This window comes from Lactuca sativa, chromosome 2 (genome assembly GCF_002870075.4).
Source record: "Lactuca sativa cultivar Salinas chromosome 2, Lsat_Salinas_v11, whole genome shotgun sequence".
In the NCBI taxonomy this organism is placed as follows: Eukaryota; Viridiplantae; Streptophyta; class Magnoliopsida; order Asterales; family Asteraceae; genus Lactuca; species Lactuca sativa.
This window is the reverse complement of record NC_056624.2, coordinates 214371276-214443364: the sequence shown is the minus strand read 5'-3', so window position 1 is coordinate 214443364 and position 72089 is coordinate 214371276. Positions and strand designations below refer to the sequence as shown.

General features: G+C 36.9%; 3 protein-coding genes and 1 long non-coding RNA gene across 5 annotated transcripts; 3 read left to right on the top strand and 1 right to left on the bottom strand.

Annotated features, from left to right (window-relative positions):
* The first annotated feature begins 32354 nt into the window (after window positions 1–32354).
* On the top strand, window positions 32355–51293 carry LOC122196793 (uncharacterized). Its single transcript, XR_006188860.2, has 6 exons — window positions 32355–32635; window positions 32778–32958; window positions 33067–33122; window positions 34232–34622; window positions 44078–45285; window positions 45355–51293. It is a non-coding gene; the product is annotated as an uncharacterized LOC122196793 (long non-coding RNA).
* Window positions 51294–55340: 4047 nt separating this feature from the next.
* On the bottom strand, window positions 55341–59944 carry LOC111912229 (uncharacterized). Its single transcript, XM_052769062.1, has 2 exons — window positions 59921–59944; window positions 55341–56256 (listed from the first exon to the last, which is right to left on the bottom strand). The coding sequence occupies exons 1-2, from the start codon at window positions 59942–59944 to the stop codon at window positions 55495–55497; spliced, it is 786 nt and encodes a 261-aa protein (XP_052625022.1). The 3' UTR covers window positions 55341–55494.
* Window positions 59945–62919: 2975 nt separating this feature from the next.
* On the top strand, window positions 62920–66250 carry LOC111912291 (ultraviolet-B receptor UVR8). 2 transcript variants are annotated; one of them, XM_023908022.3, is made up of 8 exons: window positions 62920–63388; window positions 63696–63769; window positions 63864–64311; window positions 64422–64637; window positions 64729–64772; window positions 65289–65471; window positions 65562–65652; window positions 65764–66250. In XM_023908022.3, the coding sequence occupies exons 1-8, from the start codon at window positions 63181–63183 to the stop codon at window positions 65928–65930; spliced, it is 1431 nt and encodes a 476-aa protein (XP_023763790.1). In that variant the 5' UTR covers window positions 62920–63180; the 3' UTR covers window positions 65931–66250. The 2 variants fall into 2 exon arrangements, with proteins under 2 accessions (XP_023763790.1, XP_023763791.1); XM_023908023.3 differs by having other exon boundaries at window positions 62921–63388; window positions 64428–64637.
* Window positions 66251–69142: 2892 nt separating this feature from the next.
* LOC111912227 (wall-associated receptor kinase-like 20) lies at window positions 69143–71188 on the top strand. The gene is made up of 2 exons (XM_042899786.2): window positions 69143–69923; window positions 69999–71188. Exons 1-2 carry the CDS (start codon window positions 69143–69145, stop codon window positions 71084–71086), a joined length of 1869 nt encoding a protein of 622 aa, XP_042755720.1. The 3' UTR covers window positions 71087–71188.
* The last annotated feature ends 901 nt before the right edge of the window (window positions 71189–72089 follow it).

Sequence of the window (72089 nt, the reverse complement as noted above, 5' to 3'; positions counted from 1 at the left end):
TAACTCCTGCATCTATGGCGGCGCAAGGCGATAAGGCGCCTTGGCGATAGGCGATGCCCCCGGAACCAAATCGATGCGGAACTCCACCTACCTCTCGGGAGGCACACCCAACAACTCCTCAGGAAGAATATTTGGGAGCTCATGCACTATCGGAACATCATCAACCGAACTCGGTCTCTCTGTGGCCACTCGTGTATCCTTCACATAAGCTACAAACCCGTTGCAGCCCTACTGTAAACTCTGTCTCGCTCTGGCAGCCAAACAAAATGCTGACCCACATCAGGTACCCTTGCCATATACAGTCAACACTCCCCCACTCGGGTCTCATATCGTCACCATCTGCCGCTCGTAGTCTATAATCACCCCAAATCGGCTCAACCAATCCATACCCACTATAACGCAAATGTACCCCATCGCAATCGGGACCAGATCTATCAGGAACTCAACACCGAAGATCTAGAGTACACATCCTCGAATCACGTCAGTAGCATACATCACTCGCTCGTTAGCTATGGAAACTCGTAGAGGTCGACTCAATGCCTCTCGTCGAATACAGATGTGCTGACTAAACGCTAACGACACAAAAGATCGACTCACACCCGAGTCAAATAACACCAAAGCAAGTACAAAACTCACAAGAAAAGTACCTACACATATCATAATATAAGTACAATATCTCAACTCAGCATAAATAAATGAAAGAATACATACCAGCTATGAAATCGGGCGCTGCGCGGACCTCCTCCGCTGTCAACTGGAAGGCTCTCCCGCGAGCCTTCGGTGCCTCGACCTTCACTGGTCGACCCTCAGTAGCTCGTGCAGTAGCAGGGGAAGATCCCTGTGCTGATCCCTGTAACAGTTGTGGGCACTCAGCCCTCCGGTGACCCATCTGGTTGCAATGAAAGCAAACCATAAATCCCTTGGCGTAGTCCTTGCCTATATGCCCCTCCTTGCCACATTTGTAGCAAGCACCCGCTCGACACACTCCATCATGTCCCTTGCCGCACTTCCCACAAGTGTGGCCCTTCTGGCCTCTAGATATCGTATCAGCGGGCTTAGCCCGCTTGGCTGTCGGCTGTACCTGTATCGGTCGCCTGTCCCTCCTCTGAGACTTGGCCTCCTCCCTGGCCTGAGTCTCTAGCTCAATCCCCCTCTTCCGGGCATTTGCCTGGAGCTCTGCAAATGTTCGGTAAGTTGAGTTTGCCACGAACTCCCGAATGTCCCTTCTCAGAATGCTCAAATATTGGCTCATGCGTGCTTGCTCAGACGAAACATGCTCAGGGAAAAACAACGCCCTCTCGTGGAACATCTGTGTAATCACAGTCACGGACTCCGTCCCCTGCTTGAGGGACAAGAACTCCAGTGCCAACCGTTCCCTCTCCACTGGGGGAACATACTTGTCTCTGAACATGGTGGTGAACCTCTCCCAGGTTACCTCTAAGATCTCTGCAAGAGTGAAGTTTTTCGTCACAAACTTCCACCAATCCTTCGCTCCCAAGCGGAGCTGGTTCAGCACGAACTGTACCCTCAAATGATCCAGACACGAACAGGTGTAGAAACATCCCTCAATATCAGAAATCCATCTCATCGCAGCAATTGGGTCCTGCGTCCCATCAAACTCTGGTGGCTTCGTGTTGCTGAACTCCCGGAACAGCAACGAGTCACCCCCCTGAGGTCTAGCAGCAGCAACAGTTGTCGTAGCTGCAGCAGCTGCAGCCTCAGTAACCGCGGCGTACCACTCATCGAATGTCTCAATAAACGTGGTCTTAATAGACCCAAACATCTCCGGTATCTCTGCTCGGATAGACGCAACTACCTCATCGTGGATCATCTGACGAAGCTCCTCGTCACTCACACTGCTGGTCTCTGGTTTATGGCATGTCCCAACCATGATGTCTCTGAAATATGACATAAAAAATATCAAAAACTCGCTCGAGTATACTCGCACTCAATAACTCGACCCTACTTGTTCCCTAGTACCCTAAGGATTCTTACTTGGACTGCACACTGATCCGGTGTTTTCAGTAGTACGGGGCCTATACTACCTTCCACACCGCATCAACATTCATTCCAAGACCTCCTCCTAGGATCCTAGATCACAAGTACTCTACATCTCGCTAAGCATAGGCTACCCTTCGGAAGACTTCTCATAAGCTCCTCATTGCTACTTACTCACTCTCGAAGCATCTCACAGCAGCAGTAATCTCCTAGGCTAAGGCATCACAAATCAGGCCACTCTAGTCCTAATAGGAATACCTAGCCTACTCTAGCATGCATAATGATGGAATATAGAACTCCGGCGGCTCCTCTGGTCTTTTGCTGCGGTGGAGATCTGCTAGTCACAATCAGAGAGACGCGTTAGAGCCGCCCACGGACTGTGCCCCGGGAGCAGGATCCGACGGTCAAGTAAGATCAGCTAGAAGATCTAAGATGGTCCTCCATAGCTGGAGAGAACCATCTTGGTGCTGGTGGCTGACGGCGGCCGGTGGCGGCTGAGCCACCCGGCCGGAGTCTAGGGTGGCGGCTGAGCCATGGGGGAAGAGTCTAGGAAAAGGTCCCTCTCCATGGAGGAGGTATTGTTCATTATATAGGGGACAATTAGGTCAGGCCTTAGGCCAGCCCAATTCAGACCCAACTAGCAAGGAGTTAGTGTTGGATTAGTGTCTAAGTCCATAACTATTTTGGTATGTACTTGACCCGATGGTGCATGGTCCTTTTGGGTTGCCTTCACCAAAGCAACTTGATAGGATGAATTATGGAGAGAAAGGATTAAATATGATTTATTAATATATTATGAGAATAATATATTAAAGGAGAAATCATATTGTTTAATTAATATTAGTCAATAATTAATTGGTAATTAATTTTGTGACTAAAAGAGATTAATTAAACTTAAGGGACTGGAATTGTAATTATAAGATAATTGCAATTAGGGCCATGGATTGCCTTTTATTATAAGCTGGACGAATTCTATGGGGGAAGCCCATATGAAATCGTCCAAGGCTTTAAGAAAAGGGCTCCATGGGTTGCTTAGGGCTTAAGCAACCAAATTAGGGTTTCCTTGTTAGATAACCCTAATAGCCTTACTATATAAAGACCCCTTATGCCTCAAAAACGTGTACTAGCAACCTTCTAGGGTTTCACACGTTTTGGGCAGCCTCCATCCTCTCTCCTCTTCATCCTCTTGCTTATGGTGTTTGTGAACCATTAAAGGAGTGACACTTGTGACTCTAAGCCTTCCAAAGTCAATTCAAGGAGGAATTGGGATTGTTATTGCTACATAACAATCAAGGTAACATTATAAACTTATTCTAATATCTAATATGATTACTTGTATGCTAGAATTAGGGTTTATAGTCTTGGATTCAAATCATGTACAATAGAGAAACCTAAATCCAAGCATTAGGGTTTGTATGAGCACATAGGATGTCTTATGACCAAAACCCATCAGTGGTATCAGAGCCTTGATTGGTTTCTATTGTATTGATGCTTGATATGTTTGAAAATTCGATTTTTTGGTTTCTGGAGGTTGGACTCGCCGAGTCCATAGCTGAACTCGCCGAGTCCATGCTGACTCGACAAGTCCATGCTTGACTCGACGAGTCAACTCGTCAGACAGGCGGATTTTCGGGATTTTTACCTATTATGACTTAGGATAATTGCCATAATTGTTTAAACTTAATAAAATTCGAATTTTGTTAATCCCTTATGATTATCCTTGTTAAAATAAAAGATTTTGGTCATCTAATTAGATAATTGTTACCTTATTTGATATATGTTAAGTTATGGAAATTATTTGATCATTATCTTGCAAGAATTTGAACTAGATCTAATTAGATAACCACCAATTATAGTTAATTGCCTTATTTGAATTATGTGATCTAGAATATTCTTGACAAAGTTTGGAATAGTTTCAAATTAATCCCTTTAGGTTTTATATTTTAAATTTGAACCCAAAAGTTTTGTTGTTTTGAAATTTAAATAGTTAAAACCCTAATGTTTTGAAAAAGGTTTCAAAACTTGCCCTCAAGTTTTGGAATTTAAATTTTGATTAAATAGTTTAATTTTGATGTATATTTAAATTCTAAACCCTAATGTGTTGAAATGTTTCAAAACTTGCCCTCAAGTTTTGGAATTTAAAAGTTGATTAAAAGTTTAATTAGGAATGTTAAATTCTAAAACTCTAGTATAGTTTTGAAAAAGTTCAAATCACACCCTTATGGTTTTATTAATCAATTATTGTGTATAATTAAAAGAAGTTTAATAAATCCATAAATGTTTAGGTTTACAATTTAATTGAATTAAAGGTATAATTGTTAAAATTAGACCACCTAGTATTTTAAAAGTGTAAAATACACCCTATACTATATATAATATTAAAAGTCTAACATTATATATATGCATGAGTAAAAGTCAGTCTTACCGTTAGTAGGCCTCATTCACGAAGCTAGTCTATAAGGGGTGTTTAAGGAAATTGCCTATAAAATGGCGATTGAATGGGTATCCACTCTTACCCACCGCACTCTTGACTAGTGGAGGGTCGTTAGCCGAACGGGTAGGATGGGACAAAACCTTCCATTATAAGTATAATGAAGTATAAAAGTAACTAAATGTTTTCATAAAGTTCCCAATCTTAGTTACTTAGGCAAAAGTGAATTGATGCAATTCCATGAAATTACACTTTGCGCCCTTGTGAAGACGTTAGTGGAGCGTGTGTGGTTAACCGGCACACTAAATGGGTCTAAGCAAAGGTAGCAAAGGGTGACTCAATGTTTGTCATAGTTCGGTGGAGCGTGTGTGGTTTACCGGCACATCGAATAGGTGACTGTAACATGTGAGGGCACCATGTAAGTTTGCATGGTTATTCACACCCGCTTTGTGATCCTCGGCATCCCAGTCACAAACAAGAGGGGCATATCGAGATTAAAACATGCCATTGAAAGTTCAATGAATCTCAAAGGATCTAGGAGTTTTCATAGATTTAAAACTTAAATTTCTTTTTCGTTTTTCATGGTGGAAATTAGTGAATCGTCATTCACTTACCTTCAAATATTCTGCAATTAGGGTTACGACATCCCTCTCCCGAGTTGTAGAATATTGTGTTGGGTCCTAGCCTTAGTATCTCATTTGGGTGATTTACTAAGGACTCAATCAATCAACTAACTTGAATTCGTTTTCTCCCGTATTGTAGATGTCAAAGTTCGACAACTATGGTCTTCTCAAATCCCGTGGAACAAGCATTCCACATGAAGATGATATTCCACGATTCGATCGAGGAACAAGAAATCATGCTTCACTTCCTCTACCTCCTCCAATTATTCTCCCTAACCCACAAGTTCAAAGGCTTGAAAAGTTCAAGATCACTTAAGCCCTTTTGGCAAGTAAACATAAAGAAGGAAAGTCCGTGTGTGCACACGTCCTAAGGATGAAGTCACACATTGATAGGTTAAGAATGTTGGGATCCGTTGTCTGTGAGGAAATGGCTGTTGATTGGGTTCTTCAGTCACTTCCCAACTCATATAGTGAGTTCGTAAGAGAGTACTATATGATGAACTACGACGTGACCCTTATAGATCTCACCTATATGCTTATTGCTGCTGAATCAACAATGATTTGGCGCAATAGGAAAGCAAAGTTGATTGGTGAATCTGCCTTCGAGACCTCTATGGATATAGACAATGGCAACGAAAGACATGCTATGATCGAAAAGTTTGATCATAAGAGAAAGGCGATGTCTGAAGTAGTTCCATGTGTTGTTCCAAAAGAGTCAATTTGCTTTTATTGCCAAGAGAAGGGGCATTGGAGACGAAGTTGCCCCATTTACCTAAGAGATCTAAGAGATGGGAGAGTCGAAACGTATGGCTCTAATTTAGGTAAAATCCATTGACTAACTCTTTTAAGCTTCATTCTAGATTCTGAATACATAATGTGATAAAATTACAATTGATGTTTTGTAGGATCGAAGAAAAGAAAGGAAGCTTAAGGGAAGAAGTGAGCAGAATCTAACCGTGAAGGAATGGATTTCGATCGCATTTCTCGAAGATTAGATTCTTGAGCTACTACTTAGAGTTAGAATTAGATTGCTAAGAAAGATGAATTAGCATAAGTTTTTCAATGAGTTGCATTGTAAGGACAAATTTTTCCGCAATAAAATATATTTTGATTTTAAATTTTATTTATTTTTCCTTACAATGGCGTGTATGAAAAAAATTGATGTTAAAATGTTTCTATTATTAGCAATAATGGATTTGGTTCTTATTATGTTATGTGAAAGTCGAGAACTTACCAAATAGGGAGAGTTTCTCATCGCCCAAGTTTCAATTGGACAGAAACTTGGAATCATGCAACGTGGATGCACGATGAATGAGAAATTTTGTATTTGGAAATTAGACTAATTCATTGACAAAGTGTCAAGTGAAGGACTTGGAGATCGAATACACAAAGTTTCGTGTTGATCAAGTCCACCATAAGAGTAACAAAGATATTCGTCATGATTTACTAAAGGTTTAGTAAATATGATTATACTTATAAGATTAAGTGTAATTCTAAATTGATTAAAAAAGTTTAAATCAATAGTAGAACGAATAACAAGAATCAAGTAGGCAGAAAGATAAAAGTTTCTCCATTGTAAGAAGAAGGGAGAGTATCTTTTATGCTTTATGATAGGTCTTAATGATTAAGAACCATATCTCAATTGATCCTCTAAGTGAGTCTTGGTACAATTGTATGTCCAAGAAGAGGAATCAAAGATTGAAGAAATGGTCAAATCAAGAAGTCAATCATACTTCGTTCCAAAACAAGTTTTAGAGTTAAGATTGTGGCAATGAGTGAAACGTATTAAGAAGGTTTATAACATTCATCAATTGTGGAAAGTTGTGATGTCTTGGATAAGACAAAGACCAACTAAGACCAAAATTATGAAGTGTTTTGTTTTGATAAAAGCTACACTAACTCTTGAATATTTGTTTGTTAAGAAATGTTTTGACAAGAGAATCGTATATGTCAAGGAGTCAGTGGGAGTCTTAATAGTCTTGAAAAGTTTCAAGAACAAATCAAATAAACCTTATTGATCATCACTAGCACACGAGTTGAGGTTTACAACCTATCGTGAAGACATTATTTTGTTTCTGTGCCAATCCAATCAAGTTAATTATGCATGTGAATCCAATGAGTTCTCATTTGAATGCATAAAAGGCAAGGACCTTGATCAATGGAAAGTACATTGATAAGAAAAGGTGAGCTACTTAACTACTTGGAAGACATGGTGGGCAGCTGTGCTACCATAAAGGCAAGAAATCAAGATTAAGAAAGTTCGGTCCATATGAGTTTGAATTTGTCGTAAACTTTGGTTTTGACAAATTCACATGGATAGGAACAAATACACCATTTAAATCTAAGTGTCATAAGATTTCCTCCTTCATGAAAATGATTGTGAGAAAATGCTATCACTAAGAAAGATTTTAAGAAGATAGTGATTGTAAAATTGCATTCTCGAATTCAATTATGGTTACGGTATCCCTTTCCATAATTTGAATTGTGAGGTTTGGCAATTAGTCTTAAGTGTTTAGACTCACATATGAACTATCGAAGGCAAAGGTGTATAAGTTCAAAAAGCCTTGATAAAAGATTATCAAAGCACTAAGTATTAGAAACATGAACTTAAGAAATTCCAAAAGTATTGTTTTCTGAAAGTTAAGATGTTCATGAATACATGTCCAAGCTAGTGGGAGCATAAGTGTTATGTTTTATAATAATCATCATGATAGTGGGAGCATAAATGTTATGATTGTAGGATTATTAAGGAAAGTATTGCAAGGTTAGCAATATTAATTATAGAAAACAAGAGTCATCTTTGCAAAGTTGTAAGAGTTGAAAGGTTGTTTTGCTATAATTAAGGGAGAGAATATTATGCTTCATTTCAAATCTAAAGGATTAGGTTGAGAAATGTTAATAAATTTAGTCAAAGGTACATAGTGTGTTCTTAAAATTTCGATTATGATTACGGCATTCCTCTTCACAATTCGAATTTTGAGAGCATAGCAAATAAAACATTATGCGTCGTGTCCCATACGCTTCGGGTATAGGATTGATTGCAAATGCTTTAATGTTTGACCATTCTTAAATTTCCAAATGTTTAGCGCATTTAGAGGGAAAAAGGACTAGAATCGGTTTTGACTAAAATGATTAAACAACTATCAAAGGACAATCCAAAGTTCGACGAGGATTGGTCACTTGTGAGTAGTTGGAAGTATAGTATTGGAAAATATGGAAATGTTTCCATATTGGATGGAACATATCGACATCATTACGAATAGATAAGATTCTATTAAGAATAAGTTGTCATATGGAAAATATGGAAGCGTGTCCATATTGGGAATTGAATATTGAAAAATCTATGACTAGATTAGAAACCTTTATGCAAAAGGATGTTCGAAGGAATGTACTTTGAGTGAGAAACATCATATCTAAGGAATTGTCTTGCAACAATCTCCGATAGAAGACTTTGTAATATCATTGGCAATAGTCTTTGTGACTTTGGTGCAGTGACATTACGAAAGAATCGTTGCATAGAATATTAGAATCTAACATATTCTATAAGTAGCAAGAATTTGATATTCTTTAACTTATGAAAAAGGATTTGGAGTTGTGAAATGAGAATGATTGGAAATGTGTTCAATTTGATCTATTTCACAAAGTGAGAACCATAGGTAAACATTCTGTGCATGCTAGGAGCATGGGACAAGTGTAATAATTCAAGTAAGAAGTTGATTACCCGAAACGACAAATAATGAGTAATCGATATGGTGATAAATAAAAAGGGTTTTATTTATACTCAAAGGTTGAGGCCATATGGGATTAGTATTATTCTTGTGTTTCACATTTGCATGTTTTGACTTCCAGAATAATTGAGTTTATTGAGAATAATCGAATTATTCGAACGGGCCACAGTCGTTCATATGTTGGAAGTAGATATGAAAGAAGACTGTCATGAATTGGTGTGTGGATTGTCTATAAAGTATTAGACATAAGCAAAGTTTGCTGCAACGTTCATGAGTGCTTATGAATATGATTTGAGCATTGGATTAAACCCACGCTCACTTGGATCACTCCATGAATTGTATCACGAGTGATTGGTGAGACGATAACATCTTATATTCTTGAAACCGACATGTGTAAGTTGTATCTTGCGAATCGGTTGCACATTGATAATATGTAAGCGCACTAGTAACATGGTGTTATAAAACATATTGTTGTGTGTGATTCGGTGAGTAAGTGCAAGCAAGCATTGAATCAAAGTTTATCCGTTCCTTTTATTCAAAGTAGGATAAAAGCAATATCTTTGGGCCCCTCGATGGTTTAGTGATGACAAACGTAAATGCTCGGCCGGGCTAGGGCTAATTTGATTTGTTCAATTAGTCTGTCGTCATAAATCAGAAATCGAGAAGTAGTACAAAGAGAATGATTTGAAATCATATCTCATATGATATCTAGAATGGAGGAATATATGATCCCTTATCTAAGGACACGCGTATTTGATATGATCAGAGTTGACAGCGGCTTTGGAAAGCTACGATTGCAGATCAGGATCTGAAGTCATACGCAGAATAGTTATTAGACTAATCCAAGTGGGAGACTGTTGGATTAGTGTCTAAGTCCATAACTATTTTGGTATGTACTTGACCCGATGGTGCATGGTCCTTTTGGGTTGCCTTCACCAAAGCAAATTGATAGGATGAATTATGGAGAGAAAGGATTAAATATGATTTATTAATATATTATGAGAATAATATATTAAAGGAGAAATCATATTGTTTAATTAATATTAGTCAATAATTAATTGGTAATTAATTTTGTGACTAAAAGAGATTAATTAAACTTAAGGGACTGGAATTGTAATTGTAAGATAATTGCAATTAGGGCCATGGATTGCCTTTTTATTATAAGGTGGACGAATTCTATAGGGGAAGCCCATATGAAATCGTCCAAGGCTTTAGAAAAGGGCTCCATGGGTTGCTTAGGGCTTAAGCAACCAAATTAGGGTTTCCTTGTTAGATAACCCTAATAGCCTTACTATATAAAGACCCCTTATGCCTAAAAAACGTGGACAAGCAACCTTATAGGGTTTCACATGTTTTGGGCAGCCTCCATCCTCTCTCCTCTTCATCCTTTTGCTTATGGTGTTTGTGAACCATTAGAGGAGTGACACTTGTGACTCTAAGCCTTCCAAAGTCAATTCAAGGAGGAATTGGGATTGTTATTGCTACATAACAATTAAGGTAACATTATAAACTTATTCTAATATCTAATATGATTACTTGTATGCTAGAATTAGGGTTTATAGTCTTGGATTCAAAGCATGTACAATAGAGAAACCTAGATCCAAGCATTAGGGTTTGTATGAGCACATAGGATGTCTTATGACCAAAACCCATCAGTTAGGCAAGGCCGCCCGGAGGCGCCGGCGGGGCTGGCGGGCGCGCCCCAGGCAGTGATGGCGAGCGCGCACCAGGAGAGGATGGCATGGGAGTGCCAGGAGAGGGAGCGCCTGGCCGAGCCGGCAGGAGAGTCCCCAGTAGGGCTGGCAAGGGAGTCACCAACAAGGCTGGCAAGGGAGCGCCAGACAAGGCTGGTAGGAGCGCTCCAGGCCACGCTGGCACGCTAGAGCAGTTTAGGCCACGCCAGTGGACCATATCTCATCAAGTCCCCCCAGTCTGGTGTTATTGGTACGCGACCAATGATATCGGACTGGACTTAGTCGGATAAACCAACAGGGGAGTCCCCAGCGGGGCTGGAAAGGGAGTCCCCGACAAGGTTAGCAGGAGCACGCCAAGCCAGGCTGGCACACTAGAGCAGTCTGGGCCATGCTAATGGACCATATATCATCAAGTCCCCCCCCCAGTCTGGTGTTATTGGTATGCGACCATTGACATCGGACTGGACTGAGTCATATAAACTGTGCGTCGTCAAGTTCCCCTGGTCTGATGCGATTTGGTTGCTGACAATCGGATCGGACTAGATAAAGCACCAAAGCATTTAAATAACAAAGAGAAATGACCGAACCTCACCCACGAGAGCCGTGGGGTTGTGCAACGAGCCAAACACTACTTGAGCTGACTTGATACTCCTTCATTGAGAGGAGTGCGAGCCGGTTGGTGAGATGCAACGTAACTGTTGCTGCAATCATGCAGACCGAGGCTGCTAAAGAGTCTTACGCGACACTGATGTCGGTGGAATGTCGGACCGGGGTAGCTAAGAAGCGTAAGCTTGCCTTTCAGTCCCTGAGACTGTTATCCGACGTGATTGTTGTGGTAGCCATGTGAGATGGGATGTCACTAGTAACCATCTACATAGTCTACATTAATAACCATCTTGAGGATCTTTCTTGCTCAGGCTACACCTAGCTGGATTGTGGCGTGCCAACCCTATTACCCCCCCTTTCTTAGAGGAGGCGAGGAATAGATTCTGAGAGCTGGGCGACTAGATTGCTATCGAGGGTTACGTAGTAAGACTATTGTCGATAGCCAGACAACAGAATTCTTGAGGAACATGTAGTGAGGCTATAGGTAGGAAACATGCAGTGAGACCATTTCTAAGAGCCAGGAAATAGAGGTGTCATGGGGTACACGGCGAGGCTACAGGTAGGGTTATGCAGCAGGACTGTTTCCGAGAGCCAGGAGACAGAGGTGTTGTGGGATCGTAGGTAGCAGGGCCGCTGTCGGGGTGACCTTCTTGTTGGAGAGTATCCTCACTACAGCAGGTTGTAATGTGGGTAACACTTCATCGATCGTCCGAGCCCAAGAGAACCGCGATGATTGTGAGAGGGGAAGCACCAAGATCATGGTGTGGAAGAAGCTTGTGATGCGCGACTTATGAGAATAGCTTGGGCTTAGCAGCCAATGATCATGGAGGTGTCGTGCGGGAAACCCTCGCGTGGAATGGATTGGGCTTGGCTGCTGACGATTGTAGATAAATCACACGGAAGAGCATCGTGTGGAATGGTCGGGGCGAGTTGCTATACTGGAATCAGGCAGAGAAGCCAGGCGACTCGAGGCAAGGGTACTGAACCTCGCATGCGGAGCTTGCCACTATAATGGAGTCGGGCTGGGAAGCCAGACGACTCGAGGCGAGGGTACTGAACCTCGCATGCGGAGCTTGCCGCTATAATGGATTCGGGCTGAGAAGCCAGGTGACTCGAGTCGAGGGTACTGAACCTCGCATGCGGAGCTTGCCGCTATAATAGAGTCGGGCTGGGAAGCCAAACGACTCGAGGCGAGGGTACTAAACCTCGCATGCGGAGCTTGCCGCTATAATGGAGTCGGGCTGAGAAGCCAAGCGACTCGAGTCGAGGGTATTAAACCTCGCATGCGGAGCTTGCCGCTATAATGGAGTCGAGCTGAGAAGCCAGGCGACTCGAGTCGAGGGTACTGAACCTCGCATGCGGATCTTGCCGCTATAATGGAGTCGGGCTGAGAAGCTAGGCGACTCGAGGCGGGGGTACGGAACCTCGCATGTGGAACGTGCCGCTATAATGGGGTCGGGCTGAGAAGCCAAGCGACTCGAGGCGAGGGTACTGATCCTCGCATGCGGAGCGTGCCGCTATAATGGAGTCGGGCTGAGAAGCTAAGCGACTCGAGGCGAGGGTACTAATCCTCGCACGCGGAGCTTGCCGCTATAATGGAGTCGGGCCAAGAAGCCAAGCAACTCGAGGCGAGGGTACTGAACCTTGCACGCGGAGCATGGCGCTATAATGGAGTCGGGCTGAGAAGCCAAGCGACTCGAGGCGAGGGTACTGAACCTCGCATGCGGAGCATGCTGCTATAGTGGAGTCGGGCTGAGAAGCCAAGCGATTCGAGGCGAGGGTACTGAACCTCGCACGTGGAGCGTGCCGCTATAATGGAGTCAGGCTGAGAAGCCAAGCGACTCGAGGTGAGGGTACTGAGCCTCGCATGCGGAGCATGCCGCTATAATGGAGTCAGGCCGAGAAGCCAAGCGACTCGAGGCGAGGGTACTGAACCTCGCACGCGGAGCGTACCACTATAATGGAGTCGGGCTGAGAAGCCAAGCGACTCGAGGCGAGGGTATTGAACCTCGCATGCGGAGCATGCCGCTATAATGGAGTCGGGCTGAGAAGCCAGGCGACTCGAGGCGAGGGTACTGAACCTCGCATGCGGAGCATGCCGCTATAATGGAGTCGGGCTGAGAAGCCAGGCGACTCGAGGCGAGGGTATTGAACCTCGCACGCGGAGCGTGCCGCTATAATGGAGTCGGACTGAGAAGCCAAGCGACTCGAGGTGAGGGTATTGAACCTCGCACGCGGAGCGTGCCGCTATAATGGAGTCGGACTGAGAAGCCAAGCGAATCGAGGCGAGGGTACTAAACCTCGCATGCGGAGCATGCCGCTATAATGGAGTCGGGCCGAGAAGCCAAGCGACTCGAGCCGAGGGTACTGAACCTCGCATGACTGGGCACAACACCCTAAAATCTATGTGTCTAGCTCGTGTGACCAGTTTGGGTTAAAGCGGACTGGTACCTGATGCTTTGCTGCCTCGCTAGTCGTACTAATAAATGATGCCTCGCTGTCTTGGCTGTTTGCGGAGGGCCATGTGGCGGTGCTACTTAGGGCTTGACAGTGTAGCTATTGTCAAGTGGTACATAGCGAGACTGCTGTCAGGAACTGGCCAGCAGGGCCGTTGAGGCCCGGGCAGCGAGCTGCAAGCGATAGGTGAGTAACACGACTATTGAGAGGTGGGCAATAGTACTACCGAGAGTCGGACCATGCGGCTACTCTTTCCATCCGGAATACCAACATCACCTCGGGGATACACCATCATTCATGGTGTCAGCTTTTTGGGTACTTTAACTCTTCCCCTTGGTAATAAAGATCACTTCTACATAGTGTCGTACCAGCCCTTCCCTCCCTTTTTTTTTTTCTTTAGAGGAGGCAAAGAAAGGGAAAGATGGATGCATAGTCGCTGAAAACTGAGATACATAGCAGCTGGAAAGAGTTAGGTGACCCAAGTACTAACAAAGACTGGGTAGCACAGCTGCTGAGCTGGGTCGCATGGCTGCTGAAGTTCGAGTTGCACGATCGCTAAGATCTAGGCAGTTGAGCAGCGAGACTGGCGCGGCCGATCAGCGTGAATAGTGATAGCTGAGTAGCGAGGTTGCCTGAAGCTGGTCAACAGGACTATTGATAGTCGGGCAACGCAGTTGCCAAGGGTTGTATCGGAATGCGTCACGAGTAGTAGTAACGTACTACTCTTCTCCCTCCCTTTTTTTTCTTGAAAATGTCTCGAGAGTTCGAGTCGCAACGCATTCTTTTGAGTGGAGCTTGTGGTGCGTTAGGCGGCTAATTTTAGTCTCTGTTAAATTGCAATGGACGAGCATTGAGTTGTTGGTTTATCCTTGTAAAAAATAGCCCATATTTTATATTGTTGATGTAGCCCAATAATCCATTTAGAAATAATTAGCCCAATTATTATTTGTTGGAGCACTTGATAGAAGTCCATAGAAGTCCAAGGTAAATTATGAGAAGCCCAAAGTTATTATGGAGAGGCCCAAAACACATTTACTGCAGTCAAATAACGTGAAATATAGTCACTGAAATATAGTCACGACATATGATATCTTGAAGAAGCCCACAACAGAATTGTTGTAGCCCACGCGAACAGCTCATGTTCTTCCTTCCCTTTTCGTGTATGTGAGCTGTATTCGGTACAGAAATACCACATGTTGGGCCTGCCACTTTTTCCTTATCAGCTTCGAAGGACCAGAGTCCATGTGCTTCACTATCGCAGCTCATTGGAAAGGCCCAAAATGGAAAAAGATTACAATGGTCAATTGGACATCTCCTAGGTCACGCTGGTGGTGAAGCAGTAGGCGGATATCGGTTGAACAAGGGAAATCAGAGCTCAACTTTGCCGACAACATTGATCTGTTGGGGCGCTGGCGTTGGAGATGACCAACGACTTGGATTGGTTCGCCAGCAACGAAGGGTCAACGCTGAAACTTCAATGAGCTTGATGGCAGTGTCGGTTAACTACGTCACTTCTTGGAGGTCTGCCAGCTAGGGCAACTGCGGGTGGCGCTGACAGCGATCAACATTAGGGTCACTGTCCCTAGAGGCTAATAGGTGCTCTGGCAGTCAAAATGAATGCTGATTCTCGAAGTTGATTTTCGTTGTCGGAGGTCGACAAGTAATCTGATGGTGACGATGGCTCTACGAGGGAATGATGGTATAGCCGACGGCGCCGCTTCCCTTGTTAGAAATCACCATCGGCCAATCAATCAAGAGAAGGATGGAGCAGTCAACGATGGCGCAAGGTGGGTGGTCTAGTGGAACTGGCCAACAATAATGGTCGGTTTGGTGACAAGAAATAGCTCAGTAGGTGGTGGTCATCCTTCGAGAATCAATGTTTGGGAGAGAAATCGACTAACAGGAGGTGATAGCGGTGACGATCTAAGACCCAGGGGTTGGAGATAGTTTGATGGTGATGGCGGAGATGCTTCGTGCAGGTTCGAATCACAGATGACCGGAGATGCTTTTGATGGTGCCATGGGTCAGGTCGGCGAAGGATTTGTTGATTCTTCAGCGGGATCGAAGGTTCACAGGTGAGTGTCGATGACAGCGAGAGGAGTGGTCTCGGTGGTAGTTGCTGGTTAGCGATCTGAGGCTTGCAGTCATTAGGAACATTTGCAGTGGTGTTGGGTTGCTCCGATGGGCGAATCAAGCGGCGATGCGTTTCTTTATTTACGAACAACGAACTAGGAATATGGACCCGACATATGTTGCTTGGTCGGGACTGAACGACCTTCATCGCCTGTGCTGAAGGTGGAGGTCTTCCGGTTGGTGGTGCTCAATTTCCGATAATAGAAGCTGGGGTTTCCGAAGATCTTTGACTATCCGGGAAGATGTGTTGACCCGATGGATCCTGACTTTTTGTTTTTTCTGTACATAAGTGATTGAACCAAGGGGTCCCACAAGGGTTTTTTTTTTTGGTTTCAATAATATATCTTCTCCTCCCCTTCTTTTTTTTGAAACGGTAAACTTTTTTTTGAAGTTTACCATCACTGTAACTCATCATTCTAGCTGGGTTTAAGGTAAATGTATTTTTGAGAATAAGTAATTTCGGTGAAATGATGGTTAACATAAACGGTTCTTGAAAAGCTTTATAAGATGTACAAACAGTACTGTTGTGTGTATAAATGGTTGTTTCAGAGCTTGGAGCTCCATACCAAAAATCTAAAAATTATTTTCTGATAGCATTTGAACTTAAAATAATATATTTTTTTTGTTTCTTGCTCTTCAGATGTACCCAATAAACCCCAAACTATTAACAAAACAAGTCTAAAGATGTCTTGTTCATAGAAAATTATGAACTGAAAAATTTTCTTGTTAACATGAACAGAAAAATAGAATGAAAGCTTATAGAGACACATTTTCTCCTCTTTTTTCTCAGACTAAACTGAAATAGGTAAAAACCCACAAAAACTTTTTTTTTCTTAGACTACCAAAGAGAACACTAAATGAACAACAAAATTTCTTTCCTGATTAAACTTTGTTGGAAAGACACCAAAACATAAACAAAACGAATTTGATAGGGTTTTCTGAAAGTGAAAGTTTAAGAGGATAAAAAATTCATAGAAACTTGTTTCTCCTTTCAAGCTTCTAAATAACTTGAGTGAACTTATATACAGAAAATCATGAACTAAATGAGATTTTCTAGAAACATATAAACTAAAAGTAGGATAGAACCCATAAAGAACTTTTTCTTCTCTCTTTTCTTTCCGAAGAGCTTTATCAAATGTACAAGCTACACAGCTGTATGTACAAATAAATGCTTCAGAAATTAAAGTTCTATACAAAAATCGTTTTTCTATAACATACAGACTAAAAAAAAGATAAGAACTTCTTTTCTTCTCAAGCTTGCTGAACAAACACCAAAACATAAACAAAAACGATTATGAAAGGTTTTTTCTCATAAACTTTCTTTCTTCTTCAGCTTTCTTAATAGATCCGAAAATCTTTTGTTTTCCATCTCTAAGCTTCTAGAGGAAGCATCAGATAAACAACTTGAAAGAAGTTGTGAGAAATTAGAAACCAAAACCAATTTTCTTGAATATGAAGAAGCAAAAGAGATAAGGACTTGTTAAATATTGTTTGTTCTTCAACTTGTTGAATAAAATTCGAAAATATGAACAAGATGGGGAAAAACTCATAGAAATCTCTTTTCTCTCCAACTTTCTGAATAATCTATCAAAATAGACGAAAATGAGAACTGATAAAGTCTTTTTAAGACTTGAGGGTTGCTCAAATGAACTAAAACAAAATGTATCTAGACATCTGGGCAAAAAACAATGCAGATCTGAAGATCTAAGAGAGAAAACTCAAACAGATCATAACACTCAGCAGATCAAGAGATCTGAATGATGGTTAGACAGATCTAAAAAGATCTTGTCAAGAACCACATCGATTTGAACAGATCTTGGCAAAAGCCAAACGGATCTGAAGCAAATGGTGCTAGAAACGAACAGATCTGAGAAAAACCTAATGTGAAGAACAACAGATCTGATCAGATCTAGACAAGAACGAGCTTGAGGCCAACTGAGGCTTTTGCTACTTGCTCGAATCTGGTATGGCGCCAAATGATGGGATATAGAACTCCGGCGGCTCCTCTGGTCTTCTGCTGCGGCGAAGATCTGCTAGTTACAATCAGAGAGACACGTTAGAGCCGCCTAGGGACTGTGCCCCGGGAGCAGGCTCCGACGGTCAAGTTAGATCAGCTAGAAGATCTGAGATGGTCCTCCATAGCTGGAGAGAACCATATTGGTGCTGGTGGCTGACGGCGGCTGAGCCACCCGGCCGGAGTCTAGGGTGGCGGCTGAGCCATGGGGGAAGAGTCTAGGGAAAGGTCCCTCTCCATGGAGGAGGTACTGTTCATTATATAGGGGACAATTAGGTCAGGCCTTGGGCCAGCCCAATTCAGGCCCAACTAGCAAGGAGTTGGGCAAGGCCTCCCGGAGGCGCCGGGCGGGGCTGGCGGGCGCGCAGCAGGAGAGGATGGCAAGGGAGTTCCAGGCGAGGAAGCGCCTGGCCGAGCCGGCAGGAGAGTACCCAGCAGGGCTGGCAAGGGAGTCCCCAACAAGGCTGGCAAGGGAGCGCCAGGCAAGGCTGGCAGGAGTGCGCCAGGCCAGGCTGGCATGCTAGAGCAGTCAAGGCCACGCCAGTGGACCATATCTCATCACATAACATATCATATCATATCTCATAACACATAATGTAAGGGTATTTTAGGGAATCATCGTTCAGGCGCTGGATGATCGTACACACTGCTTCTTTCCGCTTTCCTCACATTCCTTTACTTTTTCGAAAAATTGTTTCTTTTATGAGAAACTTTCTCAAATCCTCAGTTTGAGTTCAAATACACCCGAAGGTGCATCCGAATCCCTCAAACCAAGGCTCTGATACCAAATTATAACAACGTGAATTTTCAAAACAATTTATTATTATTATTTTTAAAACATAATTTCATTCATAATAAATATCAAGATCCTATGTAACACATGTCCACCAAATAAAACAATCCCAAGATCTCAAATACATAAAACTCCATCAATGTGTACAGATCATGCCGGCGCCTTCCCGCGATCCTCGCTGGTACCTGAAACACATATCACATAAACGCTAAGCGTAAATGCTTAGTGAGTTCCCCAAAATACCAAATACGCACAAACGCCACTCAAGGCTATATCTCTACAAGACCTTCCGGTCCATGTGTCTCAGGGGACTTTTGTCCCATAGTCCTGGTAGACCTTCCGGTCCCACTTCTCTGACCTTTCGGTCCATATCATCTTGACCTTCCGGCCCATACATTGTTGACCTTCCGGTCCATATCATAATACTCATAACATAACATAACATAACACATACATATCATATAACAGCATGCATCACATACTCATCATAGCACATAAGACCTTCCAGTCACACATAATTACCACTCTAGGTAAAGTATAGTGAGAAGACTCACCTCGTACGATGTCGGATAACCTCTCGTGCTCGATAACCCAACCTAGCCTCCTCCTATCAACATAATAACATCTGTAATCAATACTTTCTCTTGTCCTCATTTCAAAAGAATGGGTAGAAGACCATTCTACCCCTCCCTGACATCTCTTGAACCAGCTTGACCAAAACCCTAAGGTCAAATGAATTCAACCTTAGTCAACGGTCAAACTTTAACCAAACTCTTCGAGTGCACTCGTGTGAGTCGGTGAGTCCATGCGTGTCCTCTTAATCCTCATAAATCCTCACTCGACTCGTCGAGTTAACCTTTCACTCGACGAGTTACCACTGGTCAGGAATCGCGGGGCAACCCGACTCGACTCGTCGAGTCCCGTTATGGACTCGGCGAGTTCCCTCCATGGCAACACTCAAAAGACATTCTGAGGTCAGATCTGCTTCTCTAACCTATACATCTGACCTTCCAATACACAATAATCACGTAAAGGTCCACCCTTTACACTCATGCAACACTCACAGGGCTTCTTTTGGTGAAATAGCTTCTAAAATGGCAACCTAGGTTCATATCTCCAAAGGAATAGCATAAAGCAGGATAGATAGGACTCTTTGGACCTCTTAAGGTCCATATCTAAGAAGAATTCCACCTTAGGACCTCATATGCTTCGAATCCAAGCTAAAGAAGGCATAAGAAAACCCTAGATTCAAGTAGATCACCATATACATGAGAATGAGCATACATTTATACCTCTAGTAGCCTCTTCTAATAAAATGGTAGTAGATATGAGCTCCTCAATCTGCCTAGCTTGACCTCCTTCCTTCTTTCTTGCAAAATCACACTAGAAATGAAGAAAATGGCTTCTTTTCTCACTCACAATGCTCTCAGGTTCTCTGGTGCTCTCAAGGGTGAAGGTGGCCGCAAATGAGGGCCATAAGATCCCTTAGATAGGGCACAGGCCCGAGGATTTAGGGTTTCTGTCCACAACGCATACTTGTCGAGTCAACTCGCCGACTCGTCCAGTCCATTCATTAAACCAAGTCAGCAATCGCGATCCTACTCGAGGAGTTTAGGTGTCAACTCGTTGAGTCCCTCTTCTTGAAACCAACTAAATAATTAAAATATGATACCTGGAATTCCGGATGTTACAGCGGAGCCCCCGAGGGTTCGAGGTCGCACTTTCCAGCTCAAGGTAGAAGAGACCAGGTCGATACCAGACAGGCATGACCAATATTTGTCTATTTATTATGCTGTTGATTACGTTTTATGTTATGCTCATATATATGCTCCTAATAGGTATGTTCTTAGTGAACTCTTTGCCTACTTTGGTGCTATTTGACTTGGGTGCGATTCGATTCTTTGTATCTCGATTATTCAGTAGGGAGTTTGATATGCCTATTTGGGAGTTAGAGTGTCTGTTGCGGGTTTCTATCGCCAATGAACACGGGGTTTCTACATCCGCATTGTATCAGGGTTGTATATTGTAGATCTTCGGAGTGCCTTATCTGATTGATTTGATCCCTATCCCCATGGGAGATGTATGTGTGATAGTGGGTATAGACTGGCTGAGCAGGTTTGGTACCATGATTGAATGTGAGGGTCAGCGAGTGGTAGTTCGAACCCCAAGTAGGGGAGAACTGGTTATCTGTGGAGAAGGCACCAGGGTTGGTTCTGGGTTTTGTTCGGCAGCCAGCTCATCAATATATTCATCACAGGTGTAACACCGTAAATTTTCATACAAAATTTTCATTTTAAATTCATATAAGTCACAGCAACACATATCACAAAATCCCCAAAATATCAAATTATTAAAACACATGTTTTTAATTGTTTGAATAAAATCCAGGATTCTCTTAAACATAACTCCATCTCTTGTGTACAATCAAGCCGATGCCTTCCCGTGATCCTGAGAAGTACCTGAAACACATAACACGTAACACGGTAAGCATGAAGCTTATTGAGTTCCCCAAAATACCACACACATCTCATAAGCCTCTCATGTCCATACACAACTTAGACCCTCTGGTCAATGTGTCTCAGTGGGACCCTCTGGTCCAACAACACGATGGACCCTCTGGTTCTATCTCAACCAATACACAAGATAATATACAACATAAATCTCAAGAAAGAATACATCATATGACACGTCTAAGTATAATAACATAAGATTAACATATACACATAGCACTATAACAACATAAGTCACAAAGACAGTATGCACAATAAGACATATCACATTATAAACAAATAAGACCCACCAGCCAATAATGTACTAAGACCCTCCGGTCTACAATGTACTAAGACCCTCCGGTCAAGAATATACTAAAACCCTCCGGTCAATAGTGTAAATAAGACCCTCCAGTCAGTAACAAGAATAAGACCTTCCGGTCACACATAAATTACCTCACAGGTAAGTATAGTGAGAAGACTCACCTCGGATGGCGGACAAATCCTATAAATGTTGCTGTTGTACTTTGGCCTCTAACACTGAGCCAAACCCACAATTAACCCCATTAGGATCTAAGACCAAACCATCACATATTAGGTCTAAATATGGTCCACCAATCCGGCCCATAAATAACCAAAGCCCATTGGGCCCACCAAGGCCCAATACCAAGGCCAAACTATGGCCTAATTTTCCAAATTGGGCCCAAACACTCATTTAGGCCTCACCCTAAAGTCCATCTACATGTTCTAGTCCACATGATTGATCTTGGATGGCCCATCAATAGCCCAATCATCAAAGCCCAACTCAAGGCCCAAGCAAAATTAGGGTTTCCACATGAAATGACGATTACGGTTAGGTGTTCTCACTAAACCGATTAAGGACATAACCCATTAAGTCCCTTATTTCACTAAGCCATCATACAATTGAATCGGCATGAGTCCTAACTTCAGTCCACTGGTCCAAACGCGGGTCCTAATAGGTCCAAACCAACAAACCCCAAAATTTGGGTTTTCCAAACCCTAATTAGGGTTTCTAGCCCAATAACCATCCAACTAGCCCAGATCAAGCATTTGGGATGATTAGGGTTCACTATGCCAAGCACCACCCACTACCACCTCAGGTAGTGGTGGTCAACGGCGGCGACCGCCACCTCATGGTGGTGGCGGTGGGTTTTTCGGCCACAAAGACATGCATACAACCTCCAAAATACTGAAAATAGGGAAAACACTAGAGTATACACCCATATACACACCCACAGCCACCCCTCATGACAACTGGTGGCGGCAGAGGGTGGCAGAAAACAATAATGGCTGGTAGCCACCACCTCACGGTGGTGGTGTTGGCGGTCACTTTGATTTTCCACCGTACAAACCCATGAACACGTTCACAGGTGCGATATGAGCCCACAAACATATCCAACTCAGCCTCATGGGCGGTAGATGACAATTTAAGGCGTAGCAGCGGCGACCTAAGGCCACCGGCGACAACAACCACTACTCACGATGTTGCATACACAGCGGGACAAAAGAGAGAGAGAGGGAGAGAGAGAGAGAGTAGGTTCACAGTTGGACTTACTGAGTGATTATGACGACTCACAACTCACGCACGACGTACACATCGTGTCTCACAGTCCTCGGTGGTTCTTTCGGCTTCACATCCCGTCTTTGGCAGTAGCATGAGGCGACGCTCAACAGCGGGGCAGTAGACAACACATCGCCTGGCCGGAGTAGCGAGGAGGACGGGTAGATGGCGGCTGGGAGCTCACATGCAGCGGCTGAATGTTTTTGCTAGGTTTAGGGTTGCATTGTAGCATGGTGACGGACAGGAGCACCAGGTATAACCTGTGTTTTATTAAATTTTTGGACTTATACAAGATCAGCCCCTCCTCACCATATATTCTTCAACTTTAATCTAATATTTACCTTTTAACCCTTGATTCCATAAATTCATTACAGTTTGGTCCAAAACTTACCAAATTGCCCCCTGATTCCATAAATTCATTACAGTTTTGATTCCATAATATTCACAAATATCTTCGGAACTTACATTTTAACCCCGAACTTCTAAAATTGCACAATTAACTCCCCGAGATCAACACCTTGCTAAATTATTCCGAATTTAAGGCTATTACTCATTTATTAATTTCACATATCGATTTATTTAATAAACGATATGTTACAACAGGTGTGCAGGTTACTTGGCTTAGGTGGTTGATACTCGAGTTAGGGATCAAATTTTAGTTTCATAGGTTCCAGTTGTTGAAGGGTTTTGGGCATTCTAACACTCCTAAGGTGTACATGCAACCCTAAATACCTTGGATCTATGTTTTCACTATTATACATGTAAACTTGAACTTTCCAAGGTATTACCCTAACTAGAATACAAAACTTGATACGTGGGTAATAAAAGAAGTTAGATAACATACCTTTTCTGGTAGCTTGTTGGAAACCTTGAACCTTTAGCCTTTAAGAACTTAGCACCAATAGTATGAATGCCTCAAATGGAATCACAACACACCATGGACAAAGGATGACATTTTGAGAGAGAATTTCTTTCACACAAAATTAGATCATGGTTCTCTAAGAATAGATGCACCCGATTTTGGTCATGGAGCAACATATTTATATGTAGGATTATAAGGGTCATGGTTATCCATAATCCATACCCATGGGTTTATGGTCCATGGTTCATGTGGCCCAACTCTTTATGTATCCATACATAAACTTAATCCAACATAGATCATAAGCCCAACATATAAATATAACTAATTCACACAATTAGTTCTCATTGATTTAATTAGTCTCTTTTGATCACTAAATTTATTCCAAACTAATTCTTGATCAATACCAATTAAATCATATGATTTCATATTAATATATTAGAACTTATAATATATTAATAAACCATAAATGACCTCTTCTCAAAAGTCCATCCTAACAAATTGTCCTGATGATATGCAACCCAAATGGACCATGCTATTCTCGAGTCAAGTACATACCAATTATAGTTATGGGCTTAGACACCTAATCCAATAGTCTCCCACTTGGATAAGTCTAATAACTATTATTGCAAGTACGACTCCAAAATCCCGACCAGCAATCGTATCTCTTAAAAGTCATTGTCGAATTCTGACCTAGTCAATGATGCGTCAATTAGATAAGGGATCATATATTCCTCCATTCTAGATATCATATGGATTGAGAGATGGATTATAATCATTCTCTTTGTCCATTTGTTGTTTCCCGATTTACGATTTATGATGACCGACTAATTGAACAAATCAAATCAGTCCAGGCCCGACCGAGCACTTAGGGTTGTCATCACTAAATCATCGAGGGGACCACATATATCACTTTTATCCCTCCAAGGGTAAAAGGAATGGATAAACCTCGACTTATAGGCTTGCTCTATTTACTCATCAAATCACACACGATGATGCTTTTTATAACACCAAGTTATTGGTGCGTTTTTCACATCATCAATGTTCAATCGACTTGTAAAGTGCAACTCATATCTCTTAGTTTCAAGAATATAAGATATTATTGTCTCATGATCACTCGTAGTAAAATCCATGAAGTGATTCAAATGAGTGTGGGTTTTATCTAATACTCGAATCTTATGCCAAGAGCACTCATGAACATTGCAGCTATGTATAAAACACCTAGACAAACTACAGAGTCATTCATGACACTCTTGCCTCAATACCTACTCCTAAAGTATGATTGAATGTGGATGGTTCGAATAAACCTAGTTATTCGGGAAGTCAAAACATGCAAAGTGAAACACAAGAATAATACTAATCCTATATGGCCCCAAAACATTGAGTGCCGTATTGATTACTCATTATTCATTGTATAATGTTTCGAATAATCAACTTAATACTTGACTTAAAAACAATAGTCATGCCATGCTCCAAGCATGCACACTATGTTTGTCTAAACAATAGCTATGCAATGCTCCAAGCAAGCACACTATGTTTGTCTATGGTCCTTACTTGTGAAATAGATCAATTGACAAAATTTCAATGATGCTCATTTCTTAATCCCAAATCTTTACTGTAAATGTAAGAATATCAAATTCTTGCCATTTACTATAATCTGTTAGATTCTAAACTTATATGCAATGATCCTTTTGTAATGACTACGCACAAAAGTCATAGCGACTTGGCAACAAACATTACAAAGTATTCCAATGGAGAGCAATTCCATGGAAACGAAATCTCACATTCAAAGTACATTCCTTTGAACACCCTTCTTGCATTAAGTTTTCTAATCTTACATAGATATAAAGAATGACTTCCACATATGGAAAGATTTCCATATTCCCATTTTGACTATCACTTCTAAACAAGAGTTGCCTCTTTTCAGAATATGTTAATATGGTCCTTTCCAAAATTTACACCATACTTACAAGTGTCCATGAGCAACCAATCTTTGGTAAACCTCATATTGTCCTCGACAATTGTTTAATCATTTTAGTCATATCCAGTTCTAGTCCTTTTCCCTCTTAATGCCCTAGGCATTTGGAAAATTTAGAACGAATGAATATTACAACACATATAATCGATCCTATATCCGAAGCATATGGGACACGATTCATGATGTCTCACTTAAAGACATGACACTAGACCAATCTTTTGCTATAATATTTCTATTTCTATTTTCCATGTTCTCATAATTCGAATTATGAAAAGGTATGCCGTAATCATAATCGAATTTTAGAACGCAAATAATATTTCCATATATAGAATTTCCTTATGTTGAACCATTCCAACATAACATTCATATATATACTTGACTAAATTTAATTAAAATCTCAATCTAAGCTTTTAGAATTGAAATGAAGTATGAATTCCTCTCCCTTAATTATAGCAAAAACAACTTTTCAAACATTGCAACTTGGCGAATTGAAACCTTTGTGTTTCTATAATTAACATTGCTAACTTGCAACACTTAACATAATAATCATGCTCCCACTAACATGATAATTACGTATCTTACTAACACAATACTTATGCTCCCACTAGCTTTGACATGTACCCAAAAATCAGTTGGACTTATAGAAATCAATACTTTATTGACTTTCTTACCAAACTTCAGATTTCTGATATGAGATTCTTTGATAAGACTTTATCAAAATCACACACCTTACCTTAGATAGCTCACATGTGTGTCTAAATAATTTTAGAGCTATGAAAAGAATGTCGTAATCATAGTCTTAAATGTTTAGACCTTTTCCATTATTCACAATTCGAATTACGAAAAGGGATGCAATAATCATAATCGAATTTGAGAATGCAAATCCTACAATTGCTATCTCTTTAAAATCTACTTAGTGAAAGCGCTTCCTCACAATCATTTTCATGAATTGGAGAGAAACCTTATGACACTTAGATTCTATGGTGTGTATGTTCCTATCCATGGGAATTTGTTAAACCATAATCGTAAGACAAGGTTAGTGACAAATACGAACTCATATGGACTGAACTTGTTCAATCTCAATTTCTTGCCACTTGGCAGCACAAAGGCCTACCATGTCTTCCAAGTTGTTATGAAAAACAACTGAGAACTCATATAACTCACATGCACAGTCAACTTTTAACTGGAATGAGCACAAAAATAAGAATATGTCAACACGATAGGTTACAAACCTCAAGTCGTGTGTTAGTGATAAACAACAAGTTTTATTCTTAATTAGTTATTGAGACGCTTTTCAAGATCATTAAGACTCCCATTGACTCCATGACATATGAGATTCTCTTGTTAAGAACCATTCCTTGACAAATTAATATTCAAGAGTTAGTGCAGATTCTTATTAAGAAAAAACACTTCACACTATTGGTCTTAGTTGGTCTTTGTTTTATCCAAAACATCACAACTTACCAATTTCAAAGGTACAAGAGTAGAAAGCATTTTACTCTACATTTTCCAAGTGTTATAAACTTTTCTTAAGATTATGTCACTCGAGTTACAATCTTGGAGTATGACTCTAAGACTTGTTTTGGAACAAAGTATGACTCATCTTCTTGATTTAACCTTTTCAACAATTCATGATTCCTCTTCTTAGACAAACAAATGCACCAAGATTTCCTTAGAGGATCAATTGTGATATCTTTCCATAATCTTTAAGATGATCATAAAACATGATACTGAAGAACTCTCCCATCTTTTCATATTGGAGAAACTTTTATCTTTCTGCCTAATTTGATTCTTCTCATCCGTCCTACCATAAATTGAAACTTTTCCAATATTTCAGAATTACACTTAAACTTGTAAGCATAACCATATTTACTAAACTTTAGTAAATAATGACGAATAGTCTTATCGATCTTTGTGGTGGACTTGACCAGCACACAACCAAGTGTACACAATCCCCTAGTCCTTCACTTGACTCACATATACATGCGAACGAGGAATTAGTCTTAATTTCCCAAAGATGAAAATTCTCATTCATCACATAAGTTGCATGATTCCAAGTTTCTATCCAACTGAAACTTGGGTGATGAGAATCTTTCCTTATTCGACAAATTCTCGACACTACCACAAACGAAAGAATCAAATCCATTTTCCAATATTGATATCAATGGAATCATATGAACAACAATTTTCACAAATCCCATTGTAAGGATACTTCAAATAAATAAAATCAAAATTTTATTTTATTTTAAAAAATGCGGAAAAACTTCTCCTTACAATGAAAATATATATATATATATATATATATATATATATATATATATATATATATATATATGAAAACTATGTTGTTATCCATTCCTAAGCAATCTATCATAACTCTTAGCAGCAACTCAAAATTCTGATCTTCAGATCATGCGATCGAAATCCATTTCTTCACGATCAGAATTAGCTTATTCTTCTTTTAAGCTTCCTTTCTTTTCTTCGATTCTACAAAACATCAAAATGTGACCTAGTCACATCATGTAATAAGAGTCTCCAAATTGGAACTTAATAGAGTTAGATAGTGGACTTTACCTGAAGCATAGTCAAATTTTTGACTTTTACCATCCTAGTGAACTTTCAGGTAAATAGGGTAGCTTCGCAACCAATGCCCCTTCTTTTTGGCAATAGAAACATATGGACTCTTTAGTAATGGTACACGGGACTGTCTCAGACTTAGCCTTTCTCTTTACCATTTAGTCAACCAGATTAACTATGGCCGATCCCTTTCCATTGGGAAGAGAAGACTTTTTTAGACTTCTAATGTTTCTATTGTCAATGTCCATGTAAGCTTGGGAAGTAGACCTTTCAATCAAATTTGATTTACCAGTGCTCCAAATCATTGTTGATTCAGCAGCAACAAGCAAATAGGTAAGATCATTAAGGGTCATGTTGTGGTCTATCACATAGTAGTCCTTAATGAACTCACTATATGACTTGGGAAGTGATTGAACAACCCAGTCAACAATCAACTTCCTTGAGACTTCGACACCTAACTCTCCCAGCCTGTCAATATGTGACTTCATCTCCAAGACGTGAGTGCACACAAAGTACCCATCTTTGTGTTTGCTTGCCAAAAGGGCTCGAGTGACCTTAAACTTTTTCAAGTATTTGAACTTGTGGGTTAGGGAGAATAATTGGAGGAGGTAGAGGAAGTGAAGTATGATTTTGATTCCCATTACAACACGACAAAGGGATTAATCTTTCATCTTGATTGCCATGTGGGATATCATCTTCATTAGGAAAGCTTTATCCAAAAGGATAAAGGAGAACATAGTTGTCATAACTAGACATCTATGAGGGAGAAATTCAAGTTTAGTTGATTTAAGTCCTTAATATAACACCCAATATGAAATATTAAGGCTAGGACCCAACACAATATTTAACAAATTGGAAGAGGGATGTCGTAATCCAATTTGCAAAATATTTGAAGGTAGGTAAATGACGATTTAACAATTTCCACCACGAAAAACGAAAAAGAATTTTAGGTTTTAAGTGAACTGAAACTCCTAGATCTTTTGAGATTCATTGAACTTTTCAATGGCATGTTTAGTCTCAATTTGTGCCCTTCAAGTTTGTGACTGAGATGCCAAGGATCACAAACAAGGTGTGAAAAACCATGCAAATTAGCTTGGTACACCCAATGTTACAACCACCTAATCAATGTTTCGGTTAACCACACATGCTCCATTGATCTATGATTAACGTCAAGCTACCCTTTGCTACACACTGTCAGTCCAGATTAGTGTGCCGGTTAACCACATACGCTTCACTAACGACTTAACAAGGTGCAAAGAGCAATTTCATAGGTTAGCACCATATTCACATTTTCCTAAGTAACTAAGATTGTGAATTTATAAGTGTTTAGTTACTTTATATTTATCATTATACTTTTAATGAAGGGAGAATTATAGTCCTATCGTACCCGTTTGGCAAACACCACCGTTTTTTTATAAAGACGAACCTAAGCTGATTTATGGTTGCTTCTGATTGTTGTAATGGATAGCGATTTCACTAAACTAGATTGATGTGTTTTCAATTTCATCAAACTATATCGATTTGGAGGAAGGATATCAACGAGAGCAAGTTGGATTTTGAAATTGAATCCTAAGGGCGACATACGCATGATCGATATCAGGGGTTTGGAACGGTAAATCAGTCGATGAAATCGAATGCCTCCTTTGACTAACATCCATCGATCGATGAAGAACACCTACTTTTATGGAATGATTGAGAGCGGTGACGGAATTGAAGCCGATCAACGAGAGATAAGCGATCAATGGAAAAGGTATAGATACAGTGAAGAACACAAGGATAGAAAGAAAATGAGTAATTTAGAGATTGTTTTATTAATTGGTAAATTAATATTTATTGATTATTTCCTATACCAAATTTATCCTTGTAGTTTATCTGTAAAAAAGCTAAAATACTATTAAAATCACTCAAATATACAATTATGCCACTTTTGATCTAGTCAATTAAAAGTTTTGATCTAACGATCAAATTTTAGTTTCCGATTATTGGAAAACGATAAGTTGTCAAATGATCATTATATAAAAGATGTCTCAAAATTTATTGCATGCAATGAAACAACAACGAAGAAAACAACAAAAAAAAATATTAAAATAATAATAAAATGGCAAAAAAAAATCATTTTAAAGATATATAAGATGAACCCTTAGATTTAATGGCTCAAATACTAAAACCATAATACAATTAAACAATAAGGACAAATTTGCAAAATAATAATAATAATAATAATAAACTTTGGCTAAACATGTGACATTGAGTTTACCGTTTAGGACCAACCGACTAATTTTCTAATTTACTCTATTATATAAACCTGTGATAATAATATTATTAATTTATTAATGGGTATACCACTGCATACCAAGTTTATAATTATTATTTATGGTATAAAAAATACACAAAATAAATGCAGGGCATCTAATGAATATACGGATTTGATTGGTCAAAGACCACCAAAAAAAACAAGTGGCTCGTAGATGGTTTACATGTTTTCACTGCGATTCCAAATTAATTACTTTTCGGATATTTTCATTTTGGTGCCCATTTGGACCATCGATAGACCCGGGTTTAATATTTAGTCAAAGTCGTGGGCCTTTCGGGTGTGTCATGTGTGGTTCCAATATTAACTATTTTGCTCAACGTTAGATAGTGGTTTCAATATTAACTATTTATGGTAGGTTCATATGATTTGATATCTCATGACATGAATAATGAGTAGGTGGCAATTATTTTGAAAAGGAAATGTTGTTGATCTTTGCCTACCTAAACAAATAAAAATTGGGATAATAACTTAAAAATATAATATATTTTTCGATTTGTACACATTTGGTTACTGAGTTTTTTTTTTCATTCATATTACCCTTTCAACATGTTAAAATATACACATTCAGTCATAATACTCTAGGTTAGTCCGGAAAAATAACTTAATAGGGTAATATATTTCTTATTTTTTTACACATTTAATCATTAATATTTTTGTACACATTTAATCCTTAATACTTTTTTGTTTCAAAATAAGTCATTTTTGTTTTTGTGCTCATTTATTATTTATGAAAGATTTCTTTAGTTTTTTCTTACGATATCCTACGTGAGACAATCATTGATGAAGTGTGTGCGGTTGTTGATGTTTATGTGTAACGTCTCATTTTCACAACAAATTTTTTTTATTTCTAAATAAGGCAAAAGTCCCTAATTATAAGTCCATTATTAAGAAAAAACGTTTATTCCAAAATACATTTATCGAAAATCAGAGTAATGTAAGAAACACGGAATCCTCAACACTATTGATGATTGTGTACATTTATGTTTTCGTCTTTCTACGATCAACGATAGAACCTGAAAACATAAACAACTAGGTAAACACAAAGTTTATTGAGTTTTCTCCAAAATACTCGATACAACAAACGTATTATCATGCATAACAAGCCCACACTCATCAGATTGGAATACTTTGGCCCAATCAGTCATCAGACTGGAATGCCAAAATGCAACAGGTCCAATCAGTAATCAGACTAGAATACCTAGGGTTTGTCGGCATGCCGCCTTAACCCAACCGCTCTTCTCAAGCCTCACTGCCTACAACTTACAGTCGACCCGCACCATGTATCTTAGTCTACAGTATATAGCAGAATCACCTCAACCTATCCCACCACCATATGATTATCCCATGTAAAATGTCATGAGAAAACCTAAAGAAATCATTCATAAGTACCGAATGAGTACAAAAACAAAAATGACTTATTTTGCAACAAAAAAATATATTAAGGACTAAATGTGTACAAAAATATTAAAGACTAAATGTGTACAAAGTATGAAATATATTACCCTTTTAAGTCATTTTTACCGGCTAACTTGGAGTAACCGGTCATAAGGACTAAATGTGTACAGTTTAATAAGTTGAAGGGTAAATGTAAACGAAAAAAAAAATCAGTGGTTAAATATATACAAATCAAAAAATACATTACCCTTTTAAGTCATTATTCCATCTCATAATGTCTTTCAATCCGCTAAACCACCTTCCTAATCATGGTAATACGAATGTTCATGTTGTGATGATTCGACTTAGAAAGATAATCGGCATCCAAAATAAAACAAATGTAGAACATGATAAGTCTAAAAAATTGCAATGTTCAGTTAAACATATGATTTAGCAATTATTTTTAACTAATTATTTAAGTACAAGCGAAAAAAATTTATAATCACACTAAATTTACCAATTTCAATTTCAAGTCATAGTTATTTTCAAAATAAAATAAATAAAAAATATCTAAAATATAAAATAAAACAAAACACACACACACACACACACACACACACACACACATATATATATATATATATATATATATATATATATATATATATATAAGTCCAACTGCAAACTCCATTTTGGAGAGCGGACCAACAAACTGATCCTGAGATTCATTTGAATTGTCAATTACATTCAAAATCTTACCAAACAACCTCCGCTTTCTACATAAACCAATAAGATACACAACGTTTACAGTTCATGTTCAAAGATTTGTCATGAAATTTGATCAATTTGCAATGAATGCAATTTAATAAGAAAAAAAATACATCAATAAAATGCATAAGATTTTTTCATATTCGAATTCAATATTTAGATTGAGCTGGAAGAATATCCAACTAAAGTTCAAATTTCTTCTCGTATCCTATACACGGTACTTCCTCCCTTTCCCCTCTATTCTATTTTCCGATTGTTTTGAGATAGTTTCTTTATAATTTAATATGTTTCTTCTTTCAACTACTTCTCGTTATACTTTTAGCTACTTTTCGTTATAACTGACAATTGTTAGGTAATAGATCAGATCGTTATTCATTGGTAAAATAGCGATTGAATCATTGGAGAGAGAAGAAACGAAATTCACGAGAGGGAATCCACAGCTGGTGGTGGATGGTGACCTTCATGAGATGGCAAATATGGTTGTTTGGAGTGTAAGCTCTTATAAATCTGGCAAGATGACAATTATGAAACCTACTGGGAGTATGTTAATTTCTCCCTTTCGTTTCCCCAATCTTTTTAGTTTTCTGTGTGTTTGGTGCTTTGGTTTTCCAATTGACAAATCCTTTATTGATTGTGGATTCAAATCAGATGGTGCACAACCATAGTTTGTTAACATTCAGTTCCAAAAGAAAGTTAAACTTCAGGTACATACAATCTTGCTTTCTCCTTATATTACTCTAGCAGTCTGATTTAAGAAGCTTAAACTTTGTGATAGAACAACGTTAGTAATTTGATAACTTATGTATGTTCTTGAAACGTCTTCAAAATTTTGAACTTATTAAAATAGAGGAAATGCATATTCTAGTTTTGTTTCCTTAATCATTAAATCACATTTTGCATTTGAAATCTATAATAGGGTTTTATTGCTTGTTCAGTAGGTGGGGATTTATATTGATTTCAATCTTGATGAGAGTTATAGACCTAGTAAGATCTCAATTCGTGTAGGAGATGGTTTACATAACTTACATTCTCTCTTCTCAAAATTCTAATCTTTGGATTTTATTATTACTCTTTTGGTTATTGGTTATTGGACTACAAATTATAGTATGAATTGGTTATAATCTTGATTGAAAATTTGAAATTGATCAATGACAAAAGACTAGATAAATTGTATGTAAAAAGAATTAGAAGACTTTAAAATTGAAAGGTGACCTGACTTTTCTTTTTCCCTTTGTTAATCCTTGGTAGAACTGGATTTTAACCCCTGTTGGTGCATGTATGTGTATATGCAACATATTGTGCCCACCAGCTGTTTGAGTCTATTCCTCATAGAACTTGCTCATATACAATGTACATTTGTTTTGACAAAATGTAGCCACGTAACTTCTTTTGTCTTAAAAGATTAATGTTAATTCCTCATACGACCTTGGAACCATGTGGTTTTTTTCTAGATTGTAGTACTCTGCATGTGCTTTATTTTAAGCTCAAACAACATTTTAATACGTTAAGAATTGACCGACTTATACAACTCTAAATAAGGGTCATTATTTTTTGTTTTTTTTCAACATTTTATAAATTTCTAACTCAACTTTGAAAACGCATAACTTCCTCATATGAGCACGGAAAAAAGTCATTTCTTTTCTAGATTATTGTATTTTGTGTGGGCTTCATTTTAAGCTAAAAAAACATCTTAATTTGTTAAAACTGACCAAATTTTACAGCTCTAAACAAGGAAAATTGATTTTTTTGGATTTTGTTTCAACATTTTATAAATTTTTACTCAACTTTGAACATACATGTATGTAACATCCAGAGTTCAGGAGTGGAAGTTCAGGGTTCAAAGTGAAAATGTGAATGGTCCACTCGGCGAGTCCATAGGTGGACTCGGCGAGTAGGGTCGCGACTCTGGTCGCGTGTTAAGTGGCCAACTCGGCGATTCGGCAGCTGGACTCGGCGAGTTGGTGCTGTGTGGAGAAAACCATAATCCCAGGGATTGAGCCCTATATAAAGAACATAATACCCTCTCCCCAGCCTCTTTGCTCTCCCTTGAAGTCCAGAAACCCTAATTTTCGTGTGTGAGAGAATTATAGAGCATTTGGATCTTGAAGGAGTGTTTGTTGAAGAAATCTTTGAAGATTAAGAGGCTTGGAGCAAGGGGCTTTGCAAGGTTTTGGCTTATTCTTCTGTTGAAGTCTTCTTTGGAGGTAAGGATTCGTTGCTTGAGCTGTTATCCACTTAGATCTATTATTTGTGGGGTTTTTGGGAATTTATCTAGTGCTATCTTGAGTTTGGAGGTTGGATCTGAGGTTGCTACCTCAGATCTGATGGGTTTTGGTCCTAAGAACATCCTATGTGCTCATACAAACCCTAATGCTTGGATCTAGGTTTCTCTATTGTACATGCAAGTTATCCAAGACTATAAACCTTAATTCTAGCATTCAAATAATCATATTAACATGAGAATAGGTTTAATATGTTACCTTGATTGTTATGTAGCAATAACAATCCCAAATCTCCTTGTATTGACTTTGGAAGGCTTAGAGTCACAAGTGTCACTCCTCTAATGGTTCATAAACACCATAAGCAAGAGGATGAAGAGGAAAGAGGATGGAGGCTGCCCAAAACGTGTTCTAACCCTAGAAGAGAAGTTCCCCACGTTTTTGAGCCTTAAGGGTTCTATATATAGTGAGGCTATTAGGGATATCTAACAAGGAAACCCTAATTTGGTTGCTTAAGCCCTAAGCAACCCATGGACTCCTTTAATCAAACCCTTGGACGATTTCCTTATGGGTTTCCCATTAGAATTCGTCCACCCCTTGATTCAAGACAATCCATGGCCCAAATTGCAATTATCTTATAATTATAATTTCAGTCCCTTAAGTTTAATTAATCTCTTTTAGTCACAAAACTAATTACTAATTAATTCTTGACTAATATTAACTAAACAATATGATTTCTCCTTTAATATATTATTCCCATAATATATTAATAAATCATATTTAATCCTTTCTCTCCATTATTCATCCTATCAAGTTGCTTTGGTGAAGGCAACCCAAAAGGACCATGCACCATCGGGTCAAGTACATACCAAAATAGTTATGGACTTAGACACTAATCCAACAATCTCCCACTTGGATAAGTCTAATAACTATTATGCGTATGACTTCAGATCCTGATCTGCAATCGTAGCTTTCCAAAGCCGCTGTCAACTCTGATTCTATCAGATACGCGTGTCCTTAGATAAGGGATCATATATTCCTCCATTCTAGATATCATATGAGATATGATTTCAAATCATTCTCTTTGTACTATATCTCGATTCCGATTTATGATGACTGACTAATTGAACAAATCAAATTAGCCATAGCCCGGCCGAGCATTTACATTTGTCATCACTAAATCATCGAGGGGCCTAAAGATATCGCTTTTATCCTACTTTGAATAAAAGGAACGGATAAACTTTGATACATTGATTGCTTGCACTCACTCACCGAATCACACACAACGATATGTTTTATAAGACCAAGTTACTAGTGCGTTTACAAATTATCAATGTGCAACCGATTTGTAAGATACAACTCACACATCTCGGTTTCAAGAATATAAGATGTTATCGTCTCACCAATCACTCGTGATACAATTCATGGAGTGATCCAAGTGAGCGTGGGTTTAATCCAATGCTCAAATTCATATTCATAAGCACTCATGAACGTTGTAGCAAACATTTGCTTATGTCTAATGCTCTTTAGACAATCCACACACTAATTCACGACAGTCTTCATTCATACCTACTTCCAACATATGAACGACTATGGCCCGTTCGAATAATTTGACTGTTCTTAACCAATTAAATTATTCTGGAAGTCAAAACATGCAAATGTGAAACACAAGAATAATACTAATCCCATATGGCCTCAAACCTTTGAGTATAAATAAAACACCTTTTATTTATCACCATATCGATTACTCATTATTTGTCATTCCGGGTAATCAACTTTTTACTTGAATTACAACACTTGTCCCATGCTCCTAGCATGCACACAATGTTTACCTATGGTTCTTACTTTGTGAAATAGATCACATTGAACACATTTCCAATCATTCTCATTTCACAACTCCAAATCCTTTTTCCATAAGTGAAAAAATATCAAATTCTTGCTACTTATAGAATATGCTAGATTCTAACATTTTATGCAACGATCCTTTCGTAATGTCACTGCACCAAAGACACAAAGACTATTGCCAATGAAACTACAAAGTCCTCTATCGGAGATTGTTACCATACAATTCCTTAGATATGATGTCTCTCACTCAAAATACATTCCTTTGAACATCCCTTGCATAAAAGTTTCTAATCTAGTCATAGATTTTGAATATTCCATTCCCAATATGGATACATTTCCATATTTTCCATATGACAACTTATTCTTAATAGAATCTTATCTATTCATAATAATGTCGATATGGTCCATCCAATATGGAAACATTTTCATATTTTCCATATGACAACTCATTCTTAATAGAATCTTTTCTATTCACAATAATGTCGATATGGTCCATTCAATACCATGCTTCCAACTACTCACAAGCAACCAATCCTCGTCGAACTTTGGATTGTCCTTTGATAGTTGTTTAATTATTTTAGTCAAAAACCGGTTCTAGTTCCTTTTCCCTCTAAATGCGCTAGACATTTGGAAAATTTTAGAATGGTCAAATATTAAAGCATTTGCAATCGATCCTATACTCGAAGCGTATGGGACACGACGCATAATGTTTTATTTGCTATGTTCTCAAAAATTCGAATTGTGAAGAGGAATGCCGTAATCATAATCGAAATTCTGAGAACACACTATGTACCTTTGACTAAATTTATTAACATTCCACAACCTAAGCCTTTAGATTTGAAATGAAGCATAATATTATCTCCCTTAATTATAGCAAAACAACTTTACAACCCTTACGACTTTGCAAGGTATAACTCTTGTTTTCTATAATTAATATTGCTACCTTGCAATACTTTCCTTAATAATCATACAATCATAACATTTATGCTCCCACTATCATGATGATTATTATAAAACATAACACTTATGCTCCCACTAGCTTCGACATGTATTCATAAACATCTTAACTTTCAAAAAAACAATACTTATTGAATTTCTTAAGTTCATGTTTCTAATACTTACTGCTTTGATAATCTTTTATCAAGGCTTCTTATACACTTTTGCCTTAGATAGTTCATATGTATGTCTAAACAATTAAGACTAATTGCCAAACCTCACAATTCAAATTATGTAAAGGGATACCGTAACCATAATCTAATTCAAGAATGCAATTTTACAATTACTATCTTCTTAAAATCTTTCTTAGTGAAAGCATTTCCTCACAATCATTTTCATGAAGGATGAAATCTTATGACACTTAGATTTAAACGGTGTATGTGTTCCTATCCATGTGAATTTGTTAAAACCAAAGTTTATGACAAATTCAAACTCATATGGACCGAACTTTCTTAATCTTGATTTCTTGCCTTATGGTAGCACAGCTGCCCACCATGTCTTCCAAGTAGTTAAGCAGCTCACCCTTTCCTATCAATGTACCTTTCATTGATAAAGGTGCCTTGCCTTTTATGTGTTCAAAATGAGAACTCATAGAACTCAAATGCATAATTAACTCGATTGGATTGACACATAAACAAAATAATGTCAACACGATAGGTTGTAAACCTCAACTCGTGTGCTAGTGATGATCGATAAGGTCTATTTTGATTTGTTCTTGAAACCTTTCAAGACCATTAAGACTCCCACTGACTCCTTGACATATAAGATTCTCTTGTCAATAACCATTTCTTGACAAACAAATATTCAAGAGTTAGTGTAGCTTTTATCAAAACACTTCATAAATTGGTCCTAGTTGGTCTTTGTCTTATCCAAGACAACACAACTTTCCATATTTGATGAATGTTATAAACCTTCTTAATACTTTTCACTCAATATCACAATCTTAACTTTAAGACTTGTTTTGGAACGAAGTATGATTGACTTCTTGATTTAACCATTTCTTGAATTCTTGATTCCTCTTCTTAGACATACAATTGTACTAAGACTCACTTAGAGGATCAATTGAGATATGGTTCTTAATCATTAAGACCTATCATATAGCATAAAAGGTACTCTCCCTTCTTCTTAGAATGGAGAAACTTTTATCTTTCTGCCTACTTGATTCTTCTTATTCGTTCTGCTATTGATTTAAACCTTTTCAATCAATTCAGAATTACACTTAATCTTATAAGTATAATCATATTTACTAAACCTTTAGTAAATCATGACAAATAACTTTGTTACTCTTATGGTGGACTTGATCAATACGCAACTTTGTGTACTCGATCTCCTAGTCCTTTACTTGACACTTTGTCAATGAATTAGTCTAATTTCCAAATATGAAATTTCTCATTCATCGTGCAACCAAGTTGCATGATTCCAAGTTTCTGTCTAATTGAAACTTGGGCGATGAGAAACTCTCCCTATTTGGTAATTTTTTCGACATTTCCATAAACAACATAACTAAGAATCAAATCCATTATTGCTAATATTAGAAACATTCAAACATCAATTTTTCATATACGCCATTATAATGATAAATAAATAGTATAAAATCAAAATTTATTTTATTGCGGAAAAATTTGTCCTTACAATGCAATTCATTGAAAAACTATGCTAATACATATTTCTTAGCAATCTAATTCTAACTCTAAGTAGTAGCTCAAGAATCTAATCTTCGAGAAATGCGATCGAAATCCATTCCTTCACGGTTAGATTCTGCTCACTTCTTCCCTTAAGCTTCCTTTCTTTTCTTCAATCCTACAAAACATCAATTGCAATCTTATCACATTATGTATTAAGAATCTAGAATAGAAGCTTAAAGAGTTAGTTAATGGATTTTACCTATATTAGAGCCATACGTTTCGACTCTCCCATCTCTTAGATCTCTTAGGTAAATGGGGCAGCTTTGTCTCCAATGCCCTTTCTCTTGGCAATAAAAGCAAATTGACTCTTTTGGAACATGACATGGTACTACTTCAGACATTACCTTTCTCTTATGATCAAACTCTTCGATCATGGCATGTCTTTTGTTGCCATTGTCTATATCCATAGAGGTCTTGAAGGTAGATTCACCAATCAACTTTGCTTTTCTATAGCGCCAAACCATTGCTGATTCAACAGCAATAAGCATATATGTGAGATCTATAAGGGTCACGTCGCAGTTCATTGTATAGTACTCTCTTACGAACTCACTATACGAGTTAGGAAGTGACTGAAGAACCCAATCAACAGCCATCTCCTCACAGACAACGGATCCCAACATTCTTAACTTATCAATGTCTGACTTCATCCCTAGGACGTGTGCACACACCGACTTTCCTTCTTTATGTTTACTTTCCAAAAGGGCTTGAGTGAGCTTGAACTTTTCAAGCCTTTGAACTTGTGGGTTAGGGAGAATAATTTTAGGAGGTGGAGGAAGTGAAGCATGATTTCTTGTTCCTCGATCGAATCGTGGAATATCATCTTCATGTGGAATGCTTGTTCCACGGGATTCGGGAAAACCATAGTTGTCGAACTTTGACATCTACAAAACGGGAGAAAAACGAATTCAAGTTAGTTGATTGATTGAGTCCTTAGTATATCACCCAAATGAGATACTAAGGCTAGGACCCAACACAATATTCTACAACTCGGGAGAGGGATGCCGTAACCCAAATTGCAGAACATTTGAAGGTAAGTGAATGACGATTCACTAATTTCCACCATGAAAAACGAAAAAGAAATTTAAGTTTTAAATCTATGAAAACTCCTAGATCCTTTGAGATTCATTGAACTTTCAATGGCATGTTTAAATCTTGATATGCCCCTCTAGTTTGTGACTGGGATGCCGAGGATCACAAAGCGGGTGTGAATAACCATGCAAACTTACAAGGTGCCCTCACATATTACATTCACCTATTCGATGTGCCGGTAAACCACACACGCTCCACCGAACTATGACAAACATTTAGTCACCCTTTGCTACCTTTGCTTAGAACCATTTAGTGTGCCGGTTAACAACACACGCTCCACTAACGTCTTCGCAAGGGCACAAAGTGTAATTTCATGGAATTGCATCAATTCACTTTTGCCTAAGTAACTAAGATTGGGAATTTTATGAAAACATTTAGTTACTTTTATACTTCATTATTCTTATAATGGAAGGTTTTGTCCTATCCTACCCGTTCGGCTAACGACCCTCCACTAGTCAAGAGTGCGGTGGGTAAGAGTGGATACCCATTCAATCGCCATTTTATAGGCAATTTTCTTAAACACACCTTATAGACCAACTTTGTGAATGAGGCCTACTAACGGTAAGACTGACTTTTACTCATACATATATATAATGTTAGACTTTTAATGTTACATATATATATATATATATATATATATATATATATATATATATATATATAGGGTGTATTTTAACACTTTTAAAATACTATGTGGTTAAATTTAACAATTATACCTTTAATTCAATTAAATTGTAAACCTAAACTTTTATGGATTTATTAAACTTCTTTTAATTATACACCATAATTAATTAATAAAACCATAAGGGTGTGATTTGAATCTTTTCAAAACAATACTAGGCTTTTAGAATTTAACATTCCTAATTAAAGTTTTAATCAACTTTTAAATTCCAAAACTTGAGGGCAAGCTTTGAAACATTTCAAAACATTAGGGTTTAGAATTTAAATATATATCAAAATTAAACTATTTAATCGAAATTTAAATTCCAAAACTTGAGGGCAAGTTTTGAAACATTTTTCAAAACATTAGGGTTTTAACTATTTAAATTTCAAAACAACAAAACTTTTGGGTTCAAATTTAAACTATAAAACCTAAAGGGGAAAATATGAAACATTTCATAACATAAGGATCAAATAACAAATAATCTAAATTAAAAATTAATCACATAATTATCCATATTTGATTTATTTAATGATTTCTTGCAAAACAATTTATCAATTTAGTCAAAATAATTAATCAATTATCACATAAAGAAACAATTATCTTATTAATTGATAAATATCTTCAATTAGATCAAGAATATAGTCAAATATATCATAAAATCGGATTTATATTGATCTAATATGATAAGGTAACTATCCCAAAGCAAACACAACAAGAAATCCCGAGATATGCTCCATCTGACGAGTTGACTCGTCGAGTCAAGCTTGGACTCGTCGAGTCCAGCCTCCAGAAACCAAAAAAATGAATTTTTTTCAAACATATCAAACATCAATACAATAGAAACCAATCTAGGATCTGATACCACTGATGGGTTTTGGTCCTAAGAACATCCTATGTGCTCATACAAACCCTAATGCTTGGATCTAGGTTTCTCTATTGTACATGCAAGTTATCCAAGACTATAAACCTTAATTCTAGCATTCAAATAATCATATTAACATGAGAATAGGTTTAAGATGTTACCTTGATTGTTATGTAGCAATAACAATCCCAAATCTCCTTGTATTGACTTTGGAAGGCTTAGAGTCACAAGTGTCACTCCTCTAATGGTTCACAAACACCATAAGCAAGAGGATGAAGAGGAGAGAGGATGGAGGCTGCCCAGAACGTGTTCTAACCCTAGAAGAGAAGTTCCCCACGTTTTTTAGCCTTAAGGGTTCTATATATAGTGAGGCTATTAGGGTTATCTAACAAGGAAACCCTAATTTGGTTTCTTAAGCCCTAAGCAACCCATGGACTCCTTTAATCAAGCCCTTGGATGATTTCCTTATGGGTTTCCCATTAGAATTCGTCCACCCCTTTATTCAAGACAATCCATGGCCCAAATTGCAATTATCTTATAATTACAATTTCAGTCCCTTAAGTTTAATTAATCTCTTTTAGTCACAAAACTAATTACTAATTAATTCTTGACTAATATTAATTAAACAATATGATTTCTCCTTTAATATATTATTCCCATAATATATTAATAAATCATATTTAATCCTTTCTCTCCATTATTCATCCTATCAAGTTGCTTTGGTGAAGGCAACCCAAAATGACCATGCACCATCGGGTCAAATACATACCAAAATACTTATAGACTTAGACACTAATCCAACAAGATCTAGAGTAGTGATGATCCAAAAGAGCATAAATTCCCTGTTCAAAAGCTGTTGATCAAGCCTTTTAGTCCCAAACCTTAGCCAAGAGTGTATTATGCTTAGATCTCCTTGGATTCACATAAAGTTTGCCGCTTTACGTGATGGATGGCTTGTATAAGAGTAGATCTATGGATTTGAGACCCTGCATGGCTTGGAAAGCCTCTGTATGGGTTAAGAGCTAGAGGTGTTCGGCGAGTCACATGGGTGTACTCGGCGAGTTGCATGAAGATAGGCAGCAACTCGACGAGTTGGAAGAACAACTCGAGGAGTTGGTTGAAGATAGCCTTGGACTTGGAGAGTCTCTTCTTGGACTCGGCGAGTCTGGTCGTGAGGTCCTAACCTTTTCTGGTTAAGTTGTGAATCGGTGAGTCAGGGGATGACTCAGTGAGTTGAGTACGGTTCGACTCAGAGTTGTGGGACTCGGCGAGTCTTGGGGTGACTCGGCGAGTTGAGTCGTGTTATGGGAGTTTCAGAGCATGGGGACTCGACGAGTCAGCGGGTTGACTCGGCGAGTAGAGTCAGTCATGAGGGTTGACTTTGACTGAGGACTTTGACTTTGACCAAGAGTTGACTAGTTGACTTCCAAGGGTGTTTTGGTAATTATGGGTATTTATTGAGTTCAGTCTTTTGGTATTGATTAGTGGTGGAGTTCGTGTCGGAGGTTGGAGCAGCGTGATCTTATCCTTTCAGTCGGCGGTTGCGAGGTGAGTTATCCTCACTATATCAACAGGGTCTAAGGCACCAAGGCCGACCCTTTATCGGATTGTAATCCGAGTATTGTTGTTATGTTGTTGCTTTGCTATGTTTGCATCCTGGTAGTTAGGATGGTATATGTTAGAGACCTGGTTAAGGTCGGTATCCTGGTATATAGGATGATGTTATGCTAGTGCTCGGTTAGGTCGGTATCCTTGTTAGGATGAGGTTATGTTATGTGATCTCCCAGATCGGTTTGATTGGATGAGGATTGTTATATGATTATAAGTTTATGTGCTCATGGTTGTTGGATTGGGGTTGGGTTGAGGCGAGTCCTGCTTTGTGCTGTAGGCCAACATACCCAGGGCGGACCGGTTTTCCCGAAGGCCCAACGAGCGGTCCGGATAGGCTGTAGGCCCCACGAGGGCGGACCAGACGTGCCGAGGCTCGGAGAGTGGACCAGGCCGACTGAAGGCTCGGTGCGGACATACCAGTCATACTGTAGACTCAGAGAGTGGACAAGGTGGATTGAAGGCCCGGTGCGGGCGGACCAATCACACTGTAGACTCGATGTATATGGCTAGACTCGGAGGGTGGACCAAGTGGACTGTAGGCCGGTGCGGCGGACCAATCACAAAGTAGACCCGAAGTGCATGGCTGTTCTGTATCGGTTATATGATATGGTTATGTTTGTATGGCGTTGGTATTTTGGGGGTATCTCACTAAGCTTTCGGGCTTACAGTTGTGGTTTAAATGTTTCAGGTACTTCAGGAGACTGTGGCAAGGCAAAGGCATGATCGTACCACTCCTCGGGTTTTATGTGTTTACGATGTGGTTTCTGGGAAATACTCTGATAATAAATGTATTGAAAACCTTTTTGTAATAACTTTATGAAATTGGGATGTTTTTGAAAAGTTTAAATTAGTTGGAATTTTTAGAGTGTTACAATGTAACATCCCAAAAATCATAAGTAAAAATTTCATTTTTAATTCAACCAAAAACCATCAAATATTCATATCAACCGTCCAGAAGTATGTCATAGTAAAAATAGTTATCAGAGCACAATCCCAAAATCATAAAAGTTCGAAAACATGGGTGGATGCACTGCAATCAAGTCGGGACCTTCCCCTTGGAACCGAAAGTACCTGAAACAAAGCTTAAACTGTAAGCACAAAGCTTAGTGAGTTCTCCCTAAAATACCACATACCATACATATAATGGGCCACGTCTGGGATTGGGCCCCGCCCCGTACAGATATGTCTGTAACGTGTGATGCGACCCACCTAACACACTCATTAGGCCTCGCCTGGCATCACGTACCGCCCGTTATACATACAAACACACATAATACATACAAGAGTCACATATACAACTAGCATTCTAATAAAAATAATCAATGAGCCGACATTAATGCCTTCGACCCGCTAAAACATTGTGATAAGACTCACAATGTTTTAGCGGGCCGAAGGTACTAATGTCGTCTCATTGATTATTGTTACTAGAATGCTAGTTGTCCGTGTTTGTATGTATATCGGGTGAGGCCGGATGTTAGGCGAGGTCTGATGAGTGTGTTGGGAGGGGCCCATCACATGTTATAGAAAGATTTGTACGGTACGAGGCCCAATGTCGGGCAATGCCCGATGGATGTCGGGCGAGGCCCATGATATGTGGTATTTTGAGGAGAACTCACTAAGCTTTGTGCTTACAATTTAATTCTTGTTCAAAGTACTTCTGGTTCGAAGGGAAAACGCCTGACTTGATCGCAACACATCCACTCATGTTTTTGCATTTTTATAATTTGGGGATTGTACTCTAAAAATTGTTTTTACTGTGACATACTTCTGGATGGTTGATATGAACATTGAGTATTACCGACGGCCGCCAAGGCAAGGCGAAGGCGCTAGTTGTGAGGAGTAGAGCTTTTCAGCTGACAGCCGAGGAGGCTCACGCATCACCAGATTTGGTTACATGTATGTATTTCCCCCTATTTTATTATTTGTTTTGATGTTTATGATTATTATATAATTGTTTTTGTATAGGGACATTCCTAGTGAACGGTGTTCCATCTTTAGTTATGTTTGATTCGGGCGTCACCCGATTGTTTGTGTCTATTGAATTATGCAAGAGGTTCGGTGATGCTCCGGGGGAGCTTGATTATCCATTAGAGGTAGAGATTGCTGATGATCGTTTAGTACAAGTATCGATTGTACATCAAGGTTTTGTTCTGGAGTTATTCAACGAACGGTATCCGATTGATTTGGTTCCCATTCCTTTGTGCAAAAGCAAGGTGATTATAGGGATGGCTTGATTGATCCCTAATGGGGAGATGATTGACTGCGGGCACCAGTTAGCTCAGGTTCGAACCCCAAGTGGGGAAGAACTGGTTATTCATAGCAAGGGTGCTCAGCGGGGACCGACTCTTAGTTCAGCTGCGAGAGCTAGGAGATATCTACATCGCGGGGGTTCTGGTTTTGTGGCTTATGTATTTAACACCAGGGAGAAGAAGAAGAGAATGATTGATGAAGTATCGATTGTTCGCGTATATGTAGATGTGTTCCCGAAGGACTAGCCCAAAGTGCCTCTAGTTAGGAAGGTGGAGTTTCATATTGATCTGGTTCTAGGTGCAGCTCCGATAAACAAGACACACTATTGATTAGCACCGTCAGAGGTGCAGAAGTTATCTACCCAACTGCAGGAGCTGTTAGAAAAGAGATTTATCAGACTGAGTAGTTCACCTTGGGGAGCACTGATATTATTTGTGAAGAAGAAGTATGGATCACACAATATTTATATTGATTATCGGGAGCTTAACAAGTTAACAGTGAAAAACCATTATCTGCTTCTGAGGATTGATGATTTGTTCAACCAGCTTCAGGGTGCGTCTTGGTTCTCTAAGATTGATTTGCGTTCAGGCTATCATCAGACAAGGGTTCGAGATGAAGATGTCCAGAATACAACCTTTAGGACTCGTTATGGTCGTTACGAGTTTGTGGTGATGCCTTTTGGGCTTACCAATACACCATCAACATTCATGGATCTCATTAACTGAGTTTGTAGACCAATGTTGGATCGTTCAGTCATCATGTTCATTGATGATATCTTGGTCTATTCTAAGACCAAGGAGTAGAATGATGATCATTTGCGAAAGGTTTTGGAAACTATAAGGAGGGAGACGTTGTATGCCAAATTCTCCAAGTGCGATTTTTGGTTGTGTGAGTTGCAGTTTCTGGGGTACCTTGTTACCAGAAGGGTATTTTGGTTGATCCGGCTAAGATCGAGTCTGTAGTGCGATGGGAGGTTCCAAGGTCTCCATTCGAGATTCGGAGTTTCCTTGGTTTATTTGGGTATTATCGGAGGTTTATCGAGAATTTCTTGAGGATCGCAGTTCCGTTGATTATGTTGACGAAGAAGTCTGCTAGTTTCTCTTGGGTGCCTGAGTAGTAGGCGACATTTAAGAATTTGAGGCAGAAGTTCGAGGCTCCGGTCTTGAACCTTCCATAGGGTGTGGATGATTTCGTGGTGTATTGTGATGCATTGATTTCAGGATTGGATACAATTTTGATGCACATGGGTCGTGCAATAGCTTATGCTTCGAGACAGCTGAAGCCTCATGAGGCAAATTATCTCACTCATGATTTGGTGCTGGGGGCAGTGGTGTTTGCCCTCAATATTTTTCGACATTACTTGTATGGGGTTCGTCGTATCATTTACATGGACCATAAGAGTTTGAGGTATCTGATGGATCAACCAAATCTAAACATGAGACGGCGCAAGTGGCTGGATGTGGTGAAAGATTATGATATTAAGATCCTTTATCACATGGGGAAGGCCAAGATGGTGTTCGATGCTCTTAGCCACAAGGAGGTCGGTACTCCCATCATGGATGTTTGTCTGAGGATGATTGTGATTACCCCACTCTTAGAGCAGATATGGGAGGCTCAGGTTGAGGGTATGCAAGAGGAGCACCAGAATAGTAAGTGCATAGTGGGTTGTGTGGCTTCTTTTGATTATGATAGTCAGGGATTATTGAACCATCATCGGAGAGTCTGGGTTCCATATTGCGGGGGTGTGTGGCAGATTTTGATGGAGGAGGTGCATAAGTCGAGGTTTTCTATTCATCTGGGAGCGAAAAAAATGTATAGAGACATCTGACTTGATTATTGGTGGCCCTGCATGAAGAGGGATGTGGCATGGTATGTGGAGAGGTGCTTGACTAGTAGGAAAGTCAAGGCCGAGCATCAACGACTTCACAACAAGATGGAGCCGTTGGGTGTTCCCGTTTGGAAACCGGAGGATATCAAGATGGATTTTACCACAAAGTTACCTCAGACTGAGCGAGGGTGGATTCAATTTGGGTTATTGTGGACCGATTGACCAACAGTATACATTTTATCCCCATTTAGGAGAGCATTTCTATGGAGAAGTTAACAAATGTGTATATCCGATAGGTTGTAGCATGACATGGGGTTCCCATCAGCCGTCTCAGTGATTTTGGATCAGGATATTCGGTTTATTTCTAGGTTTTGGAAGAGGTTCCATGAGGAGTTGGGTACTTGGTTGCACTTCAGTATAACCTTTCATTTGCAGACCAATGGTAAGAGCAAATGAACTATCCAAACCTTGGAGGACAAGCTTCGGGAATGTGTATTGGATTTTGGTGGTCGCTAATATACGTATCTTCCATTGGTTGATTTTTCTTACAACAACTACCACACCAGTATTGATTGACATCCTTTTGAGATGCTCTACGGGAGAACATGTAGGACCCCTATTTGCTAGGGTGAGGTCGGAAAATGAGTTATGGGTAGCACAGAGATGGTGCTCCAAACTACTAAGTTGATCCAACAGGTGCGGGGGACATTATAAACCGCACAAAGCTGTCAGAAGAGTTACGTAGATAGACGCCAGTCATATTTGGTATTTCAGGTTGGGAATATGGTACTCCTAAAGGTTTCACCTTGGAAGGGTGTCATCCGGTTCAGGAAGCGGGGCAAACTGGGCCCCAAATATATCGATCCTTTCAAGATTTTTGCACGGGTATGCAGGGTTGCTTATCGTTTGGAGCTACCCGGGGAGCTCATTCAAATTCACAATGCTTTTCATGTCTCTTAGCTATGGAATTGTTTGGTTGATGATTTTGAAGTGGTTCAATTGGAGGATATGCAAGTGGATGAACGCCCGAATTACATAGAGAGACCGAATTCCATCCTAGACAAGAATACAAAGACTTTTTGAAACAAGGTTGTGGGTCCGGTGAAGGTGTAATGGTAGCACCGGAAGGGTTCAGAATGGACATGGGAGCATGAGGAGGAGTTGAGAGAGCATTACCCATAGTTGTTTACGGAGACGGACTTCGAGGATGAAGTCTGATTAAAGTGGGGGAGAATTGTAACACCCGATTCCCAGGTAAATTCATTCAATTCTAAATGTTTAATTAAATTACATCCGTGTTAATTACACTGGGCGTAATTGGGGTACGTTGGGCATACCTTGGCAAGATTTGGACACAAGGTGTTCCCCCTAGTATGCTGGGCGTACCTATGGTATGTTACTCGAGCAAAGGAAAACCCTAAAATTTAGGGTTTGGACCCTATTTAAGAACCTTTAACCCCAATACCTCTTCTATGATTAGCCTCTTTTGTCCCAAAGCAGCTTCCACGAAACCATAATCCCTTTTTAGAGAATATTGAGCCTTATATGTGTTTTGGTGTGTGTTTGGTGCATCTTGAAGAAAGAAGAACCCTTTGGAAAAGCCTTTGTTGATTTAAAGCTTGTTGATCCATAATATATTCACCTTCATCATCTTCCAAAAGGTATAAAGTCTTAATCTTGGTGATTCTTTATTTAGATCTAGGCTAGTTAGGGTTTTTGGCATATTTTGGTCCCTTAAGTTGATTCATGTGAGTATAAGCTACTCTAGAAGTTTAGAATTGTAGATCTTGATGGTCATATTATGAAGTTAGAGTGTTAGAAATGGATGTTAGGCCTCTTTGAGCCATGAAAAGGCATCAAGTTGATGACTTTATCATTTAAGACGTTTCCCAAGAACTAGATATATGATTTGGACATTTGGACTTAAGGCATTAAGAGCTTAATGGGAGTTTTGGTAATCAGGGGGTATATAGGTGTACACTCAACGTAACATGTTTTAGCCTAGTTTTCCCTTGCTGTGAGAGCTTGTATGTTGGGCATAACAAGGTGGTATGCTTAACATACTCACCAAAAGCCTTTTTGGGCCATTTCTTAGGCCTTAGGTCTTTTAGGATTGGTTCATGACTTGTTGGGCCTACGGTCGGAAGGGTAAAAAGATCTTTTACCTTTTGTGAGAGGGTTTATGATTGGGCTTATAGTTGTGGAGCCATCGTAGCAACAACTTGTGTGTGACTGTTCATCATATGATTGAGCTGAGTCTTCTCACAATGTTTTAGCAGGTTGAAGGCACACACATCGACTCATTGATTATTGTTATTAAAATGCTAGTTGTCTGTGTGACTCCTGCATGTATTGTATGTGCTTGTATACTAGGGGTGAGTATTAGGACCGCCAGAACCAATGTTGTATTTTCTCTATTTCAACATTTTTTTTGTTTTTTTGAATCTGTCCCATTTTTTTAAATGTGCATAACTCATTCATATGACATCGGAAGTACTTAACTTTTTTTTTTCCAGCATGTAATTTAGTGTCTGTACTTCATTTTAGACTATAAAAACACATATTTTGGTTAGATATTGAATAAGTTATAGAACTCGAAAGACAACATATCAATGTTGCATATTTTCTGTTTCAACATTTTCTTTTTGGAATTTGTTCCGCTTTTAAAATGCGCATAACTCACTCATATGAAGTCAAAATTACTTGATCTTTTTTCATGTAATTTAGTGTAATTTAGAATGTAAAAAGTCATAATTTGGTTAAATATTGAATTATTTACAAGCTCCGGAAGATAACATATCATATATAATATTTCAACCGGTTCTAGTTTAAAAAATAACTGAAAAATCGGGACCGGAACCAGAAATAGTGCTAGAACTGGCGTCCGGTTCCCGGTTCTTATAATACAGGAAAACCGGTTCCGTTTCTAAAGCTCATCCCTAATGTATACTAGGCGGGGCCAGATGCCAGGCGAGGCCTGATGAGTGTGTTGGGCGGGGCCCATCGCATGTTACTGACAGATCTGCACTTGGAGGGCTTCAATGTTGTGTGAGGCCTGTTGTATGTATGATATGTGGTATTTTGGGGAGAACTCACTAAACTTTGTGCTTATAGTTTAAGTTTTGTCTCCGGTACTTCCGGTTTGAAGAGGAAGAGTCCGACTTAATTGCAACACATCCACCCATGTTTCCACACTTTTATGATTTTGGAATTGTACTCTGATAACTATTTTTACTTTGACATACTTCTAGGTGGTTTGATATGAATATTTTATGGTTTTGGTTGAATTAAAATTGAAATTTTTACTTATGATTTTTGGGATGTTATACTACATAACTTCCTCACATGACCTTGGAACAAGGTCACTTTTTCTAGATTGTAGTACTCCATGTGGGCTCCATTGTAAGATCAAAAAACATCTTAATCTGTTAAGAAATGACCGACTTATACAACTCTAAACAGGGGCTGTTGGGTTTTTTGGTTTCTGTTTCAACATTATAATTTTTTTACTCAACTTTGAACATACATAACTTTCTTGAATGACCTTAGAAACATGTCATTTTTTTTCTAGATTGTAATACTCGAACTTCATTTTAAGCTAAAAAACATATTAATCTATTAAGACTTGATCGACTTATACAACTCTAAACATGGGCTGTTGGGTTTTTTGGTTTGTGTTTCAACATTTTATAAATGTTTTACTCAACTTTGGACATACATAACCTCCTCATATGACCTCGGAAAAAGGTCATTTTTTCATAATAATATGTATTTACTTGCCTTATACATATACTTATTCTTATTCGTATGCATATACTTATAAATATGTATATGTCATATACTTATTCTTATGCATATGCATATGCATATACTTATGCATATACTTATTCATATGTATATGCATATACATATATTTATTCATATATATATATATATATATATATATATATATATATATATATATATATACTTATGAATATGAATATAGTTATCCATATGTATATGCAAATACTTACGAATATGCATATGCATATCAATGAGCATAATCATCTATATTTAATTGGCTTATATTATTCTTATGCATATGCATATACTTATTCACATGCATATGCATATTGTCACACCTTACCCGGCCGCTGGCGGAAATGCCAAGTAGTGGCGGTACATAGATTTCCCAAATCACAAAGCGCCAATCATAACTATCTATTTAAACGAAAGCCTATATGTCTTCAAGTTGATAACATTTTCTTGACTTGATCTTTACTCCATCCTAGGAACACATGCGATTTTTGAAAACGTCAACTTGATGTTGGTGAGTCCACATGTTTTGAGGTAAAGGTAAAATAAATTCTTGAAAACTTTTTAGAAATCTTTACTTTCCTAGATTCCTAGTTTCCTATGTTTTATTATATCACCTCCTAGATTATTTGGGTGTATTAAATTAAGAATCCGTTTTCTTTTAGAAAAATATTTCTTAAAATATTTTATCAACCCTAGTTACTATCTTTGCAAGGTAACTAATGATTTTATCTTATTATCTTTAAGGATACCTAACGATCCTAACTTATTATCTTTTTGGTGTATTTTGTTAATCCTAATATTCAATCTTTTTAGGATATTTAACAACCCTAACGTATTTTTATCTACCATTCCAAGGCGTTCCTAATAGTAGTCTGATCTCTAAGGTTTTCGTAATGTATTGACATGAGCGCCCATAATCGAAGTTGTTTAACTAATAGTTTGCCCCAACACGACGCTTCATCGGATGTTCAATACTGAATAATAAGAAAGTTATCCTGTCAGGATTGTAGCTAGCAATCGCATGTGGGAGTGTCAATCCCCACATAAATTTATACATAATTTTCTAGCTCTCGTAAAATTAACGATTATAGGTATCGAAGAAGCCAGATTTAATCAAGGCCTCTGGATGAATATTATCTGCTCACTAAAAATATATATCCAAACAATCATTTTGCATTATAAAAATATATATCATAAAATTTTCATCACCAATCATTGTTGATTATAAATTTTTATATCATAAAGTTTTAGTATCTAACAATATATAATTATAAGATTTAAAACTTTTTATGATACAAAAAAGCATGTTCCAAAGTTTATAATTCAAATTTTTTTATGACCATAAACATTTATAATTTTACATTATAAAGTTTTATGACCAAACAATATATGATCCAACGTTGTAACAAAAAAAGAACTATAAGATTTAGCCAAATTCAAGAGCAATAAAGCTAGCAAAAAAATAATGTAGATTATCACACATCAAGAAAAACTATTATAAACCTGAGAATACTAATTTTATATCTATAAAATGAAATTACTAAAAATAATAGTGTCTAAACCAAGTTCTTAACAACTAAACAAACATAATCCTAGTAACATTGTTTTTGAACCACATTACACCAACCATACATAACCGGCAACTAACAACACACCATAAATATCCAAATAACATTGCTATAAAATGATATAATAAAACAACAATGAGAATTTTAAAATAACAAAAAAAAAATGTTCAACAGTATACTCACCGCCAATCATACAATTCCAATATGTTGAATCTAACTTTAACATTATGCCAATGAGCTTTCATAATTTATATTTCTTCTAAGATGATCTTTTTCTTCTTGGACATTTTTTTTTCTAAAAAACAAGACAAAACATTACAAAATTAATAACCAAGTTATTAATATAAACATGATATTTTGTGTGATAAGGGTTCACATAACAGGAAAAATCAATTATCAGACTGGGATGCTACAATAAATAAATAATTGAAAATATATTGTTATTTAAAAAATTTAGCTCTTTCCTGTAATGCCTTAAAATTTGTATCAAATATATTTAAGATAACAAAATGCAAAATGCAACATGATTTTTCAAAGTTATTAGAATCTCATAACGACTCTCAACCGAATAACAATTAGTATTGGAATGCAATCTGCATCTATATATCATCATGTTCTCACAAACCAAATCATAACCAAAGGCTATTTTAGTTTTCAAATGATCATCGAGCTCATTTAAATTCAAGATCATTGATTTTTATCATTAATTGAAATAACAATACAAACTTTTTCTTTTTTACATCTTAAATGTATCTATAAGTTTTTGTGACAAATTAATCTCAAGAAAAATTCATATAACTCATAGTCCATAACTTATACACATGATCTAATAAGCAACATAAAAATGCAAGCTATGGTTAACAAATATAAACTTAAATAACAAAAAAAGTAACAGGTCCACATTTAAAATCAAACACATTTACCAACTTAGAAATAAAATAAAGTTAACTAAAGCTTATAAAAAAACATGGGTACAAGAAGAATTTATAATCAAAACTATATTTTGAAATTAAATAAAAATATCATACCTAAAACTAACAAAATTCAATAAGATGTTTCTAAATTTCTTATCGGAATTTCCTATAAACATAATCATGAGATTAACAAGCACTTATCACCAACAATGTCATAAATATCTACATTAGTACTTCATACATATAAAAAAAATGAAAACAATAAAGAAAAACTCTAAGAATTCAAAATTTCGAAGATGTAATTTCTTTGAGACATTAGATCGAACACATTATGGACATCCTTATATGCAACTTCATTTTAATGTTTTTTTTATCTATTCACCATCCAAAAGTCTTTTCAAAATTGAAAAACTTGAACAAATTTATGATAATATTCAACCTCATAAATATTGAAGCTTAAATTGACAAGGAGATCAATTCAAAAAACACAAATAACTTATTGAATCTAAAGATTCAAAAAAGCATTGATGAACAATAGCCTAAAACATATGAGTTAAACATAAAAAGGAGAAGAAAATCGGTCTTCCTGATCCATTCAGTTGAAATTTGTAGAAATAACGGTAGATGAAGTGAATGTTGAATGAAATTGAAGAATTTTCACCAAAATTTCAACAGTTGACAGTGATATTTTCTTTATCTGTAGTTTAAACCAAGAAAAGATGAAATTACACGATTAAAAGAAGAAATATACATAACAAAGGAAGGATTTGAGAGAAATCAAACATGAATGATGAAGAACTGAGGTCAAAAGTCAACTTAGCCCATATATGTTTAGGGTTTATGATACAATAATGATTTTGACGTGCTTTAACACTGATCGGAGCTCAATTTCATCACAATCTCGATCGATTAACATTCAATTCGGAAAAAACTCAGAGAATTAAGAAGACTTTAGATGATGAAAAGTGTTTCTGGCTGCGATAGAATGATAAAAGAGGGTTTATAAGACCAAAAAACAAAAATTCCCAGAAGTATAAAACCCTTAAGAGGAAAACAACAAAAACTTAACTTATTTGTAAAAATGCCACCATGTTTAAAAAAAATTACAATTAATTTCAATCATTTATTTTTAATGATAAAGAGTCTAGATTATTCCTCGTGGTTCCTATCAAAATTTGAGTTTCTACACGTCGTAGATCTCTCTCTCTCTCTCTCTCTCTATATATATATATATATATATATATATATATATATATATATATATATATATATATATATAGACTTAGGTTCAAATGTTTTCACTATCTATTGTGTGCATGTATGATTAATTCTGGACCAATCATTTTAGTTATTTTAAGAAAGTAATTAATGCATATTAAATGTTGAAGATGTAATTAATATCCATTATATCTTCAACATGTAATATGCATTAATTACTTTCTTAAAATAACTAAAATAATTGGTCCAGAATCAATCATACATATACACAATAAATAATGAAAATAAAATAACCTATATATATATATATATATATATATATATATATATATATATATATATGACAAAACTTCAAAAACGGTCCCTGTGGTTTCCAAAAATATCAAGTTTAGTCCCTAAGTTCAAAAAACCTCATGGATCGTCCATGTGGTTTCAAAACTTTTAATGTTTAGTCCTTCCGCCTAACTCCGTCAGTTTTCTGCCATTAAGTGAGGGGCATTTTCGTCATTTCATTACCAGGGACCATTTATGAGGTTGTCTCTATTAATATATATATATATATATATATATATATATAATTATTTAATAAAAGGGCCCCACCCCCTTCTCTCTCTCTCTCTCTCTCTCTCTTAACATCCAACCCTATCCCCATTTTGATCTCGCTATTCCCCGGAAACGACTGAATCTTCTTCATCCCTCTCAAGTATTTCACAGGAGGAGCGAACTGAAGAAATTGACGTGACCTCCGGTTTCCGATCAAGGGGGTGTACCACCGATTTATGAGGTTTGTATTACTTTTTTTAAAATAAATAAACCCATCGATGTGACTAACAGCTTCTGTAATTTGAGGATCATCAGGGCCAACTAGATGACCTTGAGAATCATGGTCCTCCAAATATAACGCCATGAAAGCAGGAATTTCTTCATTTGGCAAATCGAAATAATGGAGAAAAGTATCGACGCGTTCTTCAAACGGGACTGAAGCGTTATACGGTGGACAGAAATTCACAGGACAATCCCAAGAACCTTTTTTTACATCGGACCCAGGCCAGAAATATGTCGCCACTTTCAGCCCTTGGTTCGCGATGGTCTCCCATATGGGTTCGCCTAACCACCATTTGGGTTCACGACTTCTCGTTGTGAAGTTATCGCCTGTAGTTGGATCAGTGAATCTGTTTAATATGATTCCATGATAAGCAGGGTATAATCCGGTGGCGATTGAGTAGTGATTTGGGAAAGTTAAGGTTGGGTAAACTGGAATCAATCCGGTTTCAGCTGATGTTCCTTGCTATGAACAAACAAAACAAAGATCAAAAACCAAAAAACGAAGATCTGAAACCAAAGCGATGACTGTGTGCGAAACCTGCAACTCCGCCTCTCCTTCATCATTTCTGAAACCTGCTACTCAACCCCCCATCATTTTGGATTTCTGTGTATGCGATTTCACAGTCTCTACCACCGTTTGATATGGTGCTATGGTGCAGGTGTTGGTGATTATAGTTATAGGATCTGATTAGTGCTTCGTTTTCTAATTTGGATTTTGATAGATTTTGTGATTTATGGTAAGGGTAAATAATGAAGGAGATAGTAGGGCTGAAAAGAGAGAGAGAGAGAGAGAGAGAGAGAGAGAGAGAGAGAGGGAGAGAGAGTGGGGTGGGACCCTTTGTATATTAAATATTATATATTTATTTATTTATTTAAAAAAAAGTATTTGAAAACCTCATAAATGGTCCCTGTGTAGTGAAATGACAAAAATGCCCCTGACTTAACGGTTAAATGGTAACATAGTTAGTCGGAAGGACCAAATGTTAAAAGTTTTGAAACCACAGGGACCATCTGTGAGGTTTTTTGAACTTAGGGACTAAACTTGATATTTTCGAAAAGCACATGGACCATTTTTGAAGTTTTGTCTATATATATATATATATATATATATATATATATATATATATATATATATATATATATATATATATATATATACACGTATGTATATTAAATGCTATCCATACTTATAACTTATTTTTATGGAAACCAATTAAATTCACCAATATGATTTTAGTATTAATTATATGTATATTAAATGCTATCCATACTTATAACTTATTTTTATGGAAACCAATTAAATTCGTCATTAATGTTAACAATAATATTCTTTTAGAACGAATTCATATCTAGAAGAAATGAAAGTGTATTCCAACAGAATTAGAGTGTATTCTAGTAGAATACACATTCGTTCTTCATATTCCATGCAAATTCATTGTATTTTAAATGAGTGAGTGCTGAAACAAAATACGAACTCGTATATAAAAAGTAGATGCGAATTCATTCTGAAAGAATGTTATTGCTGACATTAATGACAGATTTAATTAGTTTTCATAAAAAGAGATTTATAATGATGGATATCATTTAATATACTTATAATTATGAAAATCATTTAATATCTACATTTATTTAATTAAATAATTATTTAATTTACTAAATTTCTATTGGTGCATTCAAACACACAATAAATGTAAAAAACAAAATAACCTAACCCTATATATATATATATATATATATATATATATATATATATATATATATATATATATATATATATATATATATATATATATATATATATATATATAAAGGTTACCTTCGGATCAAAAGTAAAGGTATTTATAAACTATCTAATTACATTAATTTTATAAAAACTATATATATCGGATAAGGATTAAATAGATAAAATAACAATTTATTTTTATCTCTGTTTATCATGGCATCCTATTTTTATATCTTTTTATAGCATAAAGATTGTGATTCTAGCAAATATCCAAAAGGAGGAGGCGACAACATCTTGATAAAAAAACATATATAATAATATATAAATAAAAAAAATTATATTTACTGTTTATTCTTTTTAACCTTAAAAAAATATTAAAAAGAACTATCTCCCTTTTGTTTTTATTTATTTAAATTTTTTCTAAATTTTAATGAAATTCCCATTATAACCACCAATCTCACAACACCCTACTATAAAATGAGGAAGATGTTACGACACACTTAGGCTGTGTTTGGCGCGTCACAACTAGCTAATAAGTTAACTTATTTTTTGAGTTTTTTTATGTTGTCGTGTTTGGTAAGCCAAAACGTAGCTTATAAGCTAACGTTTTGAAAAGCTACTTAGACTAGCTTTTTAGGAGCTTTTTAAAAATTTTTCCAAATACACCCCTTAATTAATTATAGAAACACATATTCTTACATGTCCTTTTATGTAATTTTATATATTTCAGCTAGTTTTACCAAACGTTATTTTTTATCAGCTAGCTTTTTATTTAACAACTAGCTTTTCAGTCATCAGCTAGCTTTTCAGCTAACACCTAGCTTTTCAGCTAGTCCGCCAAACATAACCTTAAAACAAGGTCGTTTGTACATTTGGTCATGCAAAAGGATTTTTTGATTAATTTATTTATCTAGAGTTGAAAATAAAATAACATGTTTGGCATTGTTCATACACATTTCATACCAAGTTTATGTCTCACACAAATACTATTTTCCCACTTATCTTTTTATGGAATTTAAATACCAAAAGAATTCTAAAATCTCCAACCCACAGATTTATACATTCTTTTGAACACCTAGATTTATTCAAACACAACTAGCAAGAAACCAAAAGGAAAAAAGATTAGAAAATATTAAAAATCAAAGGGTTTTGAGACCATATGGTCCATTTAATGTTATTTCTACCCTTCGTATTAGAATACGGATAATATGAATGCATAGCAATCTTTTCAAAAATACATAACAATCTTTCTTTAGTTTATTTATTTATTTATAAATTGGCTAAATTTTAATGGTATTTCCATGATAACCATGTATTTCACAACGTCCCACTATAAAACGAGAGAAGACGCTACGACACACTTAAAACAAAAGTCGTTTTAACATATTACAATGTGCAAAATGATTTTTTTAATTAAATTATTTATCTACAGATGGAAATAAAATAACATGTTGAGCATTTTGTTCACCTACATTATATACAAAGTTTAGGTCTCACACAAATATTGTTTTTCCTACTTATCTTTTTATGCAATTTAAATACCAAAAGAATTCTAAAATCTTCAACCCGAGGACTTATATATATATATATATATATATATATATATATATATATATATATATATATATATATATATATATATATATATATATATATATATATATATATATATATATATATATATATATATATATTTGAGCAACTATATATTTTCAAACACAACTAGCAAGAATGTCGTGTTGACATATTACAATGTGCAAAATGATTTTTCAGTTAAATTATTTATCAATAGATAAAATAAAATAACATTTTGAGCATCTTGTTTACCCACATTACATGTCAAGTTTAGTTCTCACACACATACTCTTTTTCCCAATTATCTTTTTATGGAATTTAGATAGCAAAAGAATTCTAAAATCTCCAACCCAAGGACTTATATATATATATATATATATATATATATATATATATATATATATATATATATATATATATATATATATATATATATATATATATATATATATATATATATATATAGATTTATTCAAATACAACTACTAAGAAGCTAAAAGGAAAAAAGGATTGCAAAACTTTACAAATCAAATGGTTTTGAGACCACATGGTCAATTTAATGCTACTTCTACCATTCATATTAGAATACCAATCAAATGAATACACTTTTTAAAAAATACATATAAATCTTTCTTTAGTTTATTTATTTTATTTATAAATTAGCTAAATTTTAATGATATTCTCCTAACCACCAATTTTACAACAACCCACTATAAAATAGGGGAAGACACTAGGACATACTTAAAACAAAGTCGTTTTGACATATTAAGGTGTCATGCAAAATGATTTTTCAGTTAAATTGTTTATCTAGAGATGAAAATAAAATAACATGCTTAGCATCTTGTTCATCCATATTTCATACCAAATTTAAGTCTCACACACATATGCTTTTCCAACTTATCTTTTTATGTAGTTTAAATACCAAAAGAATTTAAAATCTCCAACCCAAGGACTTAAATATTTATATTTTTGAACAACTAAATTTATTCGAACACAACTAGTAGAAAGCTATAAGGAAAAAGATTACAAACATTACAAATCAAAGGGTTTTGAGACCACATGAGCCGTTTAATACTACCAATCAAATGAATGCATAACAATCTTTTCAAAAATACTACTTCACATTTTAAACGATTGGAAAACCCAAAAACTTATATTAATTGTATTTTTTTGTTGATTTTGATTTTTTATTAGTTGGAAAAGTGCAGAAATAACATAACTAACCCTTAAATATTATATGAGAGCTTTCGACACCAAAATTAATTTATTAACTTAAAATAAATAAATATAGACCATCCCACACTTTTATAAAAAAATTCTAATAAACAAATATTTTTAAGATTAATAGATAATTTTATTTATTAATCATGAAAACTACCCATGGTATATATTTATTTTTTTTAATCGATAGATAATTTTTGGTACTGTAAACTTACATATAATATCCGACATGTAATTTCGAAATTTCTCAAAGTTTCTAACACTTAAAAAAACTAAAATTGCGTAGAAGTATAATAAACAAAAGTCCATAGACTGGACTGTAGATTTCATAAATGATTTTGATTGTTAAATTGCACAAAAAATGGGGAAAATGCTTATGGAAAGACAAGATGCTTGCCATTTAAGCAAAACACGTTAACTTGTTTTTATCTTTGGAGAAAATACTTATACTTATCTATGAATATATTTCGTTTTCCTTTGGTCCATTGCAAATTGTTAAGATGATTTCATTTATCAATTCACAATCGAGTACAGTAAAATTGATAGTTAAATGGCAGAATTTCTTAAATTTTAACTAGTTTTTAGAAAAAAAAAAAAAAAAAAACTACTTTTTTTGTCATTTTCTGAAAAAAAAAAATTAATAGTAATGACTTGAAAGGGTAACGAACTTTCGACTTTTTGTCACATTTAGTCACTAAATTTTTTTTCGTTATCTATTTGCCATTGAACTATTGAAAATGTTAACAGTTTCAATAGTTTAGTGGCAAATAGATAACGAAAAAAAGTTTAGTGACTAAATGTGAACGAAATCGAAAGTTCGTTTCCCTCTAAAAAGTTCAATGACTAAATGTGAACAAACTTCCTATTGTATTATGTTTTAGCAAAATTATTTATTTTTGTTTAATTGTACCAACATTTGTTGATGAAAAAATCTATGAAATAAAAAAACGAAATGTAACATTCGGATTTCCAGGTATCATCATTTAAGTATTTTTCTTTTGAGTTAAGAAGAGAGACTCGACGAGTTGACGCCTCAACTTGTCGAGTAAGGTCGCGACTGATGACTCAGATTAATGAATGGACTCGACGAGTCGGTGAGACGACTCGACGAGTCCGCGCTGTTGGCAGAAACCCTAAATCTTTGGACCCGAGCCATATTTAAAGGCACTTATGGCCTTCAATTGCTACTACCATTCCCATAAGTGAGAACCCTAGCAAGCTTGAGTGTGTAGAGTGAGAGGAAGAGCTATCTTGAGCTTTTTGGTGTGATAGATCTGGACCCTTCTTGGTTCAGAGAGCCGAGAATATGAAGCTTTAGTAGAGTAAACCTTGGGGTTCGAAGTTAGGAAGCATTTATGGGATTTTTATGGTATATATAGTTACTTTCATCTTACACATAGATATGAAGTATTTTATATAAATTACGTGCTATGTGTGCATATTATTTGAATACTTGCTGTCTATGCTGGATGAACGATTTTATACATGTTTTAAAAGATTTAAACAATATATTTATTTTATATCTACAAATATATTGCGGATGAAACATGGATAGATGAAATAGTTGGTGTGTGATGAAATAAAATGATGAGAGATAGGTGATGATAGAAAGGTGGTGATAATTAGGTAAATAGATGACGATGAATATGTGATGTAGGATGAAAGGAGATACCATAACCTTAACCAGCAATGTGGCGATGTAGTGATCTACCAGAGTATAGATGGCGACCACAGACTATTCTAGACAACCCAGTGGAAACACCAGCAGCCCCATAACCTGTAGGTGATGAATTACGAGTTCAGACGATGTTGTAACTACGTATTCATGCGATGATACTCTAACCCCTTATTATGAATTACGAGTTCAAACGATGTTGTAACTACATATTCATGGGATGTCATAAATTTCGCATGTCAAACCAATGGTCATAATTCACTTCAGTGAGAATGGTTCATTTTTTTGTAAAACCAAAATCAGATTGGAAATTTTGATTTTTTATTTTGGAAAATGTCAAACCATTGGTTTTTTATTTAGGTTTTGGTTTTTTGTTTTTTTTTTAAATATATTTTCAGGTGCTAAAACATAATAAAAGAGGAGGTTTGTTCACATTTAGTCATTGAACTTTTTAGAGGGAAACGAACTTTCGATTTTGTTCATATTTAGTCACTAAACTTTTTTTCTTTATCTATTTGCCATTGAACTATTGAAACTGCAGCCGGTCATAAGGGTAAAATTTAGTGACTAAATGTGACAAAAGTCACAAGTTTGTTACCCTTTCAAGTCATTATCCCATTTTGTTATTTTTAAAAAATATTGTTTGCCGAATCGAAACAGGTCGGTAGAATATATATGGGCTTTCGAAGCTTTTTAACAGCCCAATCCCAGATGAGTAACACAGCACCAGACACGTGGTTTGATGGCATCAGAATTTAGAAAAATTTATTCCGATAAACGACTAATTTTGCGATAACTTTTTTATTTTTATCGACACGTGGCAACGAATGAACGGGACACACCACTAACCACGACTCATCATATGCTCTTAGACCGACCTTCCAGAAAGTTCTTGTGAATTCGTGGTTCGGAATAACCCAACCCATCTTCCGGTTGATATTACGCCACGTGGACAGACACCAACGTGAACATCCAACGTGGCACCCCCTTCCCTCTGAAACTGATACGCCCCTCCTTTTATTCGCATACTTCGATTTAGGGCACTTTCTAGAAATTAACTTCCAATTCTTCTAAGATTCTAACTTCGAAGACGTTAGAGAAAGAACATCAATCGTACACATTGTCTGCTTTAATCTTGTTGATTTTTGGAGTTTGTAAAGGTGAGTTTTAGTTAGGGTTTTGGAAAATTAGATATGAATGTTGAAGGCGATGATGATATGAAAATGGAGATGAAGGTTGACGAGAAGTCAGTGTATATGTGGGGGTATTTACCTGGAGCGTTACCTCAACGGTCACCGATATTGTCGCCGGTGGAAGTTAGACTCCCGCAGTCAATTGACGCTGGTCAGCTCTGGTCGGATGTCTGTGGCGGCGGTTGTGGATTTGCTATGGCCATTTCAGGTTGGGGTTCTTGATTCACTCTTCTCTTGGAACTTCATATTTACACGAGTCTCAAAGCTTTTGAGATAATTTGGATAGCTAAGGGAAAGGTCTAATTTTGTAAAATTTTCCATCTAATTCTAAATTTGAACTCATTTGCTATGGAAAGTCAAAATGTACACCCATTTGGGTACTGACGGGAGTAGAAAATCTGGAATGTCTTCTTGCTACATTTCATATTAGCTCCATTACATCTAAACTGACTTTTAAATTCCATTTACACCTTTGGCCATCGTTTTCCTTACTGTCCTGTCCTTTCTTCAATCAGACACAGGGAAGCTGATTACATGGGGTTCAACAGATGATCTTGGTCAAAGCTACGTGACATCAGGGAAACATGGGGTACTGAAACACATCTTGTTATCTATTCGTCTATCTATTGAGTTTCTTTTTTAAAAGAAGCTAATGTGCAGTTTGTTTACTTGTTTTTGTTAAGGAAACACCAGAACCTTTCCCTCTTCCAAATGAAATTTCAATAACAAGAGCTGCAGCAGGTTGGGCACATTGTGTCTGTGTAACAGGTGTAGGAGAGGTTTATACATGGGGATGGAAAGAGTGTGTACCTTCTGGGAAAGTTATTGGAGACCCAAACAGTGGTCAAAGCCAAGAGAAAGACATATTTGAGAGACAGAATCCATTCTTGACAGAACAAGGTACTATACTGAGCCCACGCTCGGGGGGATCAAGATCCAGTGGTGTAGATGGTAAAGCAGTTGGAGATGAAAGTACAAAAAGAAGACGCGTATCATCAAACAAACAAGCAGTTGAAAGTTCATCTTCTGGTGATGAACCTCTCTCAGCTTTGCCCTGTTTGGTAGCATTGAGTCCAGGAGTAAGGATAGCAACAGTTGCAGCTGGTGGGCGACATACATTGGCATTATCAGGTAAGAATTTTGTAACTACATATAACATTATTATGATATGGGAGTTGTGACACACAGAGAGTAATAAATGTTATTGCTTAATGTATTTATTGTAACTTGGTTGTGTGAAGTTTCAGATACAGGACAGGTGTGGGGTTGGGGGTATGGAGGTGAGGGGCAGCTAGGTTTGGGGTCTCGCATACGAATGGTGTCTTCTCCACACCCTATACCTTGCATAGTTTCATCTTCAGTAGGAAAAGATAGAAGGGAGGGACAGGGGTATAGAGCACCTGGAAGTTATATTAAAGGGATTGCTTGTGGAGGAAGACACAGTGCTGTCGTCACAGGTAAGGTTTCCAAAAGATTATTAATTCAATATTTCCAATTACACTATCTATAATTATTATTACTGAATTCTATGCGTGCATGTATGTACAGACGCTGGGGCATTAATGACTTTTGGTTGGGGACTATATGGACAGGTGACATCACCTTCCTTTTGCCTTTTGCCTTTTGTGTTATTTTGTTTTTATGCTCTTTAGATTCTTTGTTTTTGTTTGGAAGGCATCCACCATCCTAATATTTTATATAAATCACATTAGTTGTATTGTGAGTTTTCTCAACTGATAGTGAGTGAATGTGAAAAGACTTAATTGACTAGGAGACCCCTAATTGATTTTCTTCAGGTACTTGCTTCATTTTGTCAATTTAAAAATATAAAATTAAGATAATAGATAATGTTGTCTATGTTAGGGACTGGTTCCGAAATATTGACTTGCTTTGATGAATGGACATGTAGGTAAAGTAGAAATGATGAAGAAAAAGCAGACCAAATGTTCACAAGATGAAAGAAGGCGATAAAAACATTACATACAATTTATTTAATCATCATATCTATACATATTCTTCTGTTTTGTGACTAACTCATTTGATTTAGACAGTTAACATATTTTTGCATATTCTAACCCATGATCATATTCATGTCACATATCTTGTAGTGTGGGAAAGGAAGCACAGATGATGAGTTGACCCCTTCATGCGTATCATCATTACTTGGCATCTCAATAGATTCAGTGGCTGCAGGCCTCTGGCACACAATCTGCATCTCATCAGATGGTGATGTCTATGCTTTTGGCGGGAACCAATTCGGCCAGTTGGGTACAGGAACTGATCAAGCTGAGGTAACTAACTTCCTCTTCATGTCCCAGATACATAAATTTTCTCAAAAAGTTTGACCTAATTCTATGAAATATTGTCTGTTCTTTTGTTAGACATTGCCACGCCTTTTGGATGCTCCAAGTCTTGAAAACGAACACGCAAGAGTAGTATCTTGTGGGGCCCGCCACAGTGCTGTTGTTACAGGTACTGTCAAACTGTAAAAATAGTTTTTTTTTTTAAAAAAAAAAACGTGTACCCAGTTTGGCTGGATGCTTAAGTTATTGATTTTTTTTTTTATATAAAATTTTGATGAAGATGGGAAGGTGTTCTGTTGGGGATGGAATAAGTATGGGCAGCTTGGAGTTGGTGATGTAATTGACCGGAATATTCCATCTGAAGTTGGTCTGCAAGAAGGGTGTGTGCCCAGGGTGGTTGCGTGTGGCTGGTGGCACACACTTTTGCAAGCTCAATCCGTGACTTGATGGGTTTTGAATTATATCAAAGAAGGTGGAAAGTGGAAACAGTTTTGTTAGGTGGTTAGTTGGTGTTTTATTGGAAAGAAAGAGGAGGGGAGTGTACATGTATATGCTGCAGCTACTCTGCATATATCAGCATATGTACATATACATACAATACAATAGTCTGTTGTTTGCATCACGTCGGTCAGTCAATCGCCAATTGCCATCATCATTCTTTAGACTTTAGAGAGAGAGGGTTTGAGGGTTTCTTGATTGATTCTTGCGTTACTACTGTATATATCTCTCAATAAAACTTAATGCAAACTTAAGTATTTCCAGGTGCACCAATTGCCTCTTTCTTTAACATATTTGGTTTTGATTTGCAAGAAACGACTGTAGTTGGTTATGAAAATTGTTTTTAAATGTTTGGTTTTACCAATTCATTGGGCTTTGTGTTGTTCAACTTCTTGAAATGTTTGGAGACGATAACAATATTTCCTTAAACTTGAATATATTTTATTGTTATTATTCCATACCCCTTTATGCCAAATTGCAAAATTATTCCTACCATCAAATGGATAAAAATAACTAATAGGACATAATCGGCCACATCTATGCAAGGTTTTTTTTATTCAAACTAAATTATTTTATAAAATTTTAATGTCTTCTCATGTGTGTGTGTGTGTTTTTATTATTTATTATTTATTTATTTATTTATTTATTTTTTTTATTTTAAGTTATGAAATTTATGTTTTTTTTTTTATTAAAATTCAATTGTTTTAAAATATTTAAAAAAATTAATATGCTTGCATGGTGTTACATCTAATGTGTGGCAAAGAAACAATATTATTGTGGGAAAAATAAGGTGATGTCTTATGTGGCAGTAAAAAAATGAGATTTTATTCACATCTGAAATTGTTATGATGCCCTATTTGACACGACAAATGTTGACCATGTTAAAACGCATATGTTCATATTACAGATTTCTTTTACATTTTCATTTCCCCCCTTTACTTTGATGTAACTACAAAAGTAATCATTTATTTATGATATGTTTTATTGTTTTTTTTATTTTAATACAAGTTGTATTATTTTCTTTTATATATCGAAAATGATGAAATAAAAATGTTACACCAACAAATGAAATAAAAAATAAAAACATTAATAAGATTTAGTATATTATCAAAAACAATTTTATATTGGGTGGACGGGCTCTTTGTAAATCAACATAATAACAATTATTATTAAGTGGTGTACCTAATCGAATTATATATTCAGACTGAATCTATACATGATTTAACATTTAACATGTAATAGAATATTTTGATTGTTTTGATTTGCAGTTATGTCGACCTGACAAAGCTGAAAGTATTAGATATAATTTTTGTAAATAAAATTTAACATAATCGACACCATATGAGATATTTTACGCGCCATGCCAAACGAAAAGTATGTCAACACTGTTTTTTTATTCTTAAAAATAAACATTTACACCATTCTTTTTAGCAATGAGAAAAAACCCTTATTCAATATATGGACTTGGAGTAAAACCCAACCTAGAAAGATTATATTTGATTGCTTAATGGGCTTAGTTGTTCCCGTAGGTAAGATTTTAAGTGATGGTAATTTAATATTTTAAAAATTAAAAAGAGAAAAACATAATAAATGTAATGTTAAATTTATATTATTGCTTGAACTCTTTCTATGTAATCATTTTGTGAGGAACATTGACTATAGGATTAATGGGTGTCTTTAACAAGTAACAACACCTCAGGAACATTAATTACGTCCCTCATGTGTCATGCACATATATATGAGGGTATCTTGGTCTTTTCAATACATGAAGAACATATGTGAGGACCCCTCATGACTTTCCCCGTAATAAACAAACCCCCAAAACTAAGCAATATATAAGACTTAAATCAATGCAATTGTCCTCTCAAATATGTAATTCAAATCAAGCTTTATTATCGTTACAAAAAAGATCTTCCTTCTCAATCAGGTGCCGGAATAATAAAAAAAACTCATAAACTAAAAACATATAACATAGAAACACCATCTTCATGATGGGTATATTCATTATAAACCCAGAAAATAGAAACATAAACAACCCACAAACCAAAAATCTAAAGCCTAAAGGTAATATCAAATCACTTAGACGGAAAATCACAAATGAATGTGCATTTTTCTGCAAACCTACATAATGTTGTCCGTTGATCACTTTTCTTAATTCACCAAGACAATTCCAAGAATCATGACAAAATGTTCCTCAAATCAATGTAAGAAATCTCTCCTGAGTGAGATATCTAAAGCCCAATCAACTTTTTCTTTGATTTCTGAAACAAGATTACAAGACGTTATACCCCAAAACTTCTTGTTTCCTTGAACCCAGATGGTCCACTGTGAGACCCAGAAGACATTATCACATTAAGATTTGGAATCCAATTCAATTTTGCTGATTGAAATTGCAGAATCAAGATCAACACCAACGACTTCATTATTGATTATACCCAAATCCATATACAACATCGAAGCTATAATTGAGTTCGTAGACCAAGATGTGAGTTTGAATTTCTGCAACTTGATTCAAAACAACAAAAGGTCAGGTAAAGTTCCAATTGCTTGAACAGTGGTAATTAAGTAAGGAAACTGTTTCATCCGCTATAGCCATATGAAAACAAAAATTAACATCAAAATTAAAACTTACATGACCTATCGATCAAATTAATGATAGGTTCTCATTCCTTTAAAAAAATCATTGCAATGGTGTTTTACGTACTTTTGGGAGTATAACGAATTAACGATGGTGTTATGGTTTTGAAAGGAGTGCAGAATAGAATAGAATAGAATATGTTGGATCTCTCTTTATTCTTGAAATAAGAGAATGAATCTAATACATAGAGATTGCTTCCACTTTCCATATTTGTTGTTGGATATATCAACTGCCTCCATTTCCAAAACTACCTATTCTTTTCTATCCTAATTAAGCTTCCATCGTACAGAAAACGATACCATGCATCAATTCCAAGCTTGTAAATTTCAAATCCATTAGCAATTAGCCTCGGTACTCCCCTACCGCCCTACGGATACACCTGCCCAAAAGACTCTGCAACAGCACCAATTTCGGGACATTGGTCTCATTCCATGTACAAATCACCATCCTACAAATACTTGAATAAACACCACTTGCTTTTTATTTCTTCTAACCAACAAATTCAACCTCCATTATTAATTAAATGACAGTTAGCTTGTTGATGCTAATGGTGGTGTTGCTAGTTGACACTGGTTGTGCCACAAATACAATCGAGTACCTGTGCCCAAATTGCGGGACGACTCCAGTCCCGTATCCCCTCAGCACTTCTTGGACGTGCGGCCAACCCTCATACCGGCTCCGGTGTGAAGGAGGTGTGTTGAAGTTTGATACGCTAATTGATAACTACACTTACCCGATCATATCTATCTCCCCGGAAAACCAGCGTCTAGTGATTCAGCAACCATCGACTATTTTACCAAACACCTGCGTCAGCGTCACCCACGGCATCCGGTTAAATACCTCCTTGCCCTTCACCATCACCTCCAGCAACACTCCCTTCTTCTTCAACTGTTCAAATACAACGGCGTTACCTGCTGCTACTGCGTTAGATTGCACCACAACCAGCCCTTGCCGGGCCTACCAGAATGGCTCGGCTAAGATGTCTGCATGTGGTCAAACAGCACCGACTTGTTGTTCCTTAAAAAACAGCACACAAACAGGGTTTGATTTTGTTTCGCTTGCTATGGAACATTGCGGGGCGTATACAAACTTCGTGAATCTAAACCTCTCCTTGCCAATTAGTAGGTGGCCGGATTCTGCTGTGGAGTTGATGTGGGCGCTACCATCGGAGCGACCATGTCAAACGCAAACGTGTTGCGATTCGACCTATAACTCTGTTTGTAGGGACGGTGGAGACGGCTCTCTAAGGTGCTACTGTAAACCTAAATTCCGATGGGATGGTCTCGCCGGCCGATGTGTTTCAGGTAATTAATGATATATCCCAGTTCGGATTTAACTTTTATCATTCCAGAACAAAAACTAATAAATTATTGTTGCAGATCTTATAAGCGTCAGATCAAAACAGATCAAACTCGTGGCAGCAACAACATGCAGTAGCGTGATACTGCTTCTATTGGTTGTATTCGCGACAGTAATGATCATCCGTTATAATAATAGAAGTAAAGCAGAACAACGTCTTGCACGAGATCGTGAAGAGATAGTATCATCGGGAGATAGTGGAAAACTATCCAAGGTCTTCACGAGTAAAGAGATCAAAAGGGCGACAAATAATTACTCCTCAAAGGGTCTTCTTGGTGTTGGCGGTTTTGGTGAAGTGTATAAAGGGGTACTGGATGACGGAACCGAGGTGGCGGTTAAATGTGCAAAACTTGGAAACACCAAAAGCGTTGACCAGGTCCTAAACGAGGTTCGAATCCTTTGTCAAGTCAACCACAAGAACCTCGTACACCTCCTAGGTTGTTGCATAGGAAAGAAGGAACCGTTGTTGGTGTATGAGTATATTCCAAACGGAAGCCTTCATGATCACTTGCATGACAAAAATAAAAGACCCTTAACTTGGCCTCAACGACTAGGGATCGCGCGTGACACTGCCGAGGGGCTCTCGTATCTCCATTTCTCTGCTTCTAGACCTATTTATCACCGCGATGTGAAGTCTAGCAACATCTTACTTGATGAAAATATGAAAGCCAAGGTTGCGGATTTTGGTTTGTCAAGACTCGCTCATACGGACCTAACCCATGTGACAACTTGTGCACAGGGGACATTAGGGTACTTGGATCCTGATTATTATTGGAACTATCAATTAACTGATAAGAGTGATGTGTATAGTTTTGGAGTACTATTATTAGAAATACTTACATGTCAAAAAGCTATAGACTTTGGTAGAGCGACCGATGATGTAAACTTGGTGGCTTATGTTAAACGGATGGTGAATGAGGAACGAATGGTGGATGTTATTGACTCTATGCTCAAGAATCCTGCTACGTCGTTAGAAATTGATTCTATGAAAGCATTAGGGTTTCTTGCGATGAGTTGCTTGGAGGAAAGAAGAGAAAACAGACCATCTATGAAGGAGGTATCTGAGGAGATCGAGTATATCATGGGTGTCGTAGCAGTCATGGTGTAAAATCATCGTCAAGATAGGTAGGTATCACCATGTTATTGAAATTTGTAACCGTTCGTGTTAAAAGTTGTATGTTGTTCATCATTAAGCCATTAACGATTAGGTTTTTTTTACACCCCTTCTATTTCTTAAACACACCTTACTCTAAAATTCTTTGAATTGTATTAAGCATTAGTTAATTATGATATGGTTGTTACTAACTTTAAGCATGGTCATTGTTTTGTTTTTATACCATGTATATTTAATTTTTTTAATATTTAATTGTCCATTTTACATAAATGCTAATATACAACCAACTCGTATTGCTTTTCCACTAAGACAAAAATGAACAAATAAACATCGACTACATAGCTTTTGTCTTATCAAATCATGCATAAACTTACCTATTATGACCACTAGTTAAGGATAGCGTTTGAATAAGACTAATACACAACCAACTTGTATCTAAAAAACTCAAATGTCTCTCCGTGTCAAGAATAAAAGAAATTATTGTCTCAAAATTACCCTTGATACAATCCATAAAGTAATCTCTCTAAACATGAGTTTCTCGAATACTTAAATCACTATTAAGCATTCATGAATGTTAGTAGCAATCTCCATGCAATGTCTAATTATTATAGACAATTTACCGTTACTTCACGACAATCTTAATTTAATACTTACTACTAAGAGTATCATCGATTCTGGAGTTTGAGTAAATTAATACTCGGGAAGTGGGTATCTAAACATTCAAAAACAAAATAGAATAATAAATTAATTGTAATTGTGGTATCACACTTGAACATACATAAATCTTTATTATTTAATCACTATACCAATTACAAAATTTATTTCATTGTTCTAAATGTTTCAAATTAATCAACTAACTACTAAACTTTACATTGTCTCTCATGTGTATGCTTCTAGCATGCATACTATGTCTTTCCTTGGTCACCCCTTTTATGAATGGATCAACTGAATTCTCTTTTGATGATACTCACTTCACAAATAGATCTCCATCATCAAC

What these genes read in the sequence shown, in the direction of transcription:
- LOC111912227 (XM_042899786.2), top strand. Translation starts at nt 69,143, where the DNA reads ATGACAGTTAGCTTGTTGATGCTAATGGTGGTGTTGCTAGTTGACACT. An exon ending in CGCCGGCCGATGTGTTTCAG is followed by an intron (nt 69,924 to 69,998) that starts GTAATTAATGAT and finishes TTATTGTTGCAG; the next exon opens with ATCTTATAAGCGTCAGATCA.
- LOC111912229 (XM_052769062.1), bottom strand. Translation starts at nt 59,944, where the DNA reads ATGGATGAACAAGATGCTAAGCAT. An exon ending in ATGAACAAGATGCTAAGCAT is followed by an intron (nt 56,257 to 59,920) that starts GTTATTTTATTT and finishes GTTTGTTCATAG; the next exon opens with CAAGGAACATCAGCTGAAAC.
- LOC111912291 (XM_023908022.3), top strand. Translation starts at nt 63,181, where the DNA reads ATGAATGTTGAAGGCGATGATGATATGAAAATGGAGATGAAGGTTGAC. An exon ending in ACACAGTGCTGTCGTCACAG is followed by an intron (nt 64,638 to 64,728) that starts GTAAGGTTTCCA and finishes ATGTATGTACAG; the next exon opens with ACGCTGGGGCATTAATGACT. An exon ending in CCACAGTGCTGTTGTTACAG is followed by an intron (nt 65,653 to 65,763) that starts GTACTGTCAAAC and finishes ATTTTGATGAAG; the next exon opens with ATGGGAAGGTGTTCTGTTGG.